Consider the following 72,089-nt stretch of genomic DNA (forward strand, 5'->3'; position numbering starts at 1 on the left):
GCTCCAGAAAATTAAAGTATATGTGTATTAGGTCTCCATTAAACATAATTCCAATTTTCCAAGAACAGTGCAGCAGTCTAGGCAACAACTTTTATCTGTAGAAAAAAATGCGGGGCCATCATTCAAGGCGAAAAGGCCTTTCAAATGGAAAACTTTGTAATACCCTTCCACAAAATGTAGCAATAGCAAAACAAGTGACAGCCTACAGCCAGAGATAGTTATCTCTTTAGTGGCATTGAGATGCATAGTTAACATGGCAGGGGAATTTTAAGGCTTTTAATCTCTTTCCACTCTCCACCTTGACCTATTATTATGTCAAGATTATCACATGGACACTTGGCCATGCAATCATAGAAAGATGACTGCAAAACACAGCTGGGCCATTGTCAGGATCAGAAATAACTTTAGTCCCTGCAGTTTACTTTTTTGGAAAATATATAGGAATAATGTTGCAATATAATGTTGTATCAAATGTTAGGTTAATTCATATTATTTTTTTTAATGTTTCTTTTAGCCTATGTTCTTATAGATTAGAAACATTTTAGAAAAACTCTTGCTGTACTTAACTTCTTCCCGAGATGGATACTTCCTGCTTTTGTGTTTTTGTTTTGAGTCCCCTTTTCCAAGGGCCATAACTTTTTTTTTATTTTTCCATCCACATAGAAGAACAAGTGCTTGGTTTTAGCAGGACAACTTGTACAGTACTTTTGCATGAAACCATTCATTTTACCAAACAGTGTATTGACATTGTTTATTGGGAATTGTTTCTATGGTGTACACTGTGTAATAAAAATTACCTGGCATCATAATTTCCAAGTCAGTATGATTACGACAATACCAAACTTGTCTACTTTTATATTTTTTAAGTGGTGAAAAGATAATTTTAGATTTATGGAAACCTTTAATTTTTGGATGTCGTCATTTTCTCAGACCCATAACATTTTCAATTTTCAGTCAATGGAGCTGTTTTAGGGCTTTTTTTGTGGTGTAAGCCAACGTTTTCATTTATACCAAACTGGGATAGATATGACATGATGACCTCTTCTTACTCCATTTTTTTTGCAGCATTGTGGAAACCAAGAGCCTTAAGATCACCAATTTGGCATTTTGTTTTTTTATCTCTTTACAGTTTTTACAAACTGGATAGATTAACTCCATATTTTCATAAATCAAATCAGACTCTTATGGACTTAGTGATGCGACAAATGTGTATATATATATATATATAAATATATATATAAATATATACATATATATTTTTTATCTCATTTTTAATGGTGGAAAATGGGATGATTCTTGTCATGAATCCCAATGGCTAGGGATAGCAAGGGACAAGCAAAGTAATACAAAATATCGGACGAGCTCTAGGGTGATGGAACCTGGGCTGACCGCTGCCCTACGCCTGACAAACGCAACTAGAGATAGCCAGGGAGCGTGCCTACGTTGGTTCTAGACGCCACGCACCAGCCTAAGAGCTAACTAGTACTGCAGAGAAAATAAGACCTCACTTGCCTCCAGAGGAATGAACCCCAAAGGTATAGTTGCCCCCCACATGTATTGACGGTGAAATGAGAGGAAGGCACACACATAGAGATGATATATATAGGTTCAGCAAATTGAGGCCCGCTGTAAACTAGAAAGCAGAATGATACAAAAGGGGTCTGAGCGGTCAGCAAAAAACCCTAATCAAAAAACCATCCTGAGATTACAAGAACCCATGTGCCAACTCATGGCACATGGGGAGAACCTCAGTCCACTAGAGCTACCAGCTAGCATAGAGACATAATAAGCAAGCTGGACAAAAAACCAAACAACTGAAAATCAGCACTTAGCTTATCCTGAAAGATCTGGGAGCAGGTAGGCAGGAACCAAACAGAGCACATCTGAATACATTGATAGCCGGCAAGGGAATGACAGAAAGGCCAGGTAAAATAGGAAACACCCAGCCTCTGATGGACAGGTGGAAACCAAAGGCCGCAACCCACCAAAGTCACCCAGTACCAGCAGTAACCACCAGAGGGAGCCCACAAACAGAATCCACAACAGTACCCCCCCCTTAAGGAGGGGTCACCGAACCCTCACGAGAACCCCCAGGGCGATCAGGGTGAGCTCTATGGAAGGCGCGGACCAAATCAGTCGCATGAACATCGGAGGCGACCACCCAGGAATTATCCTCCTGACCATAACCCTTCCACTTAACCAAATACTGGAGTTTGCATCTGGAAACACGAGAATCCAAGATCTTCTCAACAACATACTCCAATTCTCCCTCCACCAGCACCGGAGCAGGAGGCTTAACTGAAGGAACAACGGGCACCTCATACCTCCGCAACAACGACCGATGGAACACATTATGAATAGCAAACGATGCTGGGAGATCCAAACGAAAAGATACAGGGTTAAGAATCTCCGAGATCCTATAAGGACCGATGAACCGAGGCTTGAACTTAGGAGAAGAGACCTTCATAGGGACAAAACGAGAAGACAACCACACCAAATCCCCAACAGGAAGTCGGGGACCCACGCGGCGACGGCGATTAGCAAACTGCTGAGTCTTCTCCTGAGATAACTTCAAATTGTCCACCACCTGATTCCAAATCTGATGTAGCCTGTCCACCACCACGTCCACTCCAGGACAATCCGAAGACTCCACCTGACCAGAGGAAAAACGAGGATGAAACCCCGAATTACAAAAAAAAAGGAGAGACCAACGTGGCAGAACTAGCCCGATTATTAAGAGCAAATTCGGCCAGCGGCAAAAAAGCAACCCAGTCATCTTGATCAGCAGAAACAAAACACCTCAAATAAGTTTCCAAGGTCTGATTAGTTCGCTCCGTCTGGCCATTCGTCTGAGGATGGAATGCAGACGAGAAAGAAAAATCAATGCCCATCTTGGCACAAAACGTCCGCCAAAATCTAGACACAAACTGGGATCCCCTGTCAGAAACGATATTCTCCGGAATCCCATGCAAACGAACCACGTTCTGAAAAAATAAAGGGACCAACTCAGAGGAGGAAGGCAACTTAGGCAAGGGCACCAAATGAACCATCTTAGGCTACGTTCACATTTGCGGTCAGTGCCGCAGCGTCGGGCGCCGCAGCGGCGCCGCATGCGTCATGCGCCCCTATATTTAACATGGGGGCGCATGGACATGCGTTGTGCTGCGTTTTGCGCCGCATGGCCGCAAGCGTTGGACGCAAGAAACGCATCAAGTTGCATTTTTTTTGCGTCCAACTTTCGGCCAAAAAGGACGCATGCGGCGCAAAACGCAGCGTTTTAGCGTGCGTTTTGCCGCGGTTTTGTTTGCGTTGTGCGCTGCGGCGCCGACGCTGCGGCGCACAACGCAAATGTGAACGTAGCCTTAGAAAAGCGGTCACACACCACCCAGATAACGGACATTTTCTGTGAAACCGGGAGATCAGAAATAAAATCCATGGAAATGTGCGTCCAAGGCCTCTTCGGGATGGGCAAGGATAACAACAACCCACTGGCCCGAGAACAGCAAGGCTTAGCTCGAGCACACACTTCACAAGACTGCACAAAGGTACGCACATCCCTAGACAAGGAAGGCCACCAAAAAGACCTGGCCACCAAGTCTCTAGTACCAAATATTCCAGGATGACCAGCCAACACAGAAGAATGGACCTCGGAGATGACTCTACTGGTCCAATCGTCCGGAACAAACAGTCTTTCTGGTGGACAACGATCCGGTTTATCCACCTGAAACTCCTGCAATGCACGTCGCAAGTCTGGGGATACGGCGGACAATATTACCCCATCCCTAAGGATACCAGTAGGCCCAGAGTCTCCAGGAGAGTCAGGCACAAAACTCCTGGAAAGAGCATCTGCCTTCACATTCTTTGAACCTGGCAGGTATGAAACCACGAAATTGAAACGAGAAAAAAACAACGACCAACGAGCCTGTCTAGGATTCAAACGCCTGGCAGACTCAAGGTAAATGAGATTCTTGTGATCAGTCAAGACCACCACACGATGTTTAGCACCCTCAAGCCAATGACGCCACTCCTCAAATGCCCACTTCATGGCCAAAAGCTCCCAATTACCCACATCATAATTGCGCTCGGCGGGTGAGAATTTTCTAGAGAAGAATGCACATGGCTTCATCACCGAGCCATTAGAACTTCTCTGTGACAAAACCGCCCCCGCTCCAATCTCGGAAGCATCAACCTCAACCTGAAAAGGAAGTGAAACATCTGGTTGACACAACACAGGAGCAGAAGAAAACCGGCGCTTAAGTTCCTGAAAGGCCTCCACGGCCGCAGGAGACCAATCAGCAACATCAGCACCCTTTTTAGTCAAATCAGTCAAAGGTTTAACAATACTGGAAAAATTAGCAATGAACCGACGATAAAAATTAGCAAACCCCAAGAACTTCTGAAGGCTCTTAACAGATGTAGGTTGTGTCCAGTCACAAATCGCCTGAACCTTGACGGGATCCATCACAATAGTAGAAGGAAAAAAAAAAAAAAAAAAAAAAAAAAAAATTTCCCTTAAACACTTCTTTTTCTCCTGCTTCAGCCCAAACAATTAACACTTTGTGGGCCGGCTATACTGTCATGAATCCCAATGGCTAGGGATAGCAAGGGACAAGCAAAGTAATACAAAATATCGGACGAGCTCTAGGGTGATGGAACCTGGGCTGACCGCTGCCCTACGCCTGACAAACGCAACTAGAGATAGCCAGGGAGCGTGCCTACGTTGGTTCTAGACGCCACGCACCAGCCTAAGAGCTAACTAGTACTGCAGAGAAAATAAGACCTCACTTGCCTCCAGAGGAATGAACCCCAAAGGTATAGTTGCCCCCCACATGTATTGACGGTGAAATGAGAGGAAGGCACACACATAGAGATGATATATATAGGTTCAGCAAATTGAGGCCCGCTGTAAACTAGAAAGCAGAACGATACAAAAGGGGTCTGAGCGGTCAGCAAAAAACCCTAATCAAAAAACCATCCTGAGATTACAAGAACCCATGTGCCAACTCATGGCACATGGGGAGAACCTCAGTCCACTAGAGCTACCAGCTAGCATAGAGACATAATAAGCAAGCTGGACAAAAAACCAAACAACTGAAAATCAGCACTTAGCTTATCCTGAAAGATCTGGGAGCAGGTAGGCAGGAACCAAACAGAGCACATCTGAATACATTGATAGCCGGCAAGGGAATGACAGAAAGGCCAGGTAAAATAGGAAACACCCAGCCTCTGATGGACAGGTGGAAACCAAAGGCCGCAACCCACCAAAGTCACCCAGTACCAGCAGTAACCACCAGAGGGAGCCCACAAACAGAATCCACAACAGATTCTGATTTATTGGTGTTTTTAATATTTTTTTATATTTCTGTTCACTTTTTAATGTACCGCTTAGTCCTTTTAGGTGACTTGAACCTGCAACAGTCTTATCGTTTATACTATATACGGCAATATCCTAGTATTGCTGTATGTAGTAAAAATCGCAATGTCATTTGCTGGCCAGCCACAGTCTGGGTTTTAACAGAGCTCTGTGATGGCAGGCACTGGGGCTTCAAAAATCTTTTGGCTGCCAGAGCAACCCATCAGCAACCCTAAAACTTGAACGGCATGTAGAATAACGTCCCTTCATTCCAGAGATCTGTTGATGCCGCTGTCAGAGATTGACAGTGACATTGAACACAATAACAGTCGGAACCACCCACAGCTGTTAGAGGCAGATCCTGATTGTGATGCCATGTTTGACAGGGCTTAGTCTCTGAGCTCCCTCCATACAACTCCTCTCCTCTGCACATGGTGGTCTTCCATGGTTTACAATATTAATGTCCTAACTTCTAGATAGATAATATCAAAGTAGTGGGGGTCCAACCAGTACTACCACCAATCAGCTGTTATCATCTTCAGGGTTGACTGGATGCAATAGAGCTAAAAAAAAACAGTTCCTTTCACAGTGCAGTTTAGTGACACTTCAGTAGGAGTTGAGCTTTAATACCTGGCCACTACACAATTAATGGATATGTGATTTTCAGCTCCTTTCACTGCTTATATTGAGTCACTGTTAGACTTGACAACAGCCGATTGTTGGGGATGTCAGGTGTCAGACCCCACCAATTTGATATTGATTACCTCAATATTGGAAGCCTGGATAACATTTAACATGACAAATGAATGCAGAGTAGATCTAAATAATATTGCTCTCTTCCAATTGCTGATGCTCTGTGAGCAAGGGAAATACTCATTGGAGATACCTTACAAAAATTGGAATGGGATTCCATCTTGCAACATCAACTTTCAGTTGGAAATAGAAGAAGGAAAGCTTTTTATTATGGCCTTCACTGTATGGCATGGCATTCCTCTCTTCCATTTTGACATTAGAAGTGGGTCTTTAGCTGTTATTCCTTCTACTCTTGTTATCGTAACCAGTGCTGGATTATACAGAGGGCACATGGAGCATGTCATCTTGAGGACTTGGGAAATCTAAAATAGCTTTTCTTTTACCTAGGATAATTCTTTCCCTTATTTCTTTATATGAGTAGTGCATATACAGCTAATCTCAAGCGTTGGCATTGTGGCTCAGGGGTTAGCACTGTTATCTTGCAGTGCTGGGATCCTGGGTTCAAAAGACACCATCTGCAAGGAGTGTTTGAAAAACAGCACTTGAACCAATCTTAATGGCCAGTGCAGATGAATGATTTTTTCACTGACCTAATCTGGGTGTTAAAAAAACCACAGCTTGCACCAGTTTCTTCCATAAATCAGATGAGACTTGGCCATTCAAGACTATAGGTGCGTGAAAAATATCAGATGCCATATGGAGCCACAGTATAGGATCTGAATTTTACAGATACATTGGAATTCTGTGACATAGGAAACTGTAAATGGTCTTGTAAATTATTAATAGCTTCTACTGTAAGAAAAAAAAGGACTTCATATAGACTGCACATGGATGATAAGTGAGAAATTGTCCCACTTTTCTGAATGAAAGTGAACGATTTTTTATATGTGCGTGCGAACCTAGCCTAACTCTGGGAGTCCAGAGCATACAACGAGTTGGTTCCCAGGTAGATTTTGCAGACCCAAGACTCCTCCATGAGTAATCATTATATACTGCACTGCACTCATTATTTTATCATTTAAAGAGGTTCTCTCACAAGGTAAAATGAAATGTGGACAGTTTTTTCTCTATGTCATATGGTTCCAGAGATGTGCAACTTTTTATCTAGTGCTATTTGTTATGATCTTTGCCAAGGAGGGTTGCTTACGAGATTCTATGGGGACATATATTTAGGCAGCTCTGCAAACTTACTGTACAATATGAAAATTTGGTAAAAGCAATGAAGTGTATCACTAAATATTTAGGCCCTGCAAATGTATGACAGATTAAAAAAAAAAAAAAAATAGTCAAGAGAGCAGTGGTAAAAAATGCGATCCATTTTTTGACCTTGTGATGGATCATTTTTAATCTTCTAGTAGAAATTGAGAGTTTATTCAAGGGGATCTTTCGAGGTGTATTAGTGTTGTGCATGATCTTGTGTAAATGAGAAAAAGAAGACATTGTCCTGTATAACATATTTAGGTGAATGCCCATTCCCTCACTGTTTACTACACACATGCATCCCACTAGTAGGCACTAGTAGGGAGTACATGGATCCTGCTTAAAGGGAGTGTGTCCTAAAGCACTATTAACCTGCAGGTATGGGGTTAATCTACAAGATAATAGTGTTCTAAAGCCATGTGTCTGAAAGGCCAGAAACCAGTCTGGAAATGAACATTATTTCTTCTGCTAGTCTGTGGCTTTCAAAAGGTTGTCCCCTACTTTTTCACTGATGACCTATGTTTATCTGCTCCGTCTTCTGGTAGTGGCTGCTGCTTTCAGTAATAGAGTCGGCGCGGTTTCAGTCATCGCTTAGTACTTAGTAAGTGGTGGCCATAAGCATGCCCCAGGACATTGACAGCCGTCACTACGCTTACAGTATACAGAGACGGCTGTCAGTCAAATAAGCAGGGCATGGTTACAACCCCTGCTCACTGTGTACTGTGAGGTGACTGAAGCTGTGCTGTCACGTCTGCATGACTGAAAGCTGGAGGCAGCTGGGATTAATAAAGTTAATTTCCTCCTCGATAGTGTAGCGGCCTGGAGCTTTCGAGCGCTAATAATTTGCAGATTAACCCCATATTTACAGATTAATAGAATTTGGGGACATGACAGGTTCTCTGTAAATCTAGGTCATTTTTTCCAGTTCATGACCAGGCATATTTTATTTTTGTTTCATATATGAGCTTTTAAGAGCCTATTTTTTTCTTGTTTGATTATATGAATAATTTTTCTTTTTTTCATGATTTGTGGCGCCTAATTTTTATTTCATTTTTTATTTACATTTTTCTGATTTTACTGATATCAAGGGAAATGTAATATAGGAAACACCGGTCTGTTTTTCAGACTTTTTCTTACTATTTTTAATCCACAAAGGGCCACTAAAACAAATTTTGAATTGTGTTCCCTTTTATGTTACATAGATTTTACATAGACACTTAGGTTAGTGATTGCAATCATGCTGTTAGTGCTTTCTAAACTCTATACACAACATTCTGCATAACCAATCAAGAAGACGGAGATGGTAATAAATCATCTCTGCCTTCTCTGTGCAGAGTTCGGCTGGGTCTGACAGCGAGCTATCCAGTCCTGCAGCTGCAAGATCTCCATACTGTTTCTCTGTAACAATGTTCTAAAATGTGCTTGTAGGCTAGGCTGTCCTGACATTGTAAGATGTTGGGCGATACTGGTGTTTTCTTTATTACACCACCAGAGTGGTATCAATAATGCATGTTCCCTGCCCGTAATAAAATGCTCATGAGCTGCCATCTTCTTCTGGTCTCAGCACCATTCTAGTCCTCTTTTATTGGTTGTGATCTGCCAGATAGCTGCAGTGTTTGCTCGGAGGCCCATAAGTCACTTCTCAATATAAGTCTATTACTGATACAACAAGGCTCTTATAGACTTACAGTCAGAGATATAGTGACCATTAGCTGTGAGTTCGGGCAGGAGCTGTGGTCATATGAGGGAATGGCAATGGGGAAGAGGAGAAGATGGTGGCAGGTAAGTATATTACTTGGAGCTGGGAACATGGATTAGTGATATCACTCCAACGGTGAAATAAGAAAAAACACTGGTGGGATGCTTTAAGATATTAATCAGCCCATCATTTTAGATTAAAAATTGCCATAATACAGGGACATTCTCTCTAGAATTGCTGTAAAATGTGACATTTGACAAATTGTACTGTTAGATTTGTATAGAATGAAACAAAAGTATAGTAAGTTGCCGAAGATGTCTTCATGACTATATAAAACCATACCTTAAAATCAAGATTTATAATTTTAGATTACATTGAGATTCTTCATTTAACAAAACAAAAAAATTGTTAGGTTCTAAAAACATTATCATAAAATCACATTTCTTGTGGAAGAAGATGGCTGAAACGTATGCCATCTATAAAATGGTTGGAAATCACCTAATCATCTATTGCAACCATTATTCCTCTTCAATCAGAAGTTTAGCTCAGATTAATAGTAACCGGCCAGTGAAGCCTAACAATGTGTAGGGTGTGGCCAAAAAACAATAGCTCAGTAACTGCTTCCTAATGAGATGCTGATTGATGGACCTGTCAGTTATTATCTCACAATTATTTATAGGTCTAAAATGTTCCCTTGTCCTTCCAGCATCATTATATGAAGGAAATAGATTTCAGTTCCTTCTGTCTTATATTTAATATACCCAAGCTTGTACCGGCTCATGTTCTGCCATTATTTAAAGCTAAAGGCATTTTACAATACCTAATAAGTAAAGCTTCAACTTTTCTTAAATTGTCAATTTTTGCTGATATGAAATATTTCACTACTTCCCATATAACAAGAACATCACAATAATAATGTTCTCTGTTTTTTTATGGGAAAACAAGAGGCATAGAAAAAAAAGGCTGCAAAGTCCTCTGTCTCATCCAGAGTATTAGAGGCATGAGCAATTTTGATAATTTGTTATCCTTTTTTAAGTATTAGGCTACATTCTCACAATGAGTTGTTTGTGCAGTTTTGATGCTGCATATTTTACTGCATCAAATATGCAGAGGCTTACAGTTCCAGCAAAGTGGATGGGATTTATAGAAATCTCATGCCCACAGTGTCTATACTTTGCTCAGCGTAAACTGACCTGCGGTGCGTGTTTTAGATTTGTAGCAAGTCAATTCCTCTTGCGGGTACACTAAGTTTTATGTACGGATTTTCCCCATACACTTTCATTAAATGCGGAAAACCTGCAGCAAAAAAACGCAAATTCCGGGGATAGCACATCAAAAGCGCATGTAATTCTCACCTAAGTATATCAATAAAGTTTTGTCTGATACCAGGAAGTATCAAAAACAAAACAGCTTTATTTAAAGCATGACACACCAAACAGAGACATAAAACTCAGCGTCAAAAACGCAATAAAAACGCACACAAAAACCTGATGAAAAACCAGAAGTAACTTAATTTATAGGTGCAGAAATTCTGTAGAGTCACAAACTCACCAAAAGCTCATTGTGGGAGCATAGCCTGAGAGGAATAAACAATGTGGCTAATTTTTAGTCCTTTCGTTAAGTATTAAAGCTGTATTAATAAACTACTTATTCCAATCTCCCCATACATCCAGTATATTGTACCTGTTTTGCTGGCGTGCAGCATTTATATTAGAGATCTGGCTTGTGAAAGCCGATCTTCATAGCTGTATGAATAAGTACTTCTAATGCATTCACATCCGCGCTTTCTTGTTGACCATTAGGTAATTAAAGGTTTTATTTTGCCTTCTCGGCCCCACACAATACATTGTCTTTGTCACAGCACAAGCAGGGCTGCCCACAGTTCAAGCACAATGAGGCAATCCATTTATTTTGCTGGTGAATTGCAGCACAGGGAGAGGTGGTCGGTGTTGAAGTTTATCACTGTCTTGTCCCTTTGGCGGAGGCAGAGTATTCACACACCCTCTGCCCCAGTACACAAATGTCAGTCTTTTTGCCGGCTGCTGTTTCTCTTTTGAAGATGCCGATGGTGTCTCTGATCCCCTAATCCATTTATCCAGTTTCATGAGTGCATTGGCTGACTACAAGCACAATAGCGAAACCCAGCTGGAAACAACAAGTCAGTGAGTGCTGCCTGCACACCCACCAATGGCTGACACCACTTTAAGCTGTGTTTCTGCCGCTTGTTTCATACACAATGGACTCAATAGCATCCACATACTTTATAGACATTTTAACAGAAGTTTCAGTTTGCTTTATAACCTGCTGTAAAGCGCTATTATTTTGACGATGATAATACATGACATAAAGGAGGTTTGTAAGAAATAAAAAGGCAACTTTTGCAATTGAATAGCAGATGCGGATAAAGGAGAATGAGGATTTTAAATAGTGAACAAATTGGGGGTTTACGCCATAGGGATGTCTGAAAGAACTGATTTAGTGCAAGGCCGGGTTTATAATTTTTTTCTCATAGTCCATTTGTAAAATATCAAAATGGCTGCCATATTTTAAGTACATCTCCCGGATTCTGTGAAAAAATAATTATAAGGTGATGTGGGGAATGCTAAAAAGATCTAACAATGCAGTGATTAACATTTTTATGAATAAAATTAATCACGCATTAACTCGGCAGCTCAATACATCTGAATACCAAATGTTACATAGCCAACCCCCTCCCTCCCCGCCTTCTCCTGTTCTACACCCAAGAATTCTGGAGGCAGAATTGACCCACATCAAACACTTTGCTACTTGGAATTTCACACTATTTAAAGGAGGATAATGTAATCTCATGCAGAATAAGAAATCATGCCACAAGATTATGGCAGTGTTTATATTAACACCTTCAAAGCCAAACCAAACGATCTTAGGGTGCCGAGAGAGCGTTCAGTGCGATCCACCGTACTCCAGCCTTTCAAGTGTAAATACGCTGATGAGAAGGAGATGATGGAATTTCAATTAATGTTGAAAAACACACAGGAGAAAACACTAGCTCAGTGTATAAACACTTTATTGCTAAATGATGCTCATTGGTTTTTTTTGAAAGCACCCACTGAGTAAAGCTTATTAGGCTTTAAGATGGGAGCTTACCCATTATTAAAATTTCCACTGTGTCAGATAATAAAATGTGATTTCTCCTCTTCTGTTTTTTTTTTTCTAATCTCCTGCCACTGTGGTTTTGGGATTATTCCAGCAGGCTGTACAAAGGAAAGCGAAGTCATCTGAAGTGTCACTCTACAGCTGTGGCAAAGTAACAGAATTTCCATTTTGTTGATGCTCCCAGCACATGTGGGGAGCAGAAGGTGATATCAAAGAAGCTGTTCTTTTTCAGTTCTGCACATTATTTTTCACTGCTGTGGTGAATCTCTCTGAGCTCTGTGAACCAATAAAACAACGGTCCCTGTTTGAGTTGATATATTAATATTTACTGAGGATTTGCAAGGTCGGGGCTAAATGTCAGCAGATTGCTGGGGCAGTACTGTGGGGAATAATTAAATAATTCTCGCAGCATATCAGCTGCCTAACATCTGTATTAACCTTTTTTTTTTAAACACTAGGTTGAAATATTACCGTTTCTTTTTCTTTCCAATACTGAGAAATGATTTAGAAGAACTTTATTACTTAAGGACTATTCTGGGAGAAATTGCATTTGACAGCGGTGAGTTTGCCGGCAGATGTTAGTTGTGGAGGTTATGTTGTGTGAATTATCACCAAGCTGTTAGTATCCTCACCTGCTCTTCCATCAATTCATCTTGACGAGACTGCGAAACATAATAATATGCTGTAACTGTATGATGTCCATATGATTTGGAACACTCGCAAAAGAGACTTTTGGGCCTTTGAAATAGAATAACACATTCGTGTTGTTATATGTCTGTCTTTTTCTTGCATCTATCAGGAGTTCCTTCCCTCGGTTAATATTTGGCCAAGTCACACAGAAGCTTTCCTTTTTTTTGTTTGTTTAAAGATGACCTGCCTTATCCCCCTGGTGTAAAAATACCATATGGAAATGAATTACGTACTTCTGTGTACATGCAGCACAGATGTGTTCAGTTTTTGGAACTGATGTGCGAGTTTCAACACAATTCTGCACTGGAATGAAATAAATGGAAAACAGGGTCTCCTCTCTACATGAAATCAAATTTTATATAGTTGGATTTTAGTAACGCAGATAATGCAGACTACGCTTACACTGTACTATCCTGCACAAAGTGATACTTATTACTAGATCATCTACAATTTTCACGTTTCCACTTGTATTTGCATTGCTTTGGTTAGTGCCTTTCATTTTTGCACATCAGTATGTGCTCATGTTAAAAGAAACACGTATACAACTTGTGAAAAATAACCAGTTTGTGAATTATCATGCAACAATACATACTTATGAATATAGTTATTTTTTTGTTTCCTCAGCAAACTGTAAAGTCTTAAATTATTTTAAAACAATCTCGCTTTCATTTTACTGATATGTACAGTAACTATCCCTTGAATAGGTGAAAAAGGCAAATTAAAACATTTGTATTCTCTGCATCCACCACCAGAGGGCGCATATCAGCACACTGCATACTGTGGGCACATTAATTGGGTTTTCAAAGATTATATGAAATTGAGAAAAACAGGTCACCATCATCTATGACCAATATGACAAACATCCCTGCCTGAACGCAATCAAAGCAGCTTAGAGTGCTTTCACATTGCGATTCTGCATCAGTTCAGGGTCCCCTTCAGAGATTACGTCTGAAAAACCCACAAAACAATGAGGCCGCATACTGTAATGGTGATGGCAGAGCGAATGTGCGCTCTGATATCCACCATTTTCGGGTGTGTATGCCTCTTGTAGACATACACTCCTGAAAATGATATACTTCTGTGTGCTTTTTCACTCAGTCTGCATCACTACAGTAAAGGTCCCTTTCTGGACCCATTTAGTGGGGTGGAGGGTTTGGATGTATGTCCTGACGGGACCCATGAATGCAATGTGAAAGCACATCATTAAAGGAGAATACAGCTTCCTTATTAGTGAATGTTATCTTAAACAGTCCATTTCAGAGACCAGTCCGGCTGTCAACGCATTCACCCTTAGGCCGGGGTCACACTAGCATGTTTTACGGACGTACAGTATAAGAGGCACAGAAAATATGCATTGCACACGGTACAATGATTCTCTATGGCCCAGCTCCTATCTTGCGTATTTTACGTATCCGTATTTTACGGTCTTGTACGGCCATAGACAATCACAGCATGCTGCTTTTGTCAGCGTATTGCACAAATAAATCGCCAATGAAAGTCTATGGGTGCGAGAAAAATACGGATTACACACGGACCATGCGTGTGACTTGTGTAAAATACAGGTGACAGGAAATGTGTCAAGCCCTCAATTAGGAAGCTCAGACATGCTAATTAGCTGAAAAAGCCAGACAGACATCCCGGACGTCTGCCACACACTTCCACGGAGTCACAAGCAGCATGGCATCCATTATTAATGTGGATATGCTCCTCATCCTGGTCCAAGAAAGGCCTGAAATATGGGACCAGCGGGATCCCAACTATTCTAACCGGGCCAGGAAAGAGGCAGCTTGGAGGACCATCTGTGGTATCCTATTCCCAGATTTTAAGCTACGACCACGTGCAGACACAGCTTTGCAAGTACACTCATGTTTTGACATTAATTAACCTAGAAAAATGCTTTTCCTACATGATTTCATGCAGATTATTTTTTTGTTTAGTGTAGTTTTTTTTTACATTTTTGAGCAAAAAAAATGATGTTGGACATGAGAAAGGGGTTACGTACAGAGATAGAGATGTTACTTATGTAATATTTTTTGGAACGCCAGACTGGTACAGAGGGGAGTGGACCCTGTCCTTGTGGGGTTAGACTTTATTGTGTATCCTTTGTTTTAATTTTTTTTTTAATCCATTTTTTAGTTACGAACTTCATTTAAAAAGTCATTTTAGTATCCACGTTAAAATATGATCAATCAATGACAACTTTTGTAAGCAATGTGCAGAATGACCTTATAGAATATTTGATTCTATGTCATTGCAGTGGAAGACGTTATGAGATGATGGTGCAGCATCAGGGACCAATATCGGAGGGAAAGGCAGCAGTGGGCCAGGAGTGGGTCAGCAGCACCTACCAAAAAAAGAAAATATATACTACTAGCTGTACTACCCGGCTTCGCCCGGGTTAATGACTGCTGTTAGCAAAATAGAATGTGTTAACAAAAATTTATTCTGCACACAAAAACCACAAAACAAATAGATAGAAATGTAATTATTAAAAGGCAAAAACTAAGCTAATAGAAGAATTTCACAACATATATTAGCTTTGTTATACTGAGAATGTCTTTGTTGCCTATATTAACCAATCAGAGCTCAGGTTAATTAACTGTAGCAAAATAGAAGCTGAGCTGTGATTGGTTGCTATTGGCAGCCTGATAAATCTCCAGCCAACAGGAAGCCCTCACCCCTGGCAGTATATATTAGCTCACACATACACATAATAGACAGGTCATGTGACTGACAGCTGCCGTATTTCCTATATGGTACATTTGTTGCTCTTGTAGTTTGTCTGCTTATTAATCAGATTTTTATTTTTGAAGGACAATACCAGACTTGTGTGTGTTTTAGGGCGAGTTTCATGTGTCAAGTTGTGTGTGTTGAGTTGCGTGTGGCGACAAGCATGTAGCGACTTTTGTGAGATGAGTTTTGTGTGGCGACATGCGTGTAGAAACATTTTGTGTGTCGAGTTACATGTGACAGGTTAGTGTAGCAAGTTGTGTGCAGCAAGATTTGTGCATGGCGAGTTTTGCGCGTGGCGAGTTTTATGTGTGGTGCGTTTTGAGTATGTGCAAGTTTTGTGTGAGGCAACTTTTGCATGTGGTGCAACTTTTGTACATGTGGCAATTTTTCTGTGTGTGCAAGTTTTGCATGAGGTGAGTTTTCCATGAGGTGAGTTTTGCACGTGTGGCGAGTTTTGCGTGAGCCTAGTTTTGCATATGGCGAGTTTTGCATGTAGCGAGTTTTGCGCATTGCGAGTTTTGAGTGGTGACTTTTGTGTTTCGACTTTTATGTGGCGAGGTTGGTGTGTGTGTGGTGAAATGTGTGCTGAGGGTCGTATATGTGTTCAAGCACGTGGTAGTGTGTGGCGCATTTTGTGTTTGTGTTCATATCCCCGTGTGTGGTGAGTATCCCATGTCGGGGCCCCACCTTAGCAACTGTACGGTATATACTCTTTGGCACCATCACTCTCATTCTTTAAGTCCTCATTGTTCACATCTGGCAGCTGTCAATTTTCCTCCAACACTTTTCCCTTCACTTTTTCCCCATTATGTAGATAGAGGCAAAATTGTTTGGTGAATTGGAACGCGCGGGGTTAAAATTTCACCTCACAACATAGCCTATGATGCTCTCGGGGTCCAGACGTGTGACTGTGCAAAATTTTGTGGTTGTAGCTGCGACGGTGCAGATGCCAATCCCGGACATACACACATACATACATACACACATTCAGCTTTATATATTAGATATACCTCTATGTAATCTCCTGTATATAGTATATACCTGTGTGTCATCTCACCTATATATAGTATATATCTGTGTGTCATCTCCTCCTGTATATAGTATATACCTGTATGTCATCTCCTTCTATACATAGCTGTCATGGTTCCCAATGGCAAGGAAACGTAAGAAACATATAAATAACGAACGAGCTCTCGGGTGATGGAAACTCGAGTTGACCGTGAGCTAAATCTACCACACAACTAATAGTAGCCAGGGAGCATACCTACGGCTTCCTAAATGCCACGCGCCAGCCGGAGGACTAACTAAGCCTGGTAGAGGAAGAAACAGACCTGGCTTACCTCTAGGGAAATACCCCAAAAGATGATAGCAGCCCCCCACATGTAATAACGGTGAAATAAGAGGAAAAGACATACACAGTATGAAAGTAGATTTAGCAAAGAGAGGTCCACTTACTAGATAGCAGAAGGATACAAAAGATGACTTCACGGTCAACTGAAAACCCTTTCAAAAAACCATCCTGAAATTACTTTAAGACTCCTGTGTCAACTCATGACACAGGAGTGGCAATTTCAGCCCGCAAGAGCTTCCAGCTACAGAGAATTAAAAAAACTGCAAACTGGACTAAAGATACAAAACAAAGGACAAAGTCCACTTAGCTGATCAGCAGACTAGTAGCAGGAACACGCAACCGAAGGCTCTGGTTACAATGATGACCGGCAAGGAAATGACTGGAGAGCAAGGCTAAATAGGAAACTCCCAAACGCTGATGGAAGCAGGTGAACAGAAGCAGCAAAGTGCAAACAAGTCACCAGTACCACCAGCAACCACCAGGGGAGCCCAAAAAGCGGATACACAACAGTACCCTCCCCTTAAGGAGGGGGCACCGAACCCTCACAAGAACCGCCAGGGCGATCTGGATGAGCCCTATGAAAGGCATGAACCAAATCCGAGGCATGAACATCAGAGGCAGTTACCCAAGAATTATCTTCCTGACCATAGCCCTTCCATTTAACCAGATATTGAAGTCTCCGTCTGGAAATACAGGAGTCCAAGATCTTTTCTACCACGTACTCCAATTCACCCTCCACCAGCACAGGAGCAGGAGGTTCAGTAGAAGGAACCACCGGTACCTCATATCTCCGCAACAGCGACCGATGGAACACATTATGGATAGCGAAAGATCCCGGGAGGTCCAAACGAAAGGAGACAGGGTTAAGAATCTCCAAAATCCTATAAGGACCGATGAACCGAGGCTTAAATTTAGGAGAAGAAACCCTCATAGGGACAAAACGGGAAGACAACCACACCAAGTCCCCAACACGAAGGTGGGGGCCAACACGACGACGGCGGTTAGCAAACTGCTGAGTCCTCTCCTGGGACAATTCCAAATTATCCACCACTTGTCCCCAAATCTGATGCAACCGATCCACTACCGCATCCACTCCAGGACAATCCGAAGATTCAACCTGACCAGATGAAAAACGCGGATGAAACCCTGAATTGCAAAAGAAAGGAGAAACCAAAGTGGCAGAACTAGCCCGATTATTAAGAGCAAACTCCGCCAACGGCAGAAAGGCAACCCAATCATCCTGATCCGCAGACACAAAACACCTCAAATAAGTCTCCAAAGTTTGATTAGTTCGTTCCGTCTGGCCATTGGTCTGAGGATGGAATGCAGACGAAAAAGACAAATCAATGCCCAACCTGGCACAGACTGCCTAAATCTAGACACGAACTGGGTACCCCTGTCAGAAACTATGTTTTCCGGAATACCATGCAGGCGAACCACATTTTGAAAAAACAGAGGGACCAACTCAGATGAGGAAGGCAACTTAGACAATGGCACCAAATGAACCATTTTAGAAAAACGGTCACACACCACCCAGATGACAGACATCTTCTGAGAAACAGGGAGGTCCGAGATAAAGTCCATAGAGATGTGCGTCCAAGGCCTCTTCGGAATAGGCAAGGGCAACAACAACCCACTAGCCCTAGAGCAACAAGGCTTGGCCCGAGCACACACATCGCAAGACTGCACAAAAACACGCACATCTCAAGACAGGGAAGGCCACCAGAAGGATCTAGCCACCAAATCTCTGGTGCCAAAAATTCCCGGATGACCTGCCAGAGTAGAAGAATGAACTTCCGAGATGACTCTAGTGGTCCACTCGTCAGGAACAAACAGTCTACCAGACGGACAACGATCAGGTCTATCTGCCTGAAATTCTTGCAAAGCACGTCGCAAATCAGGAGAGACAGCAGACAAAACCACTCCATCCTTAAGGACACCAGCAGGTTCAGAATTCCCAGGAGAGTCAGGCTCAAAACTCCTAGAAAGAGCATCTGCCTTCACATTCCTAGAACCCGGTAAGTACGAGACCACAAAATTAAACTGGGAAAAGAACAACGACCAACGTGCCTGTCTAGGATTCAGGCGCCTGGCAGACTCCAAATAAATTAAATTCTTGTGATCAGTCAAAACTACCACCTGATGTTTGGCACCCTCAAGCCAATGACGCCACTCCTCAAGTGCCCACTTCATGGCCAAAAGCTCCCGATTACCAACATCATAGTTTCGCTCGGCGGCCGAAAATTTTCGCGAAAAGAACGCACAAGGTCTCATCACTGAGCAGTCGGAACTTTTCTGCGACAAAACCGCCCCCGCTCCAATCTCGGAAGCATCGACCTCAACCTGAAAGGGAAGGGAAACATCAGGCTGGCGCAACACAGGGGCAGACAAAAAGCGGCGCTTAAGCTCCCGAAAGGCCTCCACGGCAGCAGGGGACCAATTGGCAACATCAGCACCCTTTTTAGTCAAATCCGTCAGAGGTTTAGCAACGCCAGAAAAACCAGCTATAAATCGACGATAAAAATTAGCAAAGCCCAAGAATTTCTGGAGACTCTTCAGAGAAGTAGGCTGCGTCCAGTCGTAAATAGCCCGAACCTTGACAGGGTCCATCTCAATAGAAGAAGGGGAAAAAATGTACCCCAAAAAGGAAATTTTTTGAACCCCAAAAACACACTTTGAACCCTTTACACACAAAGAATTCTCCCGCAAAACCTGAAAAACCCTCCTGACCTGCTGAACATGAGACTCCCAGTCATCAGAAAAAATCAAAATATCATCCAAGTACACTATCATAAATTTATCCAAATATTCACGGAAAATATCATGCATTAAGGACTGAAAGACAGAAGGTGCATTAGAAAGGCCGTAAGGCATTACCAAATACTCAAAATGGCCCTCAGGTGTATTAAATGCGGTTTTCCACTCATCCCCCTGCTTAATTCGCACCAAATTATACGCCCCACGAAGATCAATCTTAGAGAACCACTTAGCCCCCCTTATGCGAGCAAACAAATCAGTCAGCAAAGGCAACGGATACTGATATTTGACTGTAATTTTATTCAGGAGTCGATAATCAATACAAGGCCTCAGAGAGCCATCCTTTTTAGAGACAAAGAAAAAACCGGCTCCTAAAGGTGATGAAGAAGGACGAAAATGTCGCTTTTCCAGGGACTCCTTAATATACTCGCGCATAGCAGCATGTTCAGGTACAGATAGGTTAAACAAACGACCCTTTGGAAATTTACTGCCAGGAATCAGATCTATGGCGCAATCACAATCCCTGTGAGGAGGGAGTGAACCAATCTTAGGCTCTTCAAAAATATCACGATAATCAGACAAAAATGCCGGAATCTCAGATGGAATAGATGACGAAATGGGCACCATAGGAGTGTCCCCATGAGCCCCCCGACATCCCCAGCTTAACACAGACATAGCTTTCCAGTCAAGGACTGGGTTATGAGACTGTAACCATGGTAATCCAAGCACCAAAACATCATGTAAATTGTACAACACAAGGAAGCGAATCACCTCCTGATGGTCTGGAGTCATACGCATAGTCACTTGCGTCCAGAACTGTGGTTTATTACAAGCCAAAGGTGTAGAATCAATACCCTTCAGAGGTATAGGGACTTCCAGAGGCTCTAAATCAAACCCACAGCGCCTGGCAAAGGACCAGTCCATAAGACTCAGAGCGGCGCCAGAGTCCACATAGGCATCCACGGTAATAACTGATAATGAACAAATCAAGGTTACAGACAAAATAAATTTGGACTGTAAAGTGCCAATTGAAATAGACTTGTCAACCTTCCTAGTACGTTTAGAGCATGCCGATATAACATGAGCAGAATCACCACAATAGAAGCATAACCCATTTTTACGCCTATAATTCTGCCGCTCGCTTCTGGACATAATTCTGTCACATTGCATTTTCTCTGGCGTCTCTTCAGAAGATACCGCCAAATGGTGCACGGGTTTGCGCTCCCGCAAACGCCGATCAATCTGAATTGCCATTGTCATGGACTCATTCAGACCTGTAGGCGCAGGGAACCCGACCATAACATCTTTAACGGCATCAGAAAGGCCCTCTCTGAAATTTGCCGCTAAGGCGCACTCATTCCACTGAGTAAGCACAGACCATTTACGAAATTTTTGGCAGTATATCTAAGCTTCATCTTGCCCTTGAGATAGAGCCATCAAAGCTTTTTCAGCTTGAATCTCCAAATTAGGTTCCTCATAAAGCAACCTTAAAGCCAGGAAAAACGCATCCACATTGAGCAACGCAGGATCCCCTGGTGCCAATGAAAATGCCCAATTTTGAGGGTCACCTCGCAGCAAAGAAATTACAATCTTAACCTGCTGGACAGGATCTCCTGAGGAGTGAGGTCTGAGAGAAAGGAATAATTTACAATTATATTTGAAATTCAGAAACCGAGATCTATCTCCGGAAAACACCTCTGGTGTAGGGATTTTAGGTTCAGAAATAGGAGTATGCATAACAAAATCTTGTAAATTTTGAACCTTCGTAGCAAGATTATTTAAACCTGCAGCCAAACTCTGAGGATCCATCTTTAAACAGGTGAGCTCAGAGCCATTCAAGGATTATAAGGAGAGAAAGGCAAAGGCAGTAATTAGAGCTGAAATACAACTGATCCAACTATGGAGCAAGCATAGGGAAAAAGAAAAAAAAAAATTTACAGACTTTCTTTTTCTCTCCTTTCTTCTGCCAATAAGTTTAACACATGGCCGGTCATACTGTCATGGTTCCCAATGGCAAGGGAATGTAAGAAACATATAAATAACGAACGAGCTCTCGGGTGATGGAAACTCGAGTTGACCGTGAGCTAAATCTACCACACAACTAATAGTAGCCAGGGAGCATACCTACGGCTTCCTAAATGCCACGCGCCAGCCGGAGGACTAACTAAGTCTGGTAGAGGAAGAAACAGACCTGGCTTACCTCTAGGGAAATACCCCAAAAGATGATAGCAGCCCCCCACATGTAATAACGGTGAAATAAGAGGAAAAGACATACACAGTATGAAAGTAGATTTAGCAAAGAGAGGTCCACTTACTAGATAGCAGAAGGATACAAAAGAGGACTTCACGGTCAACTGAAAACCCTTTCAAAAAACCATCCTGAAATTACTTTAAGACTCCTTTGTCAACTCATGACACAGGAGTGGCAATTTCAGCCCGCAAGAGCTTCCAGCTACAGAGAATTACAAAAACTGCAAACTGGACTAAAGATACAAAACAAAGGACAAAGTCCACTTAGCTGATCAGCAGACTAGTAGCAGGAACATGCAACCGAAGGCTCTGGTTACAATGATGACCGGCAAGGAAATGACTGGAGAGCAAGGCTAAATAGGAAACTCCCAAACGCTGATGGAAGCAGGTGAACAGAAGCAGCAAAGTGCAAACAAGTCACCAGTACCACCAGCAACCACCAGGGGAGCCCAAAAAGCGGATACACAACACATAGCATATACCTGTATGTCATCTCCTCCTGTATATACTATATACCTGTAGGTAATCTGCTCCTGTATATAGTATATACCTGTGTGTCATCTCCTCCTGTATATAGTATATACCTGTATGTCATCTCCTCCTGTATGTAGTATGTACCTGTATGTCATCTCCTCCTCTATATAGTATGTACCTGTGTGTCATCTCTCCTGTATATAGTATATATCTGTTTGTCATCTCCTCCTGTATATAGTATATACCTGTGTGTCATCTCCCCTGTAAATAGTATATACCTGTGTGTCATCTCCTCCTGTATATAGTATATATCTGTATGTCATCTCCTCCTGTATTAGCCCTCGTTCACACGTTATTTGGTCAGTATTTTTACCTCAGTATTTGTAAGCTAAAATGGCAGCCTGATAAATCCCCAGCCAACAGTAAGCCCACCCCCTGGCAGTATATATTAGCTCACACATACACATAATAGACTGGTCATGTGACTGACAGCTGCCGGATTCCTATATGGTACATTTGTTGCTCTTGTAGTTTGTCTGCTTATTAATCAGATTTTTATTTTTGAAGGATAATACCAGACTTGTGTGTGTTTTAGGGCGAGTTTCGTGTGTCAAGTTGTGTGTGTTGAGTTGCGTGTGGCGACATGCATGTAGGGACTTTTGTGAGATGAGTTTTGTGTGGCGACATGCGTGTAGCAACCTTTTGTGTGTCGAGTTGCATGTGACAGGTTAGTGTAGCAAGTTGTGTGCAGCAAGTTTTGCACATGGCGAGTTTTGCGCGTGGCGAGTTTTATGTGTGGTGCCTTTTGAGTATGTGCAAGTTTTGTGTGAGGCAACTTTTGCATGTGTTGAAACTTTTGTGCATGTGGCAATTTTTCTGCGTGTGCAAGTTTTGCGTGTGGCGAGTTTTCCATGAGGTGAGTTTTGCACGTGTGGCGAGTTTTGCATGTGGAGAGTTTTGCGCGTGGCGAGTTTTGAGCGGCAACTTTTGTGTTTCTACTTTTATGTGGCGAGGTTGGTGTATGTGTGGTGAAATGTGCGCTGAGGGTGGTATATGTGTTCGAGCACGTGGTAGTGTGTGGCGCATTTTGTGTGTGTGTTCATATCCCCGTGGTGGTGTGGTGATTATCCCATTTTGGGGCCCCACCTTAGCAACTGTACAGTATATACTCTTTGGCGCCATCGCTGTCATTCTTTAAGTCCCCCTTGTTCACATCTGGCAGCTGTTAATTTGCCTCCAACACTTTTCCTTTCATTTTTTCCCCATTATGTAGATAGGGGCAAAATTGTTTGGTGAATTGGAAAGCGCGGGGTTAAAATTTCACCTCACAACATAGCTTTGACGCTCTCAGGGTCCAGACGTCTGACTGTGCAAAATTTTATGCCTGTAGCTGTGACGCCTCCAACACTTTTCCTTTCACTTTTTCCCCATTATGTAGATAGGGGCAAAATTGTTTGGTGAATTGGAAAGCGCAGGGTTAAAATTTCACCTCACAACATAGCCTATGACGCTCTCGGGGTCCAGACGTGTGACTGTGCAAAATTTTGTGCCTGTAGCTGCAACGCCTCCAACACTTTTCCTTTCACTTTTTCCCCATTATGTAGATAGGGGCAAAATTGTTTGGTGAATTGGAAAGCGCGGGGTTAAAATTTCACCTCACAACATAGCCTATGACGCTCTCGGGGTCCAGACGTGTGACTGTGCAAAATTTTGTGGCTGTAGCTGCGACGGTTCAGATGCCAATCCCGGACATACATACATACATACATACACACATACACACATTCAGCTTTATATATTAGATGATCGCCTCTCCTTTTTGGATCCCAGTATGGATCTAAGATCGTAAGTAAAAACCTCACAACACAATACACATATGTTAGCAATTGTCTAAACTCTTAATTATGGGTATTAATTATCATAATTTCATAACAGAACACAGTCCAACCTCACTGAGAGGGAGACCGGGTCAGACTCGGAGGTTGTCATTGATACGGTTGGTGTAGAAGAAGAGGTGGCAGGCCCATCTTTGGCCTCTTCTAGCTCCATTCTTCCTGGACCATCTCCTTCAGCATCCCAAGAACCAGCACCAACTGGCCAAGATGCAGCACCACCACCCACAGCAGCACCAGATCCTGTAAGCCAGGAAGATCACGGACACAGCAGCAGCCCTAATGTCCCACTGGTGTCCTCCCCACAGGCTGCTGGGGCTTCACGCAGAGGCCGCAGAAGGAGAGAGCTGCAAGCGAGTAGGAGGAATGTTGACGCTGGAGTCCTTAATTATTTGGCCAGGGCAGCCCAGGATGATGGTGAGGAGGCCTTTGCGCGCAGCCTGGCCCGGTACCTCCGTCCCCTTCCCCGTGAGGTGAGGTTACGTGTGAGAGGGTGTATTCAAATCATGATTGATTTATGCACCTTCCCAAATGATCCCTATGAGGTGTTAGAATTTATTGAGAGAAGGCAGCTGTCACCACATAACCTCATGCGCCTTCCACAAACTCAACAGGTGCATGGTCAACCAGGATTTGAAGCACCTCCTCCTTGTGTGCCTACACCTCAACCCCTTCCCACCCAAAACCCACCAAGGCCAGCACCGTACCATATGCCAGCCTACAACCAACCTTCACAATATGGCCACTTGTCCAGACCCAGTGCTGGAGGCTGGTCCCAACCTGGGTTTGTACAACTTGGCCATATTGGGGGAGGGTATGAGTCACAGCCCTATTTTCACCATCATGTGGCCCAAACTCAATACCCATATGGCCAATCCGAGCAAGGCCACTATTTTGAGCAGCCACACACATCAGCCACACAGGGTGAAGGACAATTGGCCCAACAAAGGCCACCTGACCAAGACACCCAGCTGCCATCTTCAACTCTACCAACTCATCGAAATCTGTGATTTTTTTGTTTTTTTATGCAAATTTTTTTTTATTTTGTTAAAAATATTGTTCTTGTGCTTTGTTTGCACATATTTGGTTATAATTTTGACAAAAATTTTTTTGCAAAGTTTCATTGGCCCAAAAAAACATATGAAACAAATATGTTATTTGGCAAAAAGAAAAAGGTTTTTTTATAAGTAAAAATTATATTACAAAGCCAAATTTTTTTTTGTTTGGACAATCATTATTAAATCAGAGTTAATTACTATGTTCATAAACATCAGAAAATGCAAAAAAACCCCACACACTGTTACGTTTGTAAGGAAAATTTTAAATTAAATTACAACATAGAAACAGCATAATCCTGCCAGGGAGTAGCTCCCTCAGGAGAAACAAAATAATTGGTAAAAATATCACACACTTTTAATCCAGAAAGGGGACGCCGTGGAGGAGGGCCATGTGGTGTAGGCCTAGGAACATTGCTCAACATGTCTTCAACACTATCAGCTGAGGAGCAATCATGAATTCTTGTGAAGTTGTGTAAAACAACACAAGCTTTGATTACTTCATTAACATTAGTCTCACTCAACTGAATGGCAGACTGTAGGACCCACCATTTGGCACACAGAATTCCAAAGGCGCACTCCACCAGTCGCCGCGCCCGAGAAAGCCTCAAATTAAACACCCGGTGCCGGTGGTCCAGATTGCGACGGGGATAAGGCCTCATGACATGCCTTGTCAACTGGAAGGCCTCATCTGCCACAAGGACATATGGCACTGCTTCAACATTGGAGCCTGGGAGTTGTTGTGGTGGTAGTAGGTCCAACTGGTTTTCACGCAGCCGCCGACCCATAATGGACAAATTGAAGACTCTAGAGTCTCCAGTTCGCCCATAGGCCCCAATATCTACAATTATAAACCTGTAGTGACTGTCAACTACAGCTAACAGAACTACAGAGGAAAACTGCTTAGAATTGTAGAATTGGGACCCAGAGTTCGGCGACTTACGCACCCTGATGTGTTTCCCATCAAGAGTTCCAATACAGTGGGGGAAAATCACAATTGTCCTTAAATCCACAGGATATTTTCAGCCAATCCTCCATTTTGGGCTCTGGCATCACAAGTTGTTGTAGTCTGGACCAAATTTCCATACACGTAGCCCGCACTATCCCGGAAATAGTGGACCTCCCAATAAGAAACTCCAGACGGAGTCCGGCATAAGACAAGCCAGTTGACAGGAACCTGAAAGAACAATGAAAATCTCTAATTAGCAATGTACTAATGATTGTGTTAAAACATATGGTAAACAATTAGTAATGTTTGTATTTTCTAAGGGTGCTTAACACTGTACCTTTAAAAATATACCGTGACTACATAAATTTGGCTTTCAAAATATTGTTTTACTGTTCTTTTGCTAGACTTTAACAATCTATTTTGTGTAGCAACAACTAAAATTGTATGAAACAGGGAAAAAAAGGCCTTATTTTAACACATCATCAACATACAGTATGTGAGGATGGTGAATACATACCATAAAGTAAGTAGAAGACGCTCCTCTGCGGATATAGCTTTACGCATCCTGGTATCCTGGTAGGTAATGCCTGGTCGTACTGTCTCCAACAAGATTTCAAAGGTGGGTATGGTTATGCGACAGTAATGGTAGAATTTGGAGGGATTTGTCCGCAGTGATGTATAAAGCCTGTGAAAATGGCCTTTAGTGGATGCACCCACAATCTTCTCCTCCTTCGCGGATCTACTATCACGGGGTATGACTGGCTAAAGCGACGTGACAACACCCAGTTAAATAACACCCGCTCAGTTGGTGTGAAATGCAGGAGGTCACACATGTTGCCAAAATACCACCAAGACTACAATAGAAGCACAGCAGCAAAATGGCCAGGTGGGAGGTTGCACCTGTTGTAGAGACCTTAAATAGGGTCGCTGATGATTATTTAAATGAATTGTAGGCCAGAAAACCGTTAAATGTCCATTTTGTAAGGTTGCATGAAAAAAGCGCATTACGGATGTCATACGGATTACATAAGCTGGTTTAGTTGCGCAAAATACGCAGCCCCACCTTAGCAACAGATTGCATACGGATCACTGTTTTGGGAAGATTTCTGCATATTGCACACATAAAAAACGGACCATATTTTACTATGCTTGGTGTGACCCCGGCCTTAATCATGATGTATCATCGCAGATTGAACATGTACATGAAAAAGGTATGTCCAAATGAGGACTAATATGAGAATGTGTACATGGATACTAGGGGATACTCTGGATCTTTCTTCCTCTAAATTGTGCACTATGGAGCTAATAGGTTAAAGGGAATCAGTCAGTAGGATCAACCCTCCTAAGCTATCTACAGAGTGGGTACGGAAAGTATTCAGACTCCTTTAAATTTTTCTCTCTTCGTTTCATTGCAGCCACTTGGTAAATTCAAAAAAGTTTTTGTAAACATAATGTGAAGCGATCTCCATGATTTTATGGATAATAGTCGGTGGCATCTAGTGATCATTTAACGGTGAGGTTTGCCCCATTATGGCTTCAAGGACTTAGAAGTAGGAGCTAAGTTATATCACCCGTGTCACTGAATCTGCGTGTGGGTTATGTGCACATTGATGTCCGCCTTTGGTGATGCGTAGTTTATAACTAAACATAGCGATCGCATCTCGGCCTCTGCAGGTAGTGTGGATACTAGCGGGACTGAGATTTGTGACGTATTCCAAACTCTCAGCAATCATCATGCGGGCAGTTGGTTGGACATCAGATAGTGGATATCATCATTAAGCGCTAGCGTCTAGAGTTGCTTCGGCAACTAATAAGGCGTATATTGGTGACGTAGCCCACACAATTATCACTACCATGGAGACTGGTGGGCTGGGCATCGTGAGCAGGCATCCTGCTATGAACGTGATTGGTCTATGGTTAGATAAAGGCTTTGTGACGCCTCTTCATGGACACGCCCCCAAGAGGAAGCTGTCACGAAACGCGCGTTGGGGTCTGGCAAGGAGTAGCGTGCCACGCGGCTGTAAGCAAGGATCACCAAATATTGGGGTAATATGGATTTATTCTGATTATTTAACCTATTGAATTTTTGAGTATTTTGTAATGCTGCTGGTAACAGTTGACTTCAGTGAGCTTATTTAACCTAAACAACTTGTCAGTAACTTTACTGGTTCTACAGTGCTGACATACCGGATTAATGGAATAATGGCATTTGGCTGTATATTGTCTAAATATTCACTTGTAATTTTGCCTAATATGCACTGCAGCACCTTTGAGATAAAAGCACTTTTGGTAATTGAATGTGGCATTAGCTTGCATATTTATGTAGTACTCTTATGAATATAAAATATTGACTCCAGTCTAAATAATTTTTGCGGACATTGCACCTATTTACTATTGCTTTAGTATCTTTGTCAAAGGAGTATTTTTTTTGCCATTGTTCTGGTTTGTTTAGTATAAAATATACGGCATATAGAAAGAGGTTATAGCTTATTTGGTATATCTGGAGCACACAATAATACTATAAAAATCAAGTTATTCTGTTTATAGGGTATATAACTATAAATGTTTAGCAAAAATCTCCAATGCAACCAATTGTGATCCATTAAATAATGTATGCTTAGCGCTTACCTGTCATTCAATTTTTGATTATTTATATGGTTCAGAGGCATTGTTTTAAATTTTATGTGTATTAATAAAGTTATAACTTTTTATATAAAAAAAAAAGTAAGAACACTCTTTGATTCAGTGTGCAGCTTAATAACTGCTTAACTGGTCAGTATGTTGATAACCTATGAACCCACCCTAAAGACTCATTTTGATATCCACTTTTCTCTCTTAGGCCGGAGTCACACTACCGAAGAATACAGCCGAGTGCTATGTGACAAAACATCGCATAGCACTCTCCCAAGTGTTAATCTATGGGGCAGCTCACATCAACGTTTATTTTCTCAGCCATATTCGGCGTGTGTGTAAAATCGCAGCATGATGCGATTGTCACTGAGACTCACCAATGCAAGCCTATGGGTGCGAGAAAAAAATCGCATAGCATTTGGGCCATGCGAGTGCTGTCCAATTTTTACACACCGATGTCCTTTGAAAAGCCGGCAATTCATCTGCCGCATAGAGTGACAGGTTATATTAGAATAGATAGAATACATTATATGTATGTATATTGCATAGATAGAAGAAAAACTGGCAATTCAGCAGCTGCATAGTGTAAAATCACAGCAGGAACCGACAGGATAGAATAGATGGATTACATACAGTAAATACACATAGAATAGGTATATATACAGATGTCAGTGACAAAATACAATTAGTACAGTGAGTGTGCAGCTTACTTTACATGTATTTAATTAATAAAATATTATTTATCTGAAAAATATGGCGTGGGCTCCCACGTAATTTTATTAACCAGCAGAGGGAAAGCCGATGGCTGAGGGCAAATGTTTTTAGCCTGGGAAGGGGGTAATACCCATGGAGCTTCCCAGGCTATTAACCCCTTTCTGACATTAGACGTACTATCCCGTCGAGGTGGGCCCGTATGACCACCGACGGGATAGCACGTCATATGCGATTGGCCGCGCTCACGGGGGGAGCGCGGCCGATCGCGGCAGGGTGTCAGCTGACTATCGCAGCTGACATCTGGCACTATGTGCCAGGAGCAGTCACGGACCGCCCCCGGCACATTAACCCCCAGCACACTGCGATCAAACATGATCACAGTGTTCCGGCGGTATAGGGAAGCATCGCGTTGCTCCAAGGGTCTCTTACCTCCTCCTCGCTGCAGCAGGCCCGGATCCAAAATGGCCGTGGCATCCGGGTCTTGCAGGGAGGTGGCTTCACAGCGCCTGCTCAGAGCAGGTGCCGGGAAGCCTGGATCTGTGCACGTCAGATCACCGATCTGACACAGTGCAGAGCAAAGTGTCAGATCAGCGATCTTACACTATAACATGATGCCCCCCCGGGGCAATGTTATAGTGTAAAAAAAAAAATATTCACATGTGTAAAAAAATTTTTTTAAAAATTCCCCCCCAAAAATATATTGTTCCTATAAATACATTTCTTTATCTAAATAAAAAAAACAATAAACGTACACATATTTAGTATCGCCACATCTGAAATGACCCGACCTATAAAACTGTCCCACTAGTTAACCACTTCAGTGAACACCGCAAAAAAAAAAACCGAGGCAAAAAACAACGCTTTATTATCATACCGCCAAACAAAAAGAGGAATAACACGCGATCAAAAAGACGGATATAAATAAACATGGTACCGCTGAAAACGACATCTTGTCCCGCAAAAAATGAGCCGCCATACAGCATCATCAAGGAAAAATTAAAAAGTTATAGTCCTCAGAATAAAGCGATGCAAAAATAATATTTTTTTTTATAAAATAGTTTTTATCGTATAAAAGCGCCAAAACATAAAAAAAGATATAAGTGAGGTATCGCTGTAATCATACTGACCCAAAGAATAAAACTGCTTTATCCATTTTACCAAACACAGAACGGTATAAACACCTCCCCCAAAAGTAATTCATGAATAGATGGTTTTTGGTCATTCTGCCTCACAAAAATCGGAATAAAAAGCGATCAAAAAATGTCACGTGCCCGAAAATGTTACCAATAAAAACATCAACTCGTCCCGCAAAAAACAAGACCTCACATGTCTCTGTGGACCAATATATGGAAAAATTATAGCTCTCAAAATGTGGTAACGCAAAAAGTATTTTTTGCAATAAAAAGCGTCTTTCAGTGTGTGACGGCTGACAATCATAAAAATCCGCTAAAAAACCCACTATAAAAGTAAATCAAACTCCCCTTCATCACCCTCTTAGCGAAAAATTAAAAAATTAAAAAAATGTATTTATTTCTATTTTCCCATTAGGGTTAGGGTTAGGGCTGGGGTTAGGGTTAGGGTTAGGGCTAGGGTTAAGGTTAGGGCTAGAGTTAGGGCTAGGGTTAGGGCTTGGGTTAGGGTTAGGGTTGGGGCTAAAGTTAGGGTTAGGGTTGGGTCTACAGTTAGGGTTAGGGTTTGGATTACATTTACAGTTGGGGATAGGGTTGGGATTAGGGTTAGGGGTGTGTCAGGGTTAGGGGTGTGGTTAGGGTTACCTTTGGGATTAGGGTTAGGGATGTGTTTGGATTAGGGTTTTAGTTATAATTGGGGGATTTTCACTGTTTAGGCACATCAGGGGCTCTCCAAACACGACATGGCGTCCGATCTCAATTCAGCCAATCCTGCGTTGAAAAAGGAAAACAGTGCTACTTCCCTTCCGAGCTCTTCTGTGCGCCCAAACAGGGGTTTACCCCAATATATGGGGTATCAGCGTACTCAGGACACATTGGACAACATTTTTTGGGGTCCAATTTCTCCAGTTACCCTTGGGAAATACAAAACTGGGGGCTAAAAAATAATTTTTGTGGAAAAAAAAGGATTTTTTCTTTTCACGGCTCTGCGTTATAAACTGTACTGAAACACTTGGGGGTTCAAAGTTCTCACAACACATCTAGATAAGTTCCATGGGGGGTCTAGTTTCCAAAATGGTGTCACTTGTGGGGGGTTTCTACTGTTTAGGTACATTAGGGGCTCTGCAAACGTAATGTGTCGCCTGCTGTCATGTCGGACGCTGTTCATACCAGGGCGTTCGACAGACAGCGGTAATTCCGCTTTTGTCCACTATGTGCTCAGTGGCGTCGGCTAGTTTTTATCTAGCTGATCCGGGGTTAATTTAGCTGGTGCTCGGATTGGATGCTGGGCCACGCCCACTGCCTTTAAATAGTTCTTCTGAACATTGGGCGTCGCCGATTATAGCTTCTGTCTAGTGCTTGGTTATCTCGGTCTGGAGTGGTGAGCTAGGAGTTGGAGTATCGTATCTGGTGGTGTATTTCCCTTTGTCTTATTTACTCCTTCCTATATTTGTATTTATTTTGTCCTGCGCATTTATAGTGTATTCCTGAGTGACTGCGGCATAGTGTATATTTTCCGTTATCCTTGTCTGTGCTAACTGTGGGTATTGGTGTATTATCTTTTCACTGGGTGGTGCGCGGTGGTTTCAGCCTAGGGTTGAAACAGGAGACAGGGTGAGGGTCGAGGCCTAGACATGCACACCATCAGTGTAAACTCTAGGTAGAGGGTCAGTCAGGATTTCCCTAGTCTGAGGGAAATTGCAGGGGCCCGGGTTATTAGCTCTTGCCCACCTAGTCTTCCCGTGACACCTGCAGACCAATCCATCTAAGTCTGCATTCCAAATGACGCTCCTTCCCTTCCGAGCTCTGCCATGCGCTCAAATGGTGGTTCCCCCCACATATGGGGTATCCCCGTACTCAGGACATTTTGGAAAACAACTTTTGGGGTCTAATTTCAACTGTTACCCTTGAAAAAATACAAAATTGGTGGTTAAAAAATAATTTTTGTGGAAAAACTAAGAATTTTTATTTTCACGGCTCTGCGTTATAAACTGTAGTGAAACACTTGGTGGTTCAAAGCTCTCACAACACATCTAGATGAGTTCCTTAGGGGGTCTACTTTCCAAAGTGGTGTCACTTGTGGGGGGTTTCAATGTTTAGGCACATCAGTGGTTTACCCCCACATATGGGGTATCAGCGTACTCAGAACAAATTGGACAACAACTTTTGGGGTCCATTTACTTCTCTTACTCTTGGGAAAATAAAAAATTGGGGGCGAAAAATCATTTTTGTGAAAAAATATGATTTTTTATTTTTACGGCTCTGCATTATAAACTTCTGTGAATCACTTAATGGGTCAAAGTGTTCACCACACATTTAGGTAAGTTCCTTAGGGGGTCTACTTTCCAAAATGGTGTCACTTGTGGGGGGTTTCAATGTTTAGGCACATCAGGGGCTCTCCAAACGCAACATGGTGTCTCATCTCAATTTCAGTCAATTTTGCATTGAAAAGTCAAATGGCGCTTTTTCGCTTCCGAGCTCTGCCATGCGCCCATACAGTGGTTTACTCCCACATATGGGGTATCGGAATACTCAGGACAAATTGTTCAACAACTTTTGGGGTTCATTTTCTTCTGTTACCCTTGGTAAAATAAAACAAATTGGAGCTGAAGTAAATTTTTTGTGAAAAAAAGTTAAATGTTCATTTTTATTTAAACATTCCAAAAATTCCTGTGAAGCACGTAAAGGGTTAATAAACTTCTTGAATGTGGTTTTGAGCTCCTTGAGGCGTGCAGTTTTTAGAATAGTGTCACACTTGGTTATTTTCTATCATATAGACCCCTCAAATTGACTTCAAATGAGATGTGGTCCCTAAAAAAAAATGGTGTTGTAAAAATGAGAAATTGCTGGTCAATTTTAACCCTTATAACTCCCTAACAAAAAAAAAATTTGGTTCCAAAATTGTGCTGATGTAAAGTAGACATGTGCAAAATGTTACTTATTAAGTATTTTGTGTGACATATCTCTGTGATTTAATTGCATAAAAATTCAAATTTGGAAAATTGAGAAATTTTCAAAATTTTCGCCAAATTTCCGTTTTTTTCACAAAACAAAACGCAGGTAATATCAAAGAAATTTTACCACTATCATGAAGTACAATATGTCATGAGAAAACAATATCAGAATCATTCACGTTGAAGCGTTCCATAGTTATAACCTCATAAAGGGACAGTGGTCAGAATTGTAAAAATTGGCCTGGTCATTAACGTGCAAACCACCCTTGGGGGTAAAGGGGTTAATATCAGTTCACAACTGTATACTTAGCCTTTACTCACTATTAAAATGGGGGACCCTAAAAAAAGTTGTAGGGCCCCCTATAATTAATAACCAGCAAAGGCTATGAAGACAGCCTAGGAAGGAGCCATGGACATTGCCCCCCGGCTAAAAGCATCAGCTCTCAGCTGCCGAGAAAAGATGCATCTCTAAAATGTGCCAATTCTTGCACTTAGCCTTGCTCTTTTCACTTGCCCTGTAGCGGTGGAACGTGGAGTGATGGTTGGTTGGGGGGGTTGATGCAGGGGCGAATTATAATAGGGTCAATCTGGGTGGTAGCCCAGGGCCCAGTGGTGTGGGGGGGTCCTAGGCTACCGCTCAGATTGCCCGCCGCCATCGGGGCATAACTGCCCTGACTGGCGTATGGGCCCGGTGTGCAGAGGGGGCCGTCTCATCTGCTCATTGGGCTTCCCCTACAGGCTCTGCCGCAGTAAGGCTATTGACGTGCGGGTGCAGGCCCGCACGTCAATAGTTAACAGCAGCCACCCAATGGGAGGCTGGCAGCTGATGTGTGCCGCAGGGTGCACGTCACCGGCATCTGACATCATTGTCAGCCGCCGGCGAGTGCTCGCTTCACCTGAGTGGAGGGAGGAAGCTTCGCCCGCCAGCCACCGCAGGAGCATGGCTTGGTAAGTAAGAACTCATGTTTTTTTTTTAGAGCGGCAATCCCGGGGCAGAAATGCTGGACACACTGGGGGCAGAAATGCTGGACAAGCTGGGGGCAATATGCTGGACACACTGGGGCAGAAAGATGGACACTCTGGAGGCAATATGCTGGACACACTGGGGGCAATATGCTGGACACACTGAGGGCAATATGCTGGATACACTGGGGGCAATATGCTGCAGTCACTGGGGGCAATATGCTGGAGACACACGGGGGGCAATATGCTGGACACACTGGGGGCAATATGCTGGAGACACTGGGGGCAGGATGCTGGACACACTGGGGCAGATTGCAGGACACACTGGGGGCAGGATGCTGGACACACTGGGGCAGAATGCTGGACACACTGGGGGAAATATGCTGGAGACACTGGGGGCAGGGTGCTGGACACACTGGGGCAGATTGCTGGTCACACTTGGGCAGAATGCTGGACACACTGGGGGCAATATGCTGGAGACACTGGGGGCAGGATGCTGGACACACTGGGGCAGATTGCTGGACACACTGGGGCAGATTGCTGGACACACTGGGGCAGATTGCTGCACACACTGAGGCCGTTTGCTGGACACCCTGGGGGCAGGATGCTGGATACACTGGAAGCAATATGTTGGAGACACTTGGGGCAGGATGCTGGAGACACTGGGGCAGATTGCTGGTCACACTGGGACAGAATGCTGGACAAACTGGGGGAAATATGCTGGAGACACTGGGGGCAGGATGCTGGAGACACTGGGGCAGATTGCTGGACACACTGGGGCAGAATGCTGGACGCACTGGGGGTAATACGCTGGAGACACTGGGGCAGATTGCTGGACACACTGATGGCAATATGTTGGAGACACTGGGGGCAGGATGCTGGACACACTGGGGGCAGGATGCTGGAGACACTGGGGCAGATTGCTGGACACACTGGGGGCAATATGCTGGAGACACTGGGGCAGATTGCTGGACACACTGGGGGCAATATGCTGGAGACACTGGGGCAGATTGCTGGACACAAAGGGGCAAGATGCTGGACACACTGGGGGCAGGATGCTGGACACATTGGGGGCAGAGATGCTGGACACATTGGGGCAGAGATGCTGGACACATTGGAGGCAGAGATGCTGGACACATTGGGGGCAGAGGTGCTGGACACATTGGGGGCAGGATGCTGGACACATTGGGGGCAGAGATGCTGGACACATTGGGGCAGAGATGCTGGACACATTGGGGGCAGAGATGCTGGACACATTGGGGGCAGAGATGCTGGACACATTAGGGGCAGAGATGCTGGACACTGGGGGCAGAGATGCTGGACACTGGGGGCAGAGATGCTGGACACTGGGGGCAGAGATGCTGGACACTTGGGGCAGAGATGCTGAAGACATGGGCAGAATGTAGATATGGTGCATGATTGGAGACATGGGGCAGAATGAAAGACATGGGGCAGGATTGGAGACAGATCGTGCAGGATCATAGGGCAGGATGGATACGATGGAGACTGATGGGGCAGGATGGGGATTTGTTTTCTCATTTTGACTCTCATAGTTCTGGCCTACCTATAATGTCAATTACAGGCCTCTCTCAAATTTTTAAGTGGGAGAACTTGCACAATTGGTGGCTGACTAAATACATTTTTTCCCCACTGTATATTTCTGTTAACAGATGACGGACCTGAGTTGGGATTTGCTTTTTTTTGTGGATTCATTTGAAGCGTTTGTTTGGAACATTTTACATTATATTTAGGATCACATTGTGCTCAGCACTTACATTGGGCTTTACATCTAAATCTTCCAGTGACAGGATTCAGATGAAACCCACGAGGGAGGCACTCACTAAAATAAGGCAGCAGAGTTACTCTGGACTTTATCTTACCTCTGTTCAGCTCTGTTCTTTTTTTCAGAAGTGCACAAAAATGTGGCAGACTGTCATTTTATGCACACCTAAAAAGACAGTCACTGCCAAATCACAGGTAAGATGGCGTCTACAGTGCTTCCATTTGCCTCATTATAGTGAATCTTCCTCTGGGAGTTTCATCTGAATCACGTATTTCAGAGATTTACATGGAAACCTTAGTGTAAGCGCTTAACATTGAGCACAGGATTACATCTAAGCCGAGCCTTACTGCGATCTATGGGTGGTAGAATGAAAAAAATCAACAGCAGGTGAATAATTGGTTTTATTTATTTTTACGCCATTCCTCGTGTGGTATAAGTAATTAGATGACTAAAAAAAATTTTGTTGTTGCATCGCCAATTTTAGACAGCTTTAATGTTTCCATGTTTCGGCTGACTGAGTCGTGTGAGGGCTTATTTTTTGCGGGACAGGTTGATGTTTTTATTGGCACCATTTTTGTGCACATGACATTTGTTGATCTGCTCTATTCCAATTTTTGCAAGGCAGAATGAACAACAATTTTTGACTGCAAGTAGGATGCTCAGAGCTGTAGAGGTGACAATTTACCTTACATTAACACATACTTACATCCCATGGAAGAAAACAGTAAAAGTTTTTTCAAGGACTTACAACAGAGATAGTAAAAATTGAGAGTAACTGATACAAAAAGTCTAAAACATCATTCGTTTTATAATACAATAATTACTTGAAGGAACTTAAATACCCCTTTAATTTGAACAAGTCTAATAAGTGTTCATGTCTAAGCAAAGTCACATGGTGTCATGGGTATTGTTCCAGTCTTTCTGTTCCAGAGTATTCATTGTTAAAATAGGCAGGATATATTAATCATGGCACTTAAGAGGTCAGGATTGATATTGTTGTTCAACTGATACATGGATGGATGAACAAGAAGACACCGACATGCTAGCTTTCACTTGTGTGTATTTCAGAAAGATATAAAACAATGCCTACACACTAGGTGGAGCTTACAGTTCATCTACATGGGGCAAGCAAATTATGCATGCTTTATGCATTTAAAAGTACACGTGAAACAGAAGTAATTCTGAAGACTTCTAAATTCAGGGAAATTGGAGAGCAATTGCAGAAATTCTTAATAATGATCATTAATTAGACAAGTCACTCAGTAAGACATTGATGAATAAATTAAAGTCTGATCAAGTTTCAGAACTAGTGATGAGCGAGAATGCTTGTTACTCGAGATTTCTGAGCATGTTCGGGTAATCTCCGAGTATTTTGGGCATGCTCGGAGATTTAGTTTGTGTCGCTGCAGCTGCATGATTTGCGGATGCTAGACAGCCTGAATAAATGTGGGAATTGTCTGTTTGTTAGGGTATCCCCATATATCTATCCCATCTAGCCATCTATCTATCTACAAAAAAGAAGGCAGCACTCCATATCCGTTAGGTGAAAAAGTGGATTTAATTCAGCCCCACATGGAGTAGCCATGCCATATGGGTCTGAATTAAATCCACTTTTTCACCTGATGAATATGGAGTGGTTTTTTTTGTGAACTTGGGCAAGTATTGGATGAACTGCTGGGAAGGCCTGTGCACCCGCTTATGTGATTTTGTGCTGTTCCACTTTTTACAATTATCTATCTATCTATCTATCTATCTATCTATCTATCTATCTATCTATCTATCTATCATGATCCAGGTCAGGGTTTGCTTCTTCCTTCTCTTTCCACGGCCTGGTCATGGAGGGGCCAACTTTTCTTGCCTCTCTTTGGTTCGTGGGTAGCTATTTATTGGTGCTATTTCTGGTAGCCTTTGTGAGTGACAGTTCTGGTCCTTGGCTAGAGCAGCTGATCCGTATACCCTAATGATCCTCCTGCCTCTGACTTCATATGTGTGTGTCTGACCTGTTCCTTATCCCTGACTCAGTGTACGTTTGGTGATTTCCCTACAGTGTATGACTCGGCTTGAACTCTGAACTCCGCCATCAATTTTTCTGTCTCTGGTACTGCACTCCTTGACTGGCTTTTGACCCTCTGGCTCATACCTTGACTCCTCTTTCCGTCTCACGTTTTGGATACCACACTCCTGTCTGGCTCTGACTTTTGGCTGGTCTCTGACCTCATGCTTTGCTGTGACCTCTGGTACTTCATCTTCCTGTTTGTTGCTGACTTCGGTCTGTCTGACTACTCTGCACCAAAGTGCTGCACCGTAAGTGTGACCATTTTTCCCATAACAGCACCCCCTGGTGGTGGCTAGGCGCAACTGCTCCGCAGTTACATTACATTATCACTGACCGGCTACATTTTAAATGGGAGTTTGCACTTTTTTTCTATGGTATGGATCTGCTCCTTACTTTGGTGGACCAGGTGGCTAACCTTACTCAGATGATGCAGGAATTATCTGTGGAGCACAGGGACTTGGATACTTCTCAGAGGCTCTGGGCCTCATCTATGACGAACCAGACCGAGTCAGATGAAGGTCTGTTGACTGAAACGTCGTTACAGGAGGCAGAATAAATGTAAGCGCCTATTTTTTCACCATCCATTGTGGCGCTGTCTCTTTGTTTTTTGTGGTCTTGGTACTGTCCTGGATGGGCTCCCTGGTTTTGGACGTGCACCCTTGTGTCCGCTGAGACCTTCAATCTATATATATAAAGGTGCGGTTTTGACTTTCTATTGTTTTGGCTTTCATGGGTCTATTACAAGAAAAGCTGTCTGCCGAATGGTTCTGTTCAGAATTTCGGAGATGGTCTCCGGAGGTGTCCTGGAACGACTCAGCACTCAGGTGTCAGTTCCAGAGGGGACTGATCATTTAAAGGATGCTCTGGCTCTTCATCTTCCTCCTTGCTCTCTGGAAGAGGCCACAACTCAGGCCGTTTGCATGGATCGGAGGTTACGGGAGAGAGGAGTTGTGCAATGGGAAGCCCCTCTCCTTCTGGTTAAACTGGAACCTTCACAAACTGATGAGCCCATGGAAGTAGGGGCCATCACCTTCAAGGAAAGGGAGAGGAGACGTTGAGGGGAAGGCAAACTTTGTTTTTACTGCGGTGCTCCAGGACATTGAAAGAATGACTCTCCCTCCTGTCCTCCTACTCCCAAGCTGTCGGGAAACGCCTAAGTCTGTGTAACTACAGAGGAGGTTGCCCAGACTCATAGGTACCATTTTCCTCATTCTTAAAGTACTGTTAAAAGTGGAACTTGGTGTAGAAAACTGCTTCACTCCCACTTTGGCCTTTGTGGACTGAGGGTCATCCATGAACCTGATTTACTCTAAACTGGTGGCCAGCTGTAAGTTAGAGACAGTTAGGTTAGAGACTCCCATTAAAATCTTGGCCATTGACTCTACACCCCTCACCAAGGGTGGGGTTACTTTCATATCTAATGAGTTCACCCTCAAGGTGGGGGCCCTACACAGGAGCGTATTTCATGTTTTGTCTTGGATAATCCCCCTGCTGGCCTGTGTTGGGGTTTCCTTGGTTGCAACTTCATAACCTGGTGATTGACTGGGGGTCCCGGGATATTGTGAAGTGGGGACCTACTTGTTATGAAACTTGTCTTACTACTATGTCTATGTCATCCGTCAGTCTGGAGGGTATTCCGGAGTATCGGAAGGACTTTAAGTATGTATTCTCTGAAAAAGAGGCTAAGGTTTTGCCACCACACCGCCCAATTGATTGTACCATTGATCTTGTTCTTGATGCTAAATTGCCCAAGGCCCGTTAGCACATCTCTGAGAGTCTTCGCCCTTCTATGTCCCCTGTGGCAGCTGGCTTCTTTTTTTTGTGAAAAAGAAAGATGGTGGTTTGCACCCATGCCTCGATTTCTGAGAGTTGAATAAGATCAATTTGAGAAATACATACCCTCTCCCACTTATCCCTGATTTATACAACTGTCCAGGGCTAAGTGGTTTTCTAATTTGAATCTTCGGGGGGCATACAATCGCATCCGTATACGAGAGGGAGATGAATGGAAAACTGCATTTTTCACCTCTGAGGGGCTGTTTGAAAATGTATTAATGCCTTTTGGGCTGACTAATGCGCTGACTGTTTTTCAAAATTTTATTAGCTATGTCTTTTCTGACTGTATTGGGTACTTTTTTGGTAGTGTATCTTGATGATATTCTGGTGTACTCTGTGAAGAAGCAGGGCCACATAGGTCATCTGCATGCTGTTCTCCAGAGACTCCAGGAGAACTGTCTCTTTGCTAAACCAGAGAAATGTTTGTTTTTGATACAGGAGCTGTCCTTTCTGGGATTCGTCTTGTTAGCTGAGGGATTTTGTTTTGGCCCTAGAAAGGTTCAGGCCATTGTGGACTGGGTCCAACCCATAGATCCTAAGGGTCTTCAGAGTTTCTTGGGATTCGCTAATTATCATAGAAAATTTATAAGGGGTTTTTCTCAAATTGTTACGCCCCTCACTGATTTGACTCGAAAGGGGTCTGATATCAATAAATTTGATCAGTTTACCTTCAGTTCCCTTATCAAGATCATTTATAAAAATGTTGAACAACATGGGGGCCAGGGCAGAGCTTTGTGGTACCCCACTTGAAACATTCTTCCAATTGGATGTGCAACCACTACCACTCTTTGAGTACGATCACTGAGACAGCTATGAATCCACCTAACCGTAGCCTTTTCAATCCCCTATTTGGTCATTTTTTCAATAAGGATAGTATATATAAATATGCTATATACTATAATATAGTATATATACAATTTTAACTTCATTACTTACTGCTGAAAAAATTATACTTGAAATGAAATTGAGCAGAGGTTGATGAAATTGTGTGATCCCATCTGCAAGTGACAAGGCGACCTCTGTAGATGGAACCTACATTATAAGACTTACCTCTCCTTTCCATATCTATTTTAAATAACAACGGTCTTGGACAGGTGACAAGAATGCTCAGGCAATATGGAGGCTGTCACATCCCAAAATATATAAGGCAAAAAATTACAAGCACCTAGTAGCAAAATGAAAATAGGGTAAATTTGGTGGTTAATCTGACTGCATTACTATAGTATACAATCAATGAAATACCACAGCACTCTGAGATTGTTAAGGTACGTATATTTGAACATTGAATATATACATTTTTGATGCATTACTGCTACATAGAATGTACCTATACAATTAGCACACTGTTTGATAAACTTGTGTTAACTTTTCAGCTGTAAATTTCTGTATAATTAGTTTTAGTTATTTTAAATAAGGTTATTTTGTGTTCTTTATTGGTAGAAGTAGTGCTGTGCTGAAGGTTAACTAGAATCATCTTACAGCCTACATTTGATGCATGTTGTAGAAGTGTAGTTATTAACGTAGCCATAATATTGCATTTAGCAAGGAGACATAAGGAATGCAAAACAATAGGCATGAACTTAAAAAAAAAAGATCAAAGTGGCATGTTTTGGAGAGTTCTCTATTCTCTGCTCAATTTAGCCTGTCTTGAGATGAGTTCTAATTGACTACTCATGTAACAAGCATGTTTCAAATTGTTCCTCGCTATGCTTAAAACAATCTGTTGTCTGTCATAGCTGAAAAATGGACAAATTGCAGACATTCTGTATTGTGAAGGTATTTACATTGTAAGTTAGAAGACTCAGCCTGAAAGATTGGTGAGCTTAAGAGGTAAGATGAACATGACACACAACAATAGAAAAAGTAGATTGTAGGGCGCATTTGTTAAGTTTACAAGCAGGGTCATAAAGTAGTGCTTGGATGCTTGGACATTTTTGAACCCATCAGAATTTTGTATATTTCTACATAAATTTGACTTAAGACTACATCAAATTTTCACAAACATCCTATAGGTAGATAAATATTAGACAAAAATGCTAAACTTGTCAGGTTTTTATTGTGTAAAATGATCCAATATCACATGTCTGCACGTGACAAAAACACAAAAACTAGAGATTAATGGATCAGTCAAAATTCAAATGCACATGTTTGGATTTTCCATGGAAGTGTGATTGGCAGAGAAATCATTTTCCACAAATTCAAAGTCCCTTAGTATGCTATGGGGTCACTCCAGATTCCAGATCATAATAACCGCAATATGTAAATAAAAGAGGAAATCTTTACGCTCACTTTATCGCTCACTTCTCTGGTCCCATCTTTCTTCACCACTATTTGTCTGATCCTCGTTGCTTCTTCAAATCAGCATCTGGAATGATAGTCCATAACCATGCGCAGAATCCTCATGAGCCTAGGAAACCCCATAGCCTCATCCCTTTGACCGAGACCCCATAGATTTCAATGTCATCGATGCCAAACCGAAGATACAATGAGAATCGGACAGGTCGTGGTGGGGCCAGAGAGATGAGGATAACTTTTTTTTCCTAACATTTTGATGGCCTTTCATGACTCTGAAAAATGATGATCAGAGGCTGCTATTGTTCTGAATCTGCACGGAAGCGAATTGAAAAAAAATCAGCATTTTGACAAATGCGGATTTTTGAAAATAAATTCAATTATAATTCAATTCCACTTGAACTTATTCACTCATCTCTAATGTGAACATTTTTTCAGTTCATATATTGTCTTGAATTTCCTTCAAATGTGCAGAATCTGGCTGACTAGATTGGTGGAGTTCAAACTCCTTACAGTTGGCTTTGTAACTTTTCCAGCATGATCAGCATTAATAATTATTCTTCTGAGGTCCATAGAAATGTTATTCGTTCACCAAAATGGCAGCTAGCTGCTGCCACTATTTTGCAGAACCATACAAGACTTCCACGTTGTAGCTCCACAGAATTTACCCCACAGACAACTTTTGCCAGTCAAAATGTGCTGACCAGTTATAATTCCCTCTCCTGTTGCCCTACATACAATGTTAATGGTAAATCTGTTTTTTCCTCCCCACAGAAACAGTGCGTCCACCACTAATAGTGCCCCTTTGTGTTTCCACATGCAAAAACTGCCCTCTTTGTGCCTCTAGATAGTAATAGATTGTATATATTAGAAATAACCCCTTTTTGCTTCCATATATTAAAGAGCTTATATGCTTTTAGCAACCTCTGCTTGATAAATTCAGTATTTCAATGAAAATAAAAACAATGGACTCTCACCTCCCACAGTGGTACTGTTCCAGCGATGTCGGTGCCACTGTTACTGGAAGGTGACGGGATATTGTTTTTCACATGCCTGCTGCAGCTAATGAGTAACCACTGATCGCATCTAGCTCCTCAATATTCCATCAGAATGGAAGTCTAATCTGACAAGATATTAAAGGGTGTAACTAAACAGCAGCGCTCCTTTGGCTGCAGAAGGTTTGTGACACAAAAATGTCACGTCACCCTGTGGGTACAGAGGCATTAACATTTGAAATTTCGCTGCTGTGGAAGGTGAGTATTCATTTTTTTAATTGGGATTATGAATTTAAGCAGGGGTTATCCAGTAGTGGACGACCCCTTTAATAATGCCTCATTGTGCTTCCATGCATTAACCCCTAGGCCATTTTCCGCTTCTGTGTTTTTGTTTTTTGCTCCCCTTCTTCCCAGAGCCATAACTTTTTTATTTTTTGGTCAAAGTGGCCATGTTAGCGTTTGCTTTTTGCGGGACGAGTTGTACTTTTGAACAACATGTAATTTTGAACCACTTTTTAACATATCGCGTACTGGAAAATGAGAAAAAGATTCCAAGTGCCGTAAAATTGCAAAAAAAAGTGCAATCCCACAGTTGGTTTTTTGTTTACTAAATGCTAAAACTGCATTATCATTCTCCAGGTCATTACGAGTTCACAGACACCAAATATGTCTAGGTTATTTTTTATTTAAGTGATGAAAAAATATTCCAAAGTTTATCTAAAAAAAAATTGTGCCATTTTCCGATACCTGTAGTGTCTCCATTTTTATGATCTCAGGTTGAGTGAGAGCTTATTTTTTGCATGCTGAGCTGATGTTTTTAATGATACCATTCTGGCACAGATACGATATCTTGATCTCCCGTTATTGCATTTTAATGCAATATTGAGGCGACCAAAAAAAATTTTAATTCTGGTGTTTTTACTTTTTTCTCATTGAGTTGTTTAAATTTTTTTATATTGATAGATCGGGCAATCTGAACTCGGCGATACCAAATATGTGTATGTTTGATTTTTTAATTGTTTTATTTTGAATGGCGAGAAAGGGGGGTGATTTGAACTTTTATATTTTTTTTAAAATATTTTTAAAAACATTTTTTTTTACTTTTAGCATGCTTCAATAGTCTCCATGGGAGACTAGAAGCTGCCATAATCCAATCGGCTCTGCTACATACAGGCAATGATCAGATCGCCTGTATTCAGCAGTAATGCTCATTTGCTATGAACGCCGACCATTGGGCAATGTTCTTAGCAATCTGACAGGAACAACCATAATGGTCTGCTGGAGACCTCTGGTTGTCATGCCAATGCATTGGTGACCTGCGATCACGTGACGGGGCCACTGATGGACGGGATTTCCGGCGCGTTTGACAGAAATTGACAGCGGCATTTAACTAGTTAACAGCTGCGGGTGGATCTCAAGTCCAGCAGCGGCTGTTGTTGGCACATGTCAGCTGTATATATATCAGCTAACATGTGCTTGGAAAGGTGCAGACTCATCGCCGAAGCCTGCACCAAACAGTGGGAGTCTGACATCGGCATACTATTACACCCGATGTTGGAAAGGGTTTAATAATAATTTTGGTCCTTCTTGTATTAATAATACCCCCTACTTGCTTCGCCTATAAACCCTTCACGACCTTTGATGTATAAAGTAGGTATGTGACAATGTAGGTAGGTACACGGGAATGGGAAGAGAGAGGCCAAGTGCCAGAATAGGCGCATCTTCCAGATGTGCCTTTTCTGGGGTGGCTGGGGGCAGATGTTTGTAGCCCGGGGGGGGGCAATAACCATGGACCCTCTCTAGGCTATTAATATCTGCCCTCAGTCACTGGCTTTACCACTCTGGCGGAGAAAATTGCACGGGAGCCCACGCCAATTTTTTCTGCCATTTAACCCTTTATTTTAGCAGCTACAGCACCCAAATTTTGCACATACACACTACTAACAGTAGTGTGGAATATGCAAAAAAAAGGGGATATGAGATGGTTTACTGTATGTAAACCATGTCTCATATCCTGTCGGGTTTGTGAAGGAGAAATGAAAAGCCGGCAATTGAATTACCGGCTTTTCACTAACACCGCTGCGTATTTCTCGCAAGTCACACTGCTGGTCCGTGTGGAATCTGTATTTTTCTCACCCCCATAGACTTTCATTGGCGATTTTTTTGCGCAATACGGTGACAAACGCAGCATGCTGCGATTTTCTACGGCCGTACAAGACCGTATATTACGGATGCGTAATATACGGCAGATAGGAGCTGGGCCATAGAGATTCATTGGGCCGTGTGTAATGCGAATTTTACGGACGTAGTTTATGCGCTCATACGTCCGTAAAACTCGCTAGTGTGAGGCCGGCCTTAAAGCCAGTAAAAAGTAAAAAAAAAACACTTTTAAAATATAGATAAAAGTTCAAATCACCTCCCTTTTACCACATTGAAAATTAAACATAAAAAAATGGAAAAATGCACATATTTTGTATTGCTGGATTGAGATGTGTGCAATCTATTAAAATATAAAGTCAATTAATCCAAAAGTTAAACGGTGTAACAAGGAAAAATTGAAACTCCAGAATTAAATTTTTTGGTTGCCACCACATTGCAATAAAATGCAATAAATGGTGATAAAAACATTGTATCTATACCAAAATGGTATCAATAAAAACGTCAGCTTGGCGCACAAAAAATAAGCCCATAGCAAACACAGATCACGAAAAATGGAGGCTAGAACATGGTAAAAAAAGCCAAACAACTGTGGAATTGCACTTTTTTTTGCAATTTCACCGCACTTGAAATTTGTTTTCCATTTTCCAGTCCATGATATGTTAAAACCAATGCTGTTGTTCAAGAGTATTACTTGTCCCGCAAAAAACAAGCCCTCATATGGCCATATTGACCAAAAAATAAAAAAGTTATGGCTCTGGGATGAAGAGGAGCAAAAAGTGGGAGATCAAAAGCTGAAATACCCCTGGTTGTTAAAGGGTTAATAGTTAAACCTCTGTGCACCATGTAACATTTGCGCATCTACATTTAAAAAAATGCCCCATATATTAATGATGTCTACTTTATGCCTTTATATAATAATTATTAGCAATTTCCCATGTACACATTTATATTTTAATAATGTACCCTTTGCGCCCAATATGTTAAGAATACCCACTTTGTACTTTCATATATTAATTGTGGACCATTTGCGCTTCTACATGTTAAGGGTATGTGCCGACGTTGCAGGTTTCCTGCGGATCCGCAGCGTTTTTTGTGGTGCAGAAACTCTGCAGATCCGAAAGTGATTTACAGTACAATGTAAATCAATGGAAAAAAAAATGCTGTGCTAATGGTGCGGAAAATTCCATGTGGATTAACCCCTTCATGACCTTGGGATTTTCCGTTTTCCCGTGTTCGTTTTTCACTCCCCTCCTTCCCAGAGCCATAACTTTTTTTATTTTTCCATCAATTTGGCCATGTGAGGGCTTATTTTTTGCGGGACGAGTTGTACTTTTGAAAGACATCATTGGTTTTACCATGTCGTGTACTAGAAAACAGGAAAAAAATTCCAAGTGTGGTGAAATTGCAAAAAAAGTGCAGTCCCACACTTGTTTTTTGTTTGGCTTTTTTGCTAGGTTCACTAAATGCTAAAACTGACCTGCCATTATGATTCTCCAGGTCATTACGAGTTCATATACACCTAACATGTCTAGGTTATTTTTCACCTAAGTGGTGAAAAAAAATTCCAAACTTTGCAAAAGTTTTCGTGATCTGGGGTCAGATTTTTTTATTGATAGATCGGGCGATTCTGAATGTGGCGATACCAAATATGTGTAGGTTTGATTTTTTTTTATTGATTTATTTTTATTGGGGCGAAAGGGGGGTGATTTAAACTTTTATATTTTTTTTTATTTTTTTCACATTTTTTTTTACTTTTTTTTTAACTTTTGCCATGCTTCAATAGCCTCCATGGGAGGCTAGAAGCAGGCACAGCACAATCGGCTCTGCTACATAACAGCAATCATCAGATCGCTGCTATGCAGCAGAAAATCAGGTGTGCTGTGAGCGCCGACCACAGGGTGGTGCTCACAGTTGCCAGAGATCAGTAACCATAGAGGTCTCAAGGACCTCTATGGTTACCATTCTAAAGCTTCGCCGACCTCCGATCATGTGACGGGGGTCGGCGATGACGTCATTTCCGGCCGCCCAGCCGAATGCGGTACTTAAATGTCGCTGTCTGCGTTTGACAGCAGCATTTAACTAGTTAATAGCAGCGGGTGAATCGCGATTTCACCCGCCGCTATTGCGGGCACATGTCAGCTGTTCAAAACAGCTGACATGTCCCGGCTTTGATGCTGGCTTACCGCGGAGCCCTGCATCAAAGCAGGGGAGCTGACCTCGGACGTACTATCCCGTCTGAGGTCAGTAAGGGGTTAAAAGAAGGAGCATGTCACTTCTTTTTTGCAGATCTGCAGTGTTTTTGTATCCATTCCATTATAGAAATCCGCAGGGGTAAAAAGCACAGTAAATCCGCAAAAAATCCGCTTAAAATCTGCAGTAAAACCACACAAAATCCGCACAAAAAACGCGTCAAATCCGCACCTGCGTTTTCTGCCAAGAGTTGCAGAATCTGCACCAGAAATTCCTAAGCCTAATCTGCAACGTCAGCACATAGCGTTATACTTTCTTTGTACATTGATTTAGTACTGACTCCTTTGGGCCCCTTTTAACAATGATGTGCCCTATAGGCCTCCTCATATTAGTAATATTCCCTTTGTATTTAAATATAAATTAATAATGGCCCCTTTGTGTCTTCGTATATTAAAAATGCCTTTTTGCAGCTCTAAATTGTAATAATTCCCCCTTTGCGCCACATATACTTATTATGCCCATTTTGTGCCTCCATATATTAATAATGTCCCTTTGTATCTCTATATATTAGAACTACCCCCTTTGCCATCTCTATATGTTAATAATGCTCCTTTGTATCATTCTCTATATATTCGAAATGCCCCCTTTGCAGCTCTAAATTTTAATAATTCCCCCCTTGTGCATCTTATAATAATGATGCACTCTTTGTGCCTATATACTGTACATTACTATAGTCCTAGTTAATATCTCCAACTGCTCTGATCTTATTTTGACTACCGCTACATAATGTAGCTAGTCTACATAATATAATTATAGATATGACATGTGAAAATGCAATCCCTACTGTAAATGAAGTTACTAAAGTATGCCACGATGATATAAAATCCAAATGACAGGGTCCCTTACAACATATAACTAAGGAACTATAGAACCAGTTTATAAAGAAAAAGTAGGAATATTTCCCATAAATATGCTCAGTTCTGTACCAAATAAAGAAATGCCAGCCTGTATACATTTTAATACAAAAACAAGCCTAAGTGTACAAACCACAAACTGTCCATAGACTACCAAACTCAATCAGTAAAGAGAAATGAATCTTCTCCCTGTTCAAATTTAGTGGCCAGCACTGGCCACTGCTATGTTATATACACACTCTAACATCATCTTTACATACAGCTTCTCACAAAATTAGAATATCATAAAAAAGTTAATTTATTTCAGTTCTTCAACCCAAAAAATGAAACTCATATATTATATAGAGCTATTACAAACAGAGTGATCTATTTCAAGTGTTTACTTCTGTTGATGTTAATGATTATGGCTTACAGCCAATGAAAACCCAAAAGTCATTATCTCAGTAAATTAGAATAATTAACAAAAGAGAACTGCAATGGCTTCATAAGTGTTTAAAAAAGGTCCCTTAGTCTGTTTCAGTAGGCTCCGCAATCATGGGGAAGACTGCTGACTTGACAGATGTCCAGAAGGCAGTCACTGACACACTCCACAAGGATGGTACACTTTGCATTTCATTTGGAATTCAAGCTCTCAGAGTCTGAGTGGAGAGGCACACAATCCAAGCTGCTTGCGGTTTAGTGTGAAGTTTCCACAATCAGTGATGGTTTGGGGAGCCATGTCTTCTGCTGGTGTAGGTCCTCTGTGTTTTATCAAAACCAAAGTCAGCACAGCCATCTACTGGGAAATTTTAGAGCACTTCACTCTTCCCTCTGCCGACAACCTTTTTGAAGATGGAAATTTCATTCTCCAGCAGGACTTGGCACCTTACCACTTTCCCAAAAGTACCAAAACAATGGTATCACTGTGTTTGATTGGCCAGCAAAGTCGCCTGACCTTCACCCCACAGAGAATCTATGGGGTATTGTCAAGAGGAAGATGAGAGACACCAGACCCAACAATGCAGACTAGCTGAAGGCTGCTATCAAAGCAACCTGGGCTTCCATAACACCTCAGCAGTGCCACAGGCTGATCACCTCCATGCCACGCCGCATTGATGCAGTAATTGATGGAAAAGGAGCCCCAGCCAAGTATTGAGCGCATTTACTGAACATACAATTCAGTAGGCCAACATTTCATATTTCAAAATCATTTTTCAAGCTGGTGTTATAAAGTATTGTTATTTACTGAGATAATGACTTTTGGGTTTTCAATGGCTCTAAGCCATAATCATCAACATTAACAGAAATAAACACTTGAAATAGATCACTGTGTTTGTAATGACTCTATTGAATATGCGAGTTTCACTATTTGTATTGAAGAACTAAAATAAATTAACATTTTGTTGATATTATAATTTTCTTCTATGCCTTCTATGATCTAGGTTAAACAGGTTGCTCTCTGCATACAAATTGTAGCATCAAATTACTGACAATGGTTGATATTGTTGCCACTGACAAAAGAGTACCCATGGTGCTTAAAAGGCATGTATACTACATAGGTTTGTGTTTCTCCACTTTATTATTTATGCCAAGGTGAATTGTGTTCTAACAAGTTATGTGTCACATACCATCATCAGTTTAGTATGTCTTAGTAGCGCAATTCTAGTGGTTTACCTTCCATGTAAAGTTTTAAAAGCTTATTTAGTGAAATATCAAGATTAATTGGCAGCTCTATCTACCTACACAGGTGAAGGGTTGGTGGATTGCTGCATTTTTCCTGTAGAGTACTTATTCTCTTCCATATTTTGTAGCTTTTACGATATGTTTGCTCAGCATTTTTTTTTACATACACTTTGCAGTCTATTTGCTTTGAAATCCACATGAGAAACTGCTTAAAAACTGTTTGATGTGGATTTGGAGGAGGATCCGCTACAAAATACCCATGAAAGCTGTATGAACATATCTTTACTTACCTGACCCCAAACCTCATGGTGTCATAATCTTTAAAACCATAATTGGTTGCTAGGAGTTCCTAAGCAGTTTACCACAAAAATGCAATAAGCACTCTTAATTAATGAATTTAAGGCAAATTCTTAGTAGTGTTTTTCTATTGTGTTTGAGAACACAACTGAATAAGTCTGATCAGTTCACATACCCTGCTCATTTTTATTGGACCAAGGGTTACCAAAATGAGTCAGTTTCTACTAAAGCATATACTGCAAAATAAAAAGGCTAAAACTGGTTAAGCATACAGTGGCCTGCAAAAGTATTCACTCCCCTTGGCATGTTTCTTGTTTTGTTAAATCACAACCTGAAATTTCACTGTATTTTTGAGGGTTTGCGCCAGTTCATGTAAAGATTTGGATAAGTCTCTATGAACTTTCCACATTATGCAACTGTGATTTTTGCTCATTGCTCAAGGCAAAACTGCTCCAGCTTCTTCAAGTTAGATGTGCCATGACTCAGGACGGAATGGTTTAGCCTCTGTCCTGGTCAGGTCAGGGTTAATTCTAGTTTGCCTCTCTTTGGTTCTGGGGCAGCTATTTAATTCTGGTTGTTCCTGGGTCTGATGTCGGTGATACTTCCGTTACTCTCGGCTAGTGTAGCTGACCCAGGTTACTCAGTTAGCTATCGTTGTTCCTCTGTATGCGTGTGCTTATCTGTGTATGACCCTTTTTGTACCTTGACTTGTTTCTGTCTCCTGTTTCTGTAACGTCTTAACTTCTCTGGTTTCTGACACTCGGCTCTGACACTTTGAACTGAAACCCCTCCTATCTTCCCTTATTCCACCATTTTAGATCCTGACCCTCTCCCTAAAACTCCATTTTAGTTTACTTCTGCTTAACCCCTATTAGGGCCTGGCATACATCCTGGTCATGAGGCCCTCCCATCTACAGCCTGTGGCTTGCAGTACGGGCCCCAATGTAGCGCTGTAGCATGCGAACATGAAATATATGAAATTTGAATTGCATTACTGCACTTGAAAATCTGAAAAATTGAGAATACTTAGCACATAAATTCATGTATACCCGGCAGCCATGATAAGGTGATTCTCGTTGCGTGGAACCTATTTAATGTGAATCCTCTCTAAGACTATAGCGCTACAAGGTGCTACTTTATTTGTTGCTTATATATGGCGATGGATACTCTTAGTAAGCACCTGTTTACATCTGGTTTCTGTTTGGAAGTAACAGTAAGTCTTTTAAAATTTGTTTATATAGGCTTTCTGACTGAACATTCCACCCCTCAGCTTCAGGCATTTTTAATTATAGCAGAATCCTACCTTCTCATATAAATGTAGACTTCAGTCTAAGAGAGAATTCACATTAGATTTGGTAGATAGGTTCCCAGCAACGAGAATCGCCGTATCATGGCTGCTGGGTACGCATGAATTGGCCAATTTATGTGCCAAGTATTCTCAATTTTTCATATTTTCTAGTGCAGTAATGCAATTCAAATTTCATATACAGCTCTGGCAAAAATTAAGAGACCACCACATCAAAACTCTTTCATGGGCAGCCCAATTTCCAGACTTGAATCCCATTGAAAACCTCTGGAATGTAATCAAGAGGATAATGGATAGTCACAAGCCATCAAACAAAGAAGAACTGCTTAAATTTTTGTGCCAGAAGCTGTGTGAAAGACTAATGGAAAGCATGCCAAGACCCATGAAAACTGTGATATAAAATCATGGTTATTCCACAAAATATTGATTTCTGAACTCTTCCTGAGTTAAAACATTAGTATTGTTGCTTGTAAATGATTATGAACTTGTTTTCTTTGCATTATTTGAGGTCTGAAAGCACTGTTTTTTTTTTACATTTTGACCATTTCTCCTTTTCAGAAAAAAATACTAAATTTATTGCTTGGAAATTCAGAGATATGTTGTCAGAAGTTTATAGAATAAATGAACAATTTACATTTTACTCAAAAATATACCTGAACATGAAGAGAAAAATCAGACAAACTGAACATTCTGCAGTGGTCTCTAAATTTTTGCCAGAGCTGTATTTCATGTTTGCATGCTACAGCATTACAGAGAGAGCTACTTTATTTGTTGGTTATATGTGCAGATGGCTACACTTTGTAAGCACCTGTTCACACCTGATTTCTGTTTGGAAGTGATAGTCAGTCTTTTGATATTACGATATGTGCTATGACCTTACATGTGCTTGTGCAGAAATGTCACAGACCAGAGCAGGATGATCTGGCCAACATGTAGATGCTTGGGGATTAAATGCTTGGTGTCGGTAATTAGAAGATGTACAGAGGACTGGCAAGTAATGGTGAAGAATGTAGGTACCTGAGAGGGAAGAATTACAAGTAAGAAGTACAAGAAGTAAGGTGAGTATCAGTATATTTTCTATTTTTTAACCTTTCGTTGGGCATGTACTGTTCAGCTGCCATCATTTTAGTTAATCTGGGCAGAAGTGAATTACAAAAAAATCTCATTTTGGAAAGGTGGATTTTTTTAATATTCACGTAGAATTCAATTTCTTCTAAATATATTTGCTAAATAAAACACAGCTCGCTTTACCGCAATATACAGCTTTATATGAAAATCTGCTGAAGCACTACAGCTTCACAGTCCGTACCTAGGACAGTTTTGTGTTTAGATAAAAAATGGAATGACAATAAGCTCAATATCTCTCTCTCTTATCTGGATTACAAAGGAAAGAGTAAAATGGAATTTGCTCACATGGGGGGTTGTGAAAGTCACAACCCTTTTATTAGCGTTTAAGCAAAGATGGCTGCTGCAGATCCACCAAATAGTAAGTAAACTTGGAGATGAAAGTGGATATAAAACTCGCACTGCCGAGGATCAGATGCAGTATGGATGCAGTTTTATTTGTCAATGCGTTTCAAGGTGATTATACCTCTTCATCAGAACAAAGCGCAATGATCGTTGTAGTTTGTCCTCAGGAAGAGGTATAATCACCTCGAAATGCAATGACAAATAAAACCGCATTTATACTACATCTAGTTTCCTCTCGTATCTTGGATCCTCGGCAGCACGGGTTTTATATCCACTTCCATCTCCAAGTTTGCTTAGGACAATTTTTTGACTCATTGAACTGTTGGAGTTATGAAGTTGATTTGGGAAAGAGTGAGACGACCAGATTTTCTGTCACTGCTTCTCTTGTACTATCAGCAATAAGGCACTTACACATGTGTGGTCACTACGGTACAGACTCGTACAGCCACAGGGAGCAGGCCATGCCATGCAAATGTTATAAAATTACGTGCAAAAACTCTAAATTAAAAATGGCTGTATAATGTATTAGAACAGAAGAAAAGTCACCCTCAGAATGAAGGGGCCGCACCACTATAATTATTTCACATGAAGAGCCTTCATCATTTTTTCCTACGTAGTGGTACTTATGACCACTCTCTCTATAGGGAACGTGAGCACAGTGTCAGTCACTTGGTCCTAATTCTAATGCTTATTTTAAGAAACATTTTTCCCAGCTGACATACAAGCCCAGTCATTGGAATTCTTTTTATTAATTAGACAATGCCAGAAGCTATTTTATCTTATGGTAATATTACTCAAGTTACTTATTGAGGTTTATTTTATAAATGTTTTTAAAGACACATTAGCTATCTAATTTGAGCTTGGCCATTCTACATAACACAAGTCGCTGTGCAAGAACACTTGTTTTAATCAATTGCATACACTTCTGCCTGCTGGCCTTTTATTACACGTTCATGCAGTGCAGTGAAGGAGAAAGTCTTTGTGAAGCAGCAGCTGGATTGACTTTGCAGGCATCCTAAGTGGTGATCCTTTCCTATTTTAATTCTGTAATTAGCTTAGGATCACACCCAGCTTGTTTCTGCTTGTTTGGAGTGCTTAGTGTAGTTATAGGCAGGGGGGCTCTTTAAATGCTTCTGTAGCTGAGTATCTTTTCACATGGAAAAAAAACTGCGCTTTGAGTTTGTCATTCCTTAGGTGCCTCTAAATTAAGTAATGACTTCAAATAGTAAGCTCATTTCCAGTTGAAAAACCATTCTCAAGTATATGCGTAACCTTTGCTCCTTGCATTTCAAGATGGGGGTATTCATTACAGTTATCTCTTTTCTCATCTATCTATCTATCTATCTATCTATCTATCTATCTATCTATCTATCCCTTATCTATCTATCTATCTATCTATCTATCTATCTATCTATCTATCTATCTATCCCATATCTATTTATCTATCTCTCTCATATCTATCTATCTATCTATTGATCTATCTATCTATCTATTGATCTATCTATCCCATATCTATCTATCTATCTATCTATCTATCTATCTATCTATCTATCTATCTATCTGTCTATCTATCTATCTATCTTTCTTTCTTCTTAAAATACACACATATACAGTCATGGGCAAAAGTATTGACACCCCTGAAATTCTGTCAGATAATACTCAGTTTCTTCCTGAAAATGATTGCAAACACAAATTCTTTGGTATTATTATCTTCATTTAATTTGTCTTAAATGAAAAAACACAAAAGAGAATGAAGCAAAAAGCAAAACATTGATCATTTCACACAAAACTCCAAAAATGGGCCAGACAAAAGTATTGGCACCCTCAGCCTAATACTTGGTTGCACAACCTTTAGCCAAAATAACTGCGACCAACCGCTTCCGGTAACCATCAATGAGTTTCTTACAATGCTCTGCTGGAATTTTAGACCATTCTTCTTTGGCAAACTGCTCCAGGTCCCTGATATTTGAAGGGTGCCTTCTCCAAACTGCCATTTTTAGATCTCTCCACAGGTGTTCTATGGGATTCAGGTCTGGACTCATTGCTGGCCACCTTAGAAGTCTCAATAGCTTTCGCTCAAACCATTTTCTAGTGCTTTTTGAAGTTTGTTTTGGGTCATTGTCCTGCTGGAAGACCCATTACCTCTGAAGGAGATGCAGCTTTCTCACACTGGGCCCTACATTATGCTGCAAAATTTGTTGGTAGTCTTCAGACTTCTTAATGCCATGCACACGGTCAAGCAGTCCAGTGCCAGAGGTAGCAAAGCAACCCCAAAACATCAGGGAACCTCTGCCATGTTTGACTGTAGGGACCGTGTTCTTTTCTTTGAATGCCTCTTTTTTTCTCCTGTAAACTCTATGTTGATGCCTTTGACCAAAAAGCTCATTCTTCCAAAACGTTTTAGGCTTTTTCAGTTAAGTTTTGGCAAACTCCAGCCTGGCTTTTTTGTGTCTCGGGGTAAGAAGTGGGGTCTTCAAGGGTCTCCTACCATACAGTCCCTTTTCATTCAGACACCGATGGATAGTACGGGTTGACGCTGTTGTACCCTCAGACTGCAGGGCAGCTTGAACTTGTTTGGATGTTAGTCGAGGTTCTTTATCCAACATCCGCACAATCTTGCGTTGAAATCTCTTGTCAATTTTTCTTTTCCATCCACATTTAGGGAGGCTAGCCACAGTGCCATGGGCTTTAAACTTCTTGATGACACTGCGCACGGTAGACACAGGAACATTCAGGTATTTGGAGATGGACTTGTAGCCTTGAGATTGCTCATGCTTCCTCACAATTTGGTTTCTCAAGTCCTCAGACAGTTCTTTGGTCTTCTTTCTTTTCTCCATGCTCAATGTGGTTTTCACAAGGACACAGGACAGAGGTTGAGTCAACTTTAATCCATGTCAACTGGCTGCAAGTGTGATTTAGTTATTGCCAACACCTGTTAGGTGCCACAGGTAAGTTACAGGTGCTGTTAATTACACAAATTAGAGAAGCATCACATGATTTTTCGAACAGTGCCAATACTTTTGTTCACCCCTTTTTTATGTTTGGTGTGGAATTATATCCAATTTGGCTTTAGGACAATTCTTTTTGTGTTTTTTCATTTAAGACAAATTAAATGAAGATAATAATAACAAAGAATTTGTGTTTGCAATCATTTTCAGGAAGAAACTGAGTATTATCTGACAGAATTGCAGGGGTGTGAATACTTTTGGCCATGACTGTATGCATACAGTAATTATATATTAATGTGCCCATGTCTATAACCGTTTTCAGCTAATCTCATTATAACCTGCTGTTTCTCTCTATTAATATTGCTTAATAACCTTTTTTCCATTGAAAAGTAGACGTGGCATCCAATTACGGAGTCTGCAGATAAGATGGTGCACAGTACCGGCTATTTTAATGTCATAAAGATCAAAAGAATAAAAAAAGCGGAAAAACATAAAGAGTTGGATTAAACTACAATGAAGCAGGAAAAAAGATCTATTTTTAGCACTTTATTCTCAATCTGTATATTTTATTCACAGTTCTCTTTTAGAGCAGCAAAAGAGCAGTATTGTGTTCAGCATCTGCACATAAATAAAGGAGGGGATAATATTTGATTTAAAAAATACAAGTAAACGATAAGTGCCAATATTGAGACCATGTGAAGGCAAAGGAACAAAGCATACTTTCATTGCTAATCATGTTAACATCAAAGTTTTAAAAGTACATTTGCCTATTCAGAGGAAATGCCATCACACTTCTGACGATCACATCTGCCACTAATATCATCCGGCATGTGGTCAACTCTCTGTTCTTACTTTTATCTCTCAACCAAAATTTCATGTCATGATTTTAACATCTGATGTTGAATTCAGGTCACTACAAAATAAGTACAACCTTTCTTTCTGTTCCACTTTCATGAAACATCTATGGTCTGTGTCGGAACACCATAGTTTATGGAAGAAATCTGGCAATTATTAATCCTATATAAAAAGAATGAATGAAAATGTACTGATGTAAGTAGTAAGTATACCTATATAATTATATGGCTTGCTTTTCTCTCCTATATATTGATAGTTGAGAAGTTTTGTCTTATGTGTTGACATACAGTAGAATGAAGAATTGACACTAGATGACATAGGACAAATTGGCATACTATGTGGCCAGAAAAGTGACTGTTTGCATCATTCATTGCTAGTGTGCTATTACATTTAGCACTTCTTGTATTAAAGAAAGGCCTTTACACATAATATGGCTTCCAGGCAACCACCGATCTGTAGCTCTTCCGATCTCACCACAGACATCCACACTTGTCCAGGCAGAGCATGCATGTTTGTTCTATGAATCCTAATACTAAACAATATACAAAAGGCCAGAGTTGTCCAAGTGTCTTGGTGTGTTCTACATAGCTGTCCACCCTGGCCCCCTCTGTCAGTGCTAGTGGATGACTGGGGATGGGTAAGTCCCTGAATGATCTCCCAGTAAGCGTTTTGGCATGATGTCATAGGTGTGTTGTGAATAATTGCAATGGAATATGTTGACACCATAAAAGCAGGATAAAATAGGAACATATAACTTTTACAACTTTGAAGGATGAATCAAAACTTTCAATAAAGAAAATAGAAACACACAAACATATAAGAATTATAGTTCATTTTGGCAAAACATGTGCAAAAAATAAAATTAAAACCTGCTAATTTACGCCCCCAGAAGAAGCTAACTGCGAAACGGCGCTCATTAGGCGGGGGAGGGAGCATCACCAGCATCCACTGCCCTGTGCACAGCCCTTTACAGTACTTGTCTCCATTTCAACTATACAACATGTAAATCCAATCGAATCTCCTTTAATTTCTACTCTTTTGGCTCTTTTGTCTCTTCCATCCCAGGCTGTATTTAAATAGTGTTTAAATAGTGGTTTGTTTCACTTCTCAGCACAATAAGCAATACATTTGCAATCACGGAGTTTGCATGTCACTAGCCCATACTTAAGGGTTTAGGAATTTGGGACATTAAGATCTTATCCTTTTGGGGTATAGTTTACTGTGCACTTTATTTATTTATTAACATCATTTAGCATTATCTTTGATCACTTATTGCTAAATGCATTGCTGGTCATCCTCCCCCTTTTATTGGACGTCCCGTTTGCCCTGTCTTTTTACTATTGATATTAATTATTTTAAATTGTTCTCAATAAAATTAATTTTTTAATTATACCTTTTGTCTTACCTCACTTCTTGTCCTTTATGGCACCTTTCTTTACCATAATGGATCATGCTTATAATGTATCATTGAAGTGACTTTGGCTGTCATTAAATATGACTATGGGAATAATTTCAGGAGACAACCAAATAGGGGTTCTGATGACAACTATCCTATGTGAGTAACTAACATTACCATTTGTTCAAACTAGCATTTATGTTCTTTTCTGTCAGGTTTTCTTTTATTTATTGTTAATTTTTACTAACCATAAAGGCATTGCTCACAGAACTCTCTGGTGGGGTGCATTGTGTTTTCTGAATTATTACCCTGTGAGCCAGAGAACGACAGATTATTGGTGCAACTGGTGCAGCTGCACAGGGACCAAGAGGTAAGAGGGCCCATTTCTACCTCCAAACATCACAGACACATTTTGTGAGTGCATATAATGTTCTTGCACAGCGGTCCTTTTCTGTCTATAATCGCCTCTGCTGTGAGCTATGCCCCACAAAACAAAAAAAAAGCATATCTCAGGAAGCCATATCTCTGGAACATAATACAAATTAAAAAAACAAACAAAAAAGATGACTATGGGAAGCGGCAGGAAACAAAATTTGAGCAAAAGCTAACCACTTTTGACCTGGTTAGAGGTGCTCATGAAAACTATAACTTTATGGAAATCTAGTAATTAGTATTAAAGCCACCAAAATGGAAATTAAAAACAAAACAAAACAAAAGACTTTAGTGAAATAACAATAAGCAGATAACCAATACAGATAAAGCAAGTATTTCATGTATAAATACAAATAGTTTCTGTGAGGGTATGTGCACACAGCTTAAGTGTTTTTCAAGGCAAAAATGCTTCAAGAAAACATTACTTTTCCTGACGTGACTAGAGAGGGCGGCCTGAAGAATGAACACACTGGCATTGGGTAGCATGTTGAACAATGTTTCAACTTACAATGGCTTCAAAATGTCCAATCTGTGTTGAAAATATTGAATAATCCTAAGGCCACAGTGGTCACTTTTGAACACTATAATAACATTACAGAATATATGATAAAAACAAACAAAAAAAGATAAACTACTAAAAAACTACTTTCACAAATGTCAACCTGCACCGACTCTTTGCTGAACATGTGATTGGTTTTACTACAAATGTCATATACCGTATGTGATGCAGTGTTTGCCTGTACAGTGTCCATGGAGAAAGAATTAAATTACCCATTGAAGCAATATGGATAATGACTGATTTGCAAAAACTTGGTAGCAAAAAAAAGTGCTATCAACATGTGTGAAAAAAAATCTAAGGTTGTTTTCACATGTCTGATATTCACGGTCAACTGAAAAATATATCTGGACTAGACGGACTGCAGTCCTCCTGGCCTGATAGCAACAGTCTTATAGACATACGTATATAAGGGTGTTGAGTTTGGGTCAGGAGAGCCACAACCAATCTATCTAGACATCATGGTCCATACTCAGACTGTGAATGTGAGATGTGTGAGACTGGTCTAAAACATGCGAATTATAATAAACTCAACTGTAACAATGTATTAAAAACCAATCCGGCATATTTTTTTATTGCATGCAGGAGTTGTGCTACTAATGTAAGGTCTCAGCACTTATTCTTATACTTACCAGCTGCTGCCTTCAGCTGTCCCTGGTAACGCTCCTGTCGGTCTTCTGCAGGTTGTGACCTGCTGGATTGTTCCTGCGAGCCGTAGGTCTCTTCTCAATGTAAGGGTATGTGCACACGTTGTAAATTTGGCAGCGGATCCACAGCGGATTTGACGCTGCGGATCGGCAGCAGTTTTCCATGCAGTGTACAGTACCATGTAAACCTATGGGAAACAAAATCCGCTGTTCCCATAGTGTGGAAAATACCGCGCGGAAATGCTGCATTGCATTTTCTGCAGCATGTCAATTCTTTGTGCGGATTCCGCAGCATTTTACACCTGCTCCTCAATAGGAATCCACAGGTGTAAAACGCAGGTGAAATCTGCACAATAAACGCTGGTAATTTTTCAAAAACTTGTGACCGATCAGTCAGAAGTTGCGGTCACAAGATGGTGGCGCATGACCAGCAAGAGCTGAAGACAGTGGGTGGTGAGCATAATATTAGGTGCAGAGACCTTACTATAGTTTTTGTAATATTCTCTGTAATATTTGCATAAATTTTAGATGTCCACCACAGGTCTGATATTTTTCATTGATAAGCTTTTTCATTCACTGTATGCAATACCAAATGACTATAATTAGTTGATATAGCGTGACACAGTGTAAATCGCACTACAATGGAGAACTGGCTTAGCAGGACAATGAAACTGAATGATAACAATTTTCAAAACAGATGGGAAGAAAAGTGAACCCCCACAGTTTTCCAGATGTTGTAATTATTGTCAGAGAGTTTGGCATATCACTACAAATAATTTCACTCCGGCATGTGACTATCCAGTTTTCATGATCAGAACAGCTAAGGAAAAGCAATTTCTTGAAGTGACGATTTTAGCTCATATGTTTCTGGTTTGTTGTCAAAATGAATTTTAACAAGAATTTTGGATAATAAAAATAAGTAAGAAAGAAGAAACCTTTTGAACTAGTGTGTTTTAAGGCAAATTAAAAGGATCTTATTGGACGATTTAGAAGTAAATGCAGCTATTTATGTCATGATTCAGTCAATAATGTCAGAGGTCAAAGCTTTTGTATGAAACAAAGTTCTGTAACCTACATTTTCCCAACATGCTTTTATCATATTAGGAGCACCTGTCATGTAAATAGATCCAATGTTTAGTTGCTTTTTTTCTGCAATTTTTTTTTTTTATGTAGATGTAGATCCAAACTTTGAACAATGTATTATCTGCAAAACTGGTGTTGTCATTAGGAAAAACATTCAATATTGTATATTATATATAGCATATACAGCGGCCATGTAAAGTATTCAGACCCCTTTAAGTTTGTCACTCTTTGTTTCAATGCAGCCATTTGCTAAGTTCATTTCTTTCATTGATCTACACTATGCACCCCATCTTGACTGAAAAAACAAATGTAGACATTTTTGCAAATTTACTAAAAAAGAAAAGATGAAATATCACATGGTCATAAGTATTCAGATCCTTTGCTCAGACACTCATAAGTCACCTGCTGTCCATTTCCTTGTGATCCTCACAGCTCACAGGGTATGTCAGACCAAATGAGAATCATGAGGTCAAAGGAACTGGCCAAGGAGCTCAGAGACAGAATTGTGACAAGGCACAGATCTGGCCAAGGTTACAACAGAATTTCTGCAGTACTCCATAATCCTTAAATGGAAGACGTTTGGGACCACCAGAAGTCTTCCTAGACCTTGCCGTCCAGACAAACTGAGCAATCGTGGGAGAAGAGCCTTAGTGAGAGAGGTAAAGAAGTACCCCAAGATCACTGAGGCTGAGCTCAAGAGATGCAATAGGGAGATGGAAGAAAGCTCCACAATGTCAACTGTCACTGCAGCCCTCCACCAGTCAGAGTGGCCCAACGGAGGCTTCTTCTCAGTGCAAGACATATGAAAGCCCGCATAGAGTTTGCTAAAAAACACATGAAGGACTCCCAGAGTATGAGAAATAAGGTTCTCTGGTCTGATGAGATAAAGATAGACCTTTTTGGTGATAATTCTAAGTGGTATGTGTGGAGAAAACCAGGCACTGCTCATCACCTGCCCAATACAATCCCAACAGTGAAACATGGTGGTGGTTGCATCATGTTGTGGGGGTGTTTTTCAGCTGTAGGGACAGGATGACTGGTTGTCATTGAAGGAGACATGAATGCAGCCAAGTACAGAGATATCCTGGATGAAAACCTCTTCCGGAGTACTCTGGACCTCAGACTTGGTCAAAGGTTCACCTTCCCACAAGACAATGACCCTAAGCACACAGCTAAGGCTTCTTTTACACTTGCTGTGTTTTTGTGGCCCAATAGATTTCTATGGGGCCACAAAAAAGGCCTTCAAAATTTGTCGGAGCGCCGTACGCCACATGGCCGTGAGGGCCGTATTTACGGCCGTGAAAAAACATTGAGCCTGCTCGATATTTTTCTCGACTTACGGACACGCCCCCATTGAAAATCAATGGGGCCGCAAAAATAATGGAAGCTTGTTTTTGTGGTGCACATTGAAGACCATATTTGCGGAATGACGTTTTTTCATCCTACTTTTTCCCTACTATTCGAAACCAGAAAAACATCAATCCGTAAGGTTTTTGCTGCCCATTTTTGCAGCAGACCGTGAAAATTAAGGCAGTACAGCTAAAAATAAACAAAGGAGTGGCTTGAAAACAACTCTGGGACCATTCTTGACTGGTCCAACCAGAGCCCAGACCTAAACCCAATTGGGCATCTCTGGAGAGACCTGAAAATGACTGTCCATCAACGTTCACCGTCCAACCTGATGGAACTGTAGAGGATCTGCAAGGAAGAATGGCAGAGGATCCTCAAATTCAGGTGTGAAAAACATATTAGACCATCACATACAGTATTATCTACTATATAACATCTGTCTGATGTCTGTACACATAGTATAACACATACAGGATAATATATTACTTGCATATGAAACACTTACACAAACATCAGATGTTATACACATGTGTATGTGTGTAGACACGTATAATAATAATAATCTTTTTTTTTTTATATAGCGCTAACATATTCCGCAGCGCTTTACAGTTTGCACACATTATCATCACTGTCCCCGTTGGGGCTCACAATCTAAATTCCCTATCAGAATGTCTTAGGGAACCCATGCAACCACAGGGAGAACATAAAAACTCCTTGCAGATGTTCTTGGTGGGGTTTGAACCCAGGACTCCAGCGCTGTAAGGCTACAGTGCTTACCACTGAGCCACCGTGCTGTCCTATACATGACATTGTGCATACTGTATAACATCTCATGTCTGTACACAAAGTATAAGACCATGTTCACACTTGCGCGCATTTGCCATGTTTTTTCTGAGCGGATTTGTTAACAAAACCTGAAGCAAAACCTGATGCCAGCAAAGTGAATGAGAAACCTGAAGTGTCATTCAGATGAGTGTTTTTGACTTAGGCTAAGTTCACGCTAGGCGTTTTTGCAATGTATTTTGATGCAAATTTTCAGCTGCAGTTTACAGTACCAGCAAACTCTATGAGATTTCAGAAATCTCCTGCCCACAGCTTGTTTTTTTTTTTTGTCATCAGGATTTTGTGCTCTGCATGGTTTTTTGCACAATGGAGCATGTCACTTCTTTCACCATTTGTTCACCCATTGAAATGAATGGGTGCTGAAAAAACGCTGACAAAACACACCAAAAACTCAGGAATCAGGTTTTGCTGTGTTTTTTGTGCCAAAACCGGATTCTATGGAATAGGACTTTTTTTTCAACACTAAATTTTATCAGCATGCACAAGAGACAAATCTAGCATAACCGCAGCAAATACCTCAAAAAACGCAGCAAAAACACAAGAAAACATGCTTTTTTCTGCAGCTTCTTTTCTGCCAAGAGATTAGGTTTTGCTGCAGATAAAACACCTAGTGTGAACTTACCCTTTCACATTTGGTGCAGAGAATAATCTGCAGCATGTCAATTCTCTGTGCATTTTTTTCCCAGTGTTTTCACCATTGACTTCGCTCTAATCAGTCAAAAAAGGGAAAAAAATTACAGGTTTTGTAGCTGTGTGTTTCCTGCCAAGAAAGGCAGAAATGGTGCAGAAATGTTATGTAATTTGTGCACATACCCCAAGGACTCTCAATTCTAAATATTTTTCTGCCCCATTTCTGTCTTTTTTGGCAGGAAAAATGCTGCATATAGTAGTTTTTGATTTGTTTTTTTTACATGCATTTTTATTGCAGATTTTTCCCCACTTTTTAGTTTGAGTGAAATCTGCAGCTAAAGCATTGATACAATTTACATACTGCAGCTTTAAGGCCGGCGTCACACTAGCGAGTTTTACGGCCGTATGAGAGCAGAAAATACGTCAGTAAAATACGCATTACACACGGCCCAATGAATCTCTATGGGGCTGTTCCTATCAGCCGTATATTACGCATCCGTAATTTACGGTATTGTACGGCCTTAGAAAATCGCAGCATGCTGCGGTTGTCGGTGTATTGCGCAAAAAATAAGCCAATGAAAGTCTATGTGGGCGAGGAAAATACGGATTACACATGGACCAGCAGTGTGACTGAGCGGTGTTCTATAGAAAAGCTGGTAATTCAATTGCCGGCTTTTGCTCTCTCCTTCACAAACCCGACATGATATGAGACATACAGTAAACCATCTCATATCCCTTTTTTTTTGCATATTCCACACTACTAATGTTAGTAGTGTGTATGTGCAAAATTTGGGCGCTGTAGCTTGAAAAATAAAGGGTTAAATCGTGGAAAAAATTGGTGTGGGCTCCCGCGCAATTTTCTCCACCAGAGTGGTAAAGCCAGTGACTGAGAGCAGATATTAATAGCCTAGAGAGGAGCCATGGTTATTGGCCCCCACTGGCTAAAAACATCTGCCCCCAGCCACCCCAGAAAAGGCACATCTGGAAGATGCGCCTATTCTGGCACTTGGCCACTCTCTTCCCACTCCCGTGTAGCGGTGGGATATGGGGTAATGAAGGGTTAATGTCACCTTGCTATTGTAAGGTGACATTAAGCCAGATTAATAATGGAGAGGCGTCAATTATGACACCTATCCATTATTAATCCAATAGTACGAAATGGTTAATAAAACACACACACATTATTACAAAGTACTTTAATGAAATAAAGACACAGGGTGTTGTAATATTTTATTATTCTCTTAATCCACCTGAAGACCCTCGTTCTGTAAAAAAGGAAAAATAAAAAATCAACAATATTCCATACCATACCAAAACGGACCATATTGTCTTACGTCTAGTGTGACGCCGGCCTAAATCTGTACCAAATCTGAAAGGGAAAAATATAAGGAATGTTTGCACGAGACATCAGGATTGTCAGTCACTTGCTGACATTAGGAAACCCTTTAGGTTTTGTGATAAATTTGTGCAGAAAAATCTGCGACAATCTGCAGAGTGTGCACAGGCCCTAACACATATGAGATAACATATAACTGGCATTTGATATACTTTTATACAGTATATGCATTGTGTTAGGGTTGGCGGAACGCACCGAATATATTTATTAGATGGGATAGGTGCGTTCACAACCCGGGATCCACCGTGCAGGAAAGAACCTGCTGCTAAGTAAGGCAGCGAAGCAAAATAGAAAAAACGAACTCTGTTACTTCACAGAGCCCAAAGTAAAGAGAACGCTGTGCCCTGTTTAGCTCACAGGGGACACAGCTACTCTGTAGAGCCGACAGTGGTCATGCAGTCCAACCAACACGCAGCTCCTCTCCGGTGGAGCCGGAATTCTATCAGCTATTAGCCAGCCCTGAATTCACACATAAACTCCTCGCCGGAGGTGCCAGCATTCTAGGGGCTTATTTTAGCCAGGTCCCTGACCACACACACGACCACACTGGCGCTGAGCTCATACATATTTGACACTAGCGCATGGCCGTGCGGTCATGAGAACCGTATATAGCTGCAGCACCTACAGGACCTTCCAAGTAGGACCAATGGAAGGCTGCCACAGAAATTGATCAGGTACAGGACCTTCCTGGAGGACCAATGGAAGTCGATGCAGTACCGGAGCATGTGACCCTTGATCTCCACTTAGAGATCTTACCCTGGGCATGCTCAGTGTGTGCAAAGCAGGACTTAGTCCCAGAAAAGCCTGCTCACCGCAGATCAGTGCAGGGTACAATAGCAGAGCTTGGAGAGGCAGCAGTAACCCTTTGCACAATATCAGACTCAGTGAGACGCTGGGACCGACGTCTCTGCTGAGCAGGCTCCACTGCGGCTGATGCAGAATGGGAGACCGCAGCAGACACAGCTCGAGATTCCTCCAGTGCAGTAGCGGGAACTCGACTCCTAACACAATGTTGTATGTATATACAGATACAAGCTGATTCCAGCCAGCTAACGCTCGGCACGCTCATTGCTATCTAATGTGGTGGGGGGGTGGGATTGTTTGTGGTAATGTGGGGGGCGGGATTGTGTGGGGGGCGGAGCTACTGCGCAGGGGGTGGGATTAGCGAGTAATCACGATGCCTCTTATACATACATATAGATAAGAGTGTGTACACGGTATAACTGCTGATGTCTGAATTAGGCTGTTTCCATGTGGCGTATTCTGAGCGCTTTGGATGCGCCAGACACCTGCCCCTTCCAAAGTGTATGCGTGGTGATTCCTCATGTGATCATTGAACACTTGCGGAATCACTGCATCCTATACATAGGACGGTGCTATTTATCTTGCAGAGACAGAGCATGTCCACAAGATAAAGATAAATTGACATGCTGCGGTCTACAAAGACGCGCCGCATGTGCGTATACGCAGGTCTGCCACCTGTGCCTTTGTATGCATATTGGAGATGGGTCCATTCCGCAGCAAATAGGCCACTTGAAAACATACCCTTATTCTTTGTACCAGGCTCAGGCTGGATCAGTCCAGTGAAGGATTCTGTATTGCATCTCTGGTCACTCTAAGGTATAGGGATGGAGATTTATTGCTGCAGACTGAACTTTCCTGCAGATCTGGTGATCCTGGAGCTGATAACCTGTCAGTGCCAGGGCGACTCTGAAAGTTCACTCTCCTCCTACTCACCATCAGGCCTCCTGTCCTGTCTGAGCCGCCCACATAGCTCCTCTCTGGCCAGAAGAAAATACAGCCACTCTCCCTCCACTTGGCACTTCAGCAGACGGCTGCACACAGGGAGCTATGGCTATGTGTGTTCCACGGTGATGCGGCCTGCACATATACAACAAGGCCGCCCCCATGGTGGCCTTAATCAGCTGCTTAGTGATTGGCCTGAGGGGCAAATGCCCCTCTGCCACCCAGCCCGCCCCTGGTTATGTACTACACACCCTTCACTCACATAAAAATATTGTTTTAGGCCTACATATAGTTGCTGCCCATGAATATGTAGTTTATGGGACTGATGCCATGTGGTTTCCCTCTTTTTATAATTGTCCTTTTGTATGTTTTTCATCCTTTCCATTTTCACATAATAAAAATTCCAGTGATTGTTTACCATATTACATTGTGGTTCTTGAGTACATGTTTTTCTCTTTATGATTCTATCTTGGTATGTACTGAATCTGTTATGACGTCCATGCAGAAATGAACTCCGACAGATTTGTGGGTATATTACTGGTGATTAGTGTTGAGCGATACCTTCCGATATCGGAAAGTATCGGTATCGGATTGGATCGGCCGATATCGGCAAAATATCGGATCTCGCCGATACCGATACCCGATACCAATGTAAGTCAATGGGACCAAAATATCGGAATTAAAATAAACCCTTTCTTTCCTTGTAGGTGAATTCTACATTAAGGAAAACAACTAAGAATAATGTAGGATGTATTGGGGGAGGTGGCGGAGACATTAAAGGCTTAGAGGTTTTTTTGTTTTTTTTTAAGGCGTTCGGAGTTACAAAGATATTGACTCTGTTAAGTTTTTTTTTTATTTTGTCAGATATTGATGTTTCAATACTTCCATGCCCTTCACCTTCTTTTTTACTTCTCCGACACTTTCTTCATCATCCTCAGCAGCAGCATCTTTGACATCAACTTCTTCACCTTATTCATCTTCTACCAATTTTTTTTTTGTTACATTCTTCATATTCTTTTTATTCAACTATTATTCTTCTTCATATTCTACTTCTTCATCATATTCTTATTTGTGACAGGCATTCCTGTAGGTGTTATCTATAAAAGTTTGAAGATTACACCTTCCGTTCTGCCTGTCACAAAAGAGTTACAACAGGATTTGTCCGCGTTCAGTTTGGCCTGCAGCATCAGGCTTTATCCAGGGGCACCACGAGGAGGAACGGACTCACCCCTATACACTGCTTAGTCTTCTTCTGCTTATAATTTAGATAATATCTTTTGCTCTGATGTTTAGTGTTATGCTTAATGTTATTCTGCTCTTTGTTCTGCAGCCTCTTGTTCTTCTGCTTCTCGGTCTTCCATGTCATCGTCTCCAGGGTCGTCATCTCCGGGGTCGTCGTCCTCGTCGTCATCGGGGTGGTCTTCAGGGTCATCGTCTCCAGGGTCGTAGTCATCTCAGTGGTTGTCGTCTCTGGTGTCGCCATCATCTTAGGGGTGGTCTTCCGGGTCATCGTCTTTAGGGTCTTGAACTTGGAAATGTAGCAGAAGGTACAAGAAGGCTGAGAAAATGCTGAGAAACAGCTGATGGAACTGGAACTCAGATGGCTACCCGAAGGTCCAAGAGCCAATGGAACTACGAGGACCAGCTGACGTTACTGGAACCCAGTTACTAAGCAGGAGGTACCCGTGCCAGAAAGCACTACCAAGGACCACCTGACGTTGGTGGAACTCGGTTACCAAGAAGGTGGCTCCTAAGCCAAAGGCTCTGCCCGGAATCAGCTGATGGTACTGGAACCAGGATGGGGAGCAGAAGGTTCAAGAGCAAAAGACACTGCCGAGAACCAGCTGACGGTACTGGAACCCGGATGGGTAGCTGAAGGTCCAAGAGCCAATGGAACTACCGAGGACCAGCTGACGTTACTGGAACCCGGTTACTAAGCAGGAGGTACCCGTGCCTGAACTGAAAGCACTACCAAGGACCACCTGACGTTGGTGGAACTCGGATACCCAGAAGGAGGCACCTAAGCCAAAGGCTCTACCCGGAACCAGCTGACGGTACTGGAACCAGGATGGGGACCTATTCAAGCTTGTCTTCCTAGAGCCACAACTAGTGGTCTTGGAGCAAAGGGTCAGCAGGGGGAGCAGAGTGTAGGCCTAAGCCTGCACTGGAGGCATTTGGAGGTCTGTCGTGTCTGCGTGGCGTTTGCAGGACACGATGCCGGCTACACAGCAGGGGAACAGCTGGCGTTGCTGAACCCCACTGACACATTGGCGGGTGTTTTTCTCTGTGCAGCCAGCACTTCCGGGCACCAACTGGTGGTTTTAGAGCCCAGACTCAGCAGGAGGAGCAGAGGAGCAGAGTGTAGTCCGAAGCTTGCACTGGCGGCAGCTTTGTGTCTGCGTGGCATTTGCAGGACACGTTGCCGGCTACACAGCAGGGGAACAGCTGGCGTTGCTGAACCCCACTGACACAGTGGCGAGTGTTTTCTCTGTGAAGCCAGCACTTCTGAGCACCAACTGGCGGTGTTAGAGCCCAGGGACAGCAGGAGGAGCCTAGTGTAGGCCGAAGCCTAATTGAACCAATTTTAAAGGTAACCTTTAAACCCCCCTCAGGTGTTACAAACTAGAAGAGCCACCTTGCGCAGCAGTAATGCTGCACAAGTAAAAGGTTGCTCTTTTAATTTTGTTCCTTGCACACGCTGAATGAAACACGTATAAAATGTAGCCCCTTATACAGTCAAACTGTCTTGGAGGCGGGACTTTCCTTTTTAATGAAACGCAGCACAGCTGTCAAAAATACCACCTTGGTGCTGGGCGCAGCCTCCTGAGCGTCGTTTTTTGCTGTACAGGAGTCTGCGCCGTTGTGTTGTCCCTTGGCCATGCGCTGTTAGCGCTGCCCGTCTTCTGACATCATTTGATGTTGGCCGGTGCGGTTCGCGATGCCCATGAATCCCAGCCCCGCAGTGTCTTTTCATTTATTCACACTGCAGGGCTGGGATTCATGGCCTTGCGCGGTACATATGTTCGCCACTCACTCATGTCCTTACACCTGCTTCAGACTGTGTGGCGTCAGCTGATCCCTTATCGCATGCCACGGCCATGAAGCCGCACAGTCTGAAGAAGGCGGAAGGAGCTGAGTGACAGGCGAAGATATGCACTGCTCATGCCCGTCAATCACACCCTCGCAGTCAAAATAAATAAGACACCGAGGGGCGTTGTGTCGGGCAGGGCGGCCGCACAGGCGCAGCCAGCCTGCCAACCAATGATGTCAGAAGATGGGCAGCGCTACCAAGGGGGTTGCTGCGTGTCATTACAAAGGAAAGTCACACCTCAGGGACGGTTTAATGGTATCAGGGGACACATTTTATACGTGTTGAGTTCGACGTGTGCAAGGAGAATAACTTAATGAGCCACCTTGTACAAATGCAGCATTACTGCTGTACAAGGTGGCTGTTATACATACAAACGCCTGGGGGGGACAGGTTCCCTTCCATTTCAGTTGTTGTGTCTGCATGGCGTTTGCAGGACACGATGCCGGCTACACAGCAGGGGAACAGCTGGCGTTGCTGAACCCCACTGACACATTGGCGGGTGTTTTTCTCTGTGCAGCTAGCACTTCCAGGCACCAACTGGCGGTGTTAGAGCCCAGGGACAGCAGGAGGAGCAGAGTGTAGGCCGAAGCCTGCACTGGAGGCATGTTTGTGTCTGCGTGGCATTTGCAGGACACGTTGCTGGCTACACAGCAGGGGAACAGCTGGCATTGCTGAACCCCACTGACACATTGACGGGTGTTTTTCTCTGTGCAGCTAGCAGTTCCGGGCAGCAACTGGCGGTGTTAGAGCCCAGGGATAGCAGGAGGAGCAGAGGAGCAGAGTGTAGGCCGAAGCCTGCACTGGAGCAAGTTGAAAGGGAACCTTTACCCCCCCAAGGCATTTGTTGCTGAAAGAGCCATCTTTTACAGCACTAATGCTGCAAAAGTAAAAGGTGGCTATTTTAATTATGCTCCTTGCAAACGCTGAACTAGACACTTATGAAATGTGTCCCAAAACACCGTTAAACTGTCCCGTAGGTGGTACTTTCCTTTGTAATGTGACACAGCACAGCCGTCATTTCTACCCCCTTGGTGCCGTGCGCCGCCTCCTCAGTGTTGTTTGATTCTGTCTCGGAGCCTGCGCTGTTATGTTATCCCTTGGCCAGGCGCACTTAGCGCTGCCCATCTTCTGACATCATTTGGTGTCAGGCTGGCTGCGCCTGTGCGGCCGCGCTGCCCGAGATCACGCCTCGCAGTGTCATCTAATGTAATCCCACTGCGGGCCTGGGATACATGGGCATGCGCAGTGCATATCCTCGCCTCTCACTCCCCTCCCTCCGGCTTCTTCAGACTGTGCGGCGTCACGGCTGTCGCATGCTATTAGAGATCAGCTGACAGCGCACAGTCTGAAGAAGGCGGAGGGAGATGAGTGAGAGCCTGAGGTGAAGATATGCACTGCGCATGCCCATGGATCCCAGGCCCGCAGTGTGATTAAATCAGAAGACACTGCGAGGCAGGATCTTGGGCAGCACG

This window comes from Ranitomeya variabilis, chromosome 6, assembly GCF_051348905.1.
Source record: "Ranitomeya variabilis isolate aRanVar5 chromosome 6, aRanVar5.hap1, whole genome shotgun sequence".
NCBI lineage: Eukaryota > Metazoa > Chordata > Amphibia > Anura > Dendrobatidae > Ranitomeya > Ranitomeya variabilis.